At 39.9% G+C, this 72089-nt stretch overlaps 3 protein-coding genes across 4 annotated transcripts in view; 2 read left to right on the plus strand and 1 right to left on the minus strand.

Moving 5' to 3' along the window:
- LOC133779189 (uncharacterized) overlaps nt 1-1570 on the plus strand; it is a 3080-nt gene extending 1510 nt beyond the window's left edge. Inside the window, exon 2 of the mRNA XM_062219180.1 lies at nt 1055-1570. Coding sequence (XP_062075164.1) covers nt 1055-1570 — 516 coding nt within the window. The remainder of the gene's footprint in view (nt 1-1054) is intronic.
- A 2940-nt stretch (nt 1571-4510) lies between these two features.
- LOC133779190 (uncharacterized mitochondrial protein AtMg00860-like) lies at nt 4511-5215 on the plus strand. Its single transcript, XM_062219181.1, has 2 exons — nt 4511-4568; nt 4878-5215. The coding sequence occupies exons 1-2, from the start codon at nt 4511-4513 to the stop codon at nt 5213-5215; spliced, it is 396 nt and encodes a 131-aa protein (XP_062075165.1).
- Nucleotides 5216-23492: 18277 nt separating this feature from the next.
- On the minus strand, nt 23493-29793 carry LOC133777407 (uncharacterized). 2 transcript variants are annotated; one of them, XM_062216976.1, is made up of 9 exons: nt 29321-29793; nt 28546-29189; nt 27712-27788; nt 27449-27617; nt 26215-26303; nt 25805-25969; nt 25613-25690; nt 25131-25234; nt 23493-23926 (listed from the first exon to the last, which is right to left on the minus strand). In XM_062216976.1, exons 2-9 carry the CDS (start codon nt 29168-29170, stop codon nt 23821-23823), a joined length of 1413 nt encoding a protein of 470 aa, XP_062072960.1. In that variant the 5' UTR covers nt 29171-29189; nt 29321-29793; the 3' UTR covers nt 23493-23820. The 2 variants fall into 2 exon arrangements, with proteins under 2 accessions (XP_062072960.1, XP_062072959.1); XM_062216975.1 differs by having other exon boundaries at nt 29307-29792.
- Between the last annotated feature and the right edge of the window lie 42296 nt (nt 29794-72089).

The raw sequence follows: 72089 nt of genomic DNA on the forward strand, positions 1-72089 counted from the left end.
CTCCAAAACCAACTCAAAACCCCAAATAGATCATACCACAACCTATAAACATCATAATCTAACTCAATTACACAACTATTCTCAGAATTCACACTTAAGTTTCAGATTCAATCACTTAAACTAAAACTTGAGAAAAGTACACACCAGACTTCTAAATCCTTAAATCATAACAGCTACGAGATTGCAAACATGTCTAATACCCTTACCTCAATCAGAAATTCAACTTGAGCTTCCTCCAATCCAAGCTTTGAACTGAATTTCTCCTTGACAAACCAGCTGAATTTTCATGCAAAACAAGCCACTAACTTGCTTCAATTCATGCTTATCCTCCAAAAACCAGACTTGAAACTTAAACAAATCATAGATAGACCCATACCTCTGAGTAATCTTGGCCTAGGCTTAGCTTAATTGCCTTGAATCATCAAAATTCTCTTCTTAGGTCTCCCAACTTCAGCTTCCCTCTTCTTCTCCTTTCTTCTAGATTTTCCTCCCAATTTCAGCATAAATCAACTTCCTAAGTGTTATACGTGACTAACCTTTCCTCTTAGCTGAAGCTCATTTATTCACTGCCAAAAGACCACTTTATCCCTCCACTAATATCCCTTCCTAACTAAACCTCAAGGGCACACCTGTCTTTTTACTAACATTACAATTCTACCACTTTTCCAACAAAACTTGTTACTCTCTATGGTTACTAACAGTTACACAAGTTACCAAATCACCAGTTACCATTATCTAGCTTTCTAGGACCGTCTCAGCACGTGCATCACATTGATATCACCACACCCACGTGGTACAAATCACATAGTATAATTATCACATAACATAATACACATAGTCATATAACATGCTTTAAATCATAATCATGCATCTTAATCATTAAAATCACACATAATTCCCATTATACCCTCCAGGCACACTAATCAAGGCCCTTAAGCCTAATTAGTGAATTTGGGTCGTTACAGGAAGTGACCAGGAAGGAAAGTCAAGCTAGGATAAAAGGGTCAGAGATAATAAAGGAAATAATCGCACTAGGAACAACGAATGGATACAGTACCTGGAGTGCAAGAAGTGTAAGAAGTGCCACCAGGGTGAATGTCGTGAAAACGCAAGTTACAGTTATGGTAAGGAAGAACATATTAAGAGGAACTTCCTACAGAAGAGTCAGGAAGGATTCAAAGAAAAACATAGGAAGGACGATAATTTGGTTCCAGCACGTGTGTTTACTCTCACCAAACCTAAGGCAGAAGCAAGCACTACCGTGGTCTCAGGTCAGATTTTTATCTCTGGAATTGATTGTCATGTTTTAATTGATTCTGGAGCCACTCATTCATTTGCTGCTAAGAGAATGGTGGATAGATTTAATAGAACTTATGAGATGCATGCTAAGGGGTTTGGGACCATGTTACCAATCGGGGAAGTGGTGATATCTAGGAAGTGGTTTAGAGCCTTGTCTTTGAGAGTAGATTGTAGGGAGCTATTTGTAGACTTGATTAAGCTGGATGTAACTGATTTTGATGTAATCCTTGGAATGGATTGGCTGGTGAAGTACGACGCTACCGTTGATTGAAAGTACGGGTTAATAGCGGAACTTTTAAAGAATAAGATTTTTAGCGGATTGTGGGAAAATACTATTGCGATACCCAAGCCTAAGTATCGAGACCATAGGATAGCTCTCCCCGAGACTTAGGGTAGTCTCAAATTTTTTAGTACGAATTTCTTCAATGGGTTTAAAACCAAATAAGGATCTTTAATCCTTACAAATGATTTTTTAAAATGACTAAACTGCCCAAAATCATAATAATTAATTATGAAGTTCCATAATTAATCTGAGTATGATGTATGGATAATTATAGTATTGGCTAAGCATAACTGGACTTTACAGCGGAGGGTGAAATCCTGCTGAGAGCTAAGGACTCCAAGTAAGTCAACTTATATTGTGTGGCTACAACATGAAATGACTATTGTATTGTATGTTAGTATAGAGACACATGCACATATATACACTATCGTAGAAAGTTTGCATAGAGATGTTGGTCTAGTAGGTGCTGATTCAGAAAATATGAACGGTAGATATCTGTCATATCCGAGATGGTTGATCCCTGTCACACTACTTGTTTGATTTTATTATGTCTGGTTCACTATTGCGACGAGTGGCCAAGAGGTGAGGATTGCTGGTTTAAACCTAGGGGCGCCAAAATGAATGGGACCTAGGGGCCCTCATGCTTACTTAATCATTGAACGGTTAGAACCCGAGAAATTGCTCTGATAAGTTATTTGTGGATAGTAGCCATGAATATTGGCCATTCAGTGAGAGTGCCTAGAGATACTAGGGGTGCCAAGTTTGAGTGAGGCTGAACACCCTAGGGGCAACTGCTCACCAGCACCACTGATTAACATATAAGTCTCTGTAAACCTGTGTAACTTCAATTACTCTCTTGAATAGTAGCAATGCCCTAGGTGACTTGATGGTTACCCTTGTGAGGGATTTACTCTTGGATAAGCAGCGATGCCCTAGGTAACTCGATAGTTACCCTTGATGGGGATATTTATTGGCTAGATCTTAGTGTTGAGACTTGGTTCTCCCCTAGTGATTAGCAAAATTGTTGGAGGGTGTGATACGCCCGAATTGTTGGAAATTATCGAGCGTTGGTCTCGAATTATATTGTGATATATTATATCTGCTTGCTCTGGGATTTTTCTGAGTGCATGGAATTATCTGTTTATATGAAATAGTTTTCCATTGGTTATCAGGCATAACCATAAGTTTGCCAAGACGCTTTTGCGTTCTTGAAATTGATTGCGTAGGGTCCGGATGGATCCGGAACCCTAATTTTTGTGAGCTATTGTTATCTGTGGACAGTAACTTGGTCAGTGACCACCTGTCTTCTCTGCATGCTTTTGTTTTAAAGTTGAACTTACTAAGCGTTTTCCCTTACCCAGTTGCTTCCTGTTGTAGGTAAGAACAAGGGCAAAGCAGAGGAGTGAGCGCTGGAGTCTACTTTGTGGATGTACATGTGGACCGACATTTCAGGAAACCGTTTTGTTTTTGGAAATGTTGTGTTATTTTTATAAACTAGGCTCACTTTACTCTTCATAAAGTATGTTTGTACTAAATGTTAAGTATGGCCATACGACTTTTAAAAAGTTTTTTTTTATACGGGTTTTTGAGACATTTTGTTACATGAAAATGTTTATATTTCCGCTTCCGCTTCATCAAGTCTTAAAAATCTGGGACGTTACAGCTGCAGTACGAGTGTCACATTTGGATGAGTTTGCTACCTTGACCCAGGAGAATATGACGGTGACAGAGTACGCATTAGAGTTTGACCGACTTTCCAGGTTTGCAGCAAACTTAGTGCCAATCAATGCAACCAAAGTAGATCAGTTTATTCGAGGCTTAAAGCCTATGATAGCCAGAGACGTGAAGATTGTGTCAGTAGGGGGCAACAATACATATGCTCAGGTTCTGGAAAGGGCCCTCACAACTGAAATAATGGAAGACAAAATATGGAAGCAAGGTGCTGCTAAGAGAGAGGCAAGAAAGAACGCCTCCCAAGGTCATACCTCCAATGACCAGAATAGGGAGGGAAGTGACCAGGAATGGCAGTCAAGCTAGGATAAAAGGGTCAAAGATAATAAAGGAAATAATCATACTAGGAACAAGGAATGGGTATAGTACCCGGAGTGCAAGAAGTGTAAAAAGTGCCACCAAGGTGAATGTCGGACAAACACATGTTACATTTATGGTAAGGAAGGACATATTAAGAGGAACTGTCCACAGAAAATTCAGGAAGGAGTCAAAGACCAACATAGGAAGGATGATAATTTGGTTCCAGCACGTGTGTTCGCTCTCACCAAACCTCAGGCAGAAGCAAGCATTACCGTGGTCTCAAGTCAGATTTTTATCTCTGGAATTGATTGTCTTGTTTTAATTGATTCTGGTGCCACTCAATCATTTGTTTGTAAGAGAATGGTGGATAGATTTAATAGCCCTTATGAGATGCATGCTAAGGGATTTGGGACCATGTTACCAACCGGGGAGGTGGTGATATCTAGGAAGAGGTTTAGAGCCTTGTCTTTGAGAGTAGATTGTAGGGAGTTATTTGTAGACTTGATTGAGCTGGATATGACTGATTTTGATGTAATCCTTGGAATGGATTGACTGGCGAAGTACAACGTTGTCGTTTATTGTAAGAATAAAATGGTGGTGTTTAAGCCTAATGGATAGGAGCCTTTTGCATTCGTTGGGACAAAAACGGGACTACGAATTCAAATCATTCCAGCGTTAGAAGCTGGAAAGATGTTACGACATGGATGCATGGGATTCTTGGCTAGTGTGGTTAACACAGCAGAAACTGGAACGCATAAACCGGAAGAGATGAGGATACTACATGATTACTTGGATGTATTTCAGGAAGATTTACCAAGATTTCCACCACAATGAGAAATTGAGTTCATGATTGAGCTAGCACCAAAAACAACACCAATCTCGAAAGCACCGTATAGAATGGCGCTCGATGAATTGAAGGAGTTAAAGGTTCAGCTACAAGAACTACTCGACCTAGGTTTTATTAGGCCAAGTTACTCACCATGGGGAGCACCAGTGTTATTCATAAAGAAGAAGGACGAATCAAAGCGGATGTGCATTGATTATAAGGAACTTAATAAGGTCACCATCAAGAACAAATACCATTTTCCAAGGATAGACGATCTTTTTTATCAACTCTAAGGAAAGCCGGTATTCTCCAAGATAGACAGCCATTATGAATTTTTTGTGATGTCTTTTGGACTTACCAATGCCCCTGCAACATTTATGGATCTAATGAACAAAGTCTTCAAGGATTACTTTAATAAGCTTGTGATAGTATTTATAGATGATATTTTAATCTATTCGCGAACTGAAGAGGAACACGAAGAACACCTAAGGTTGACACTTCAAAGGTTGAGGGATCATCAATTGTACGTGAAATTCAAGAAGTTTGAGTTTTGGCTAACTCAAGTGGCGTTCTTAGAACACATTATCAGTAAGGATGGTATTAAGGTGGATCCAGTAAAGATTGAAGCCGTAAAAGATTGGCCACAACCAAAGAATGCTTCGGAGGTGAGAAGTTTTCTTAGGTTGGCAGGGTATTACCAAAAATTTGTAGAAGGTTTTTCGAAGATTGCTACGCCATTGACAGAACTCACCAGAAAGGGTATCAAGTTTGTATAGACTAAGGATTGTGAACGGAGTTTTTAAGAGTTGAAAAATAGGCTTATCACGACACCTGTACTCAGTCTACCTACAAATAACGAGAAAATTATGGTATATTGTGTGCGGCAAAGCAGGGTCTAGGGTGTGTATTGATGCAAGCGGAGAAGGTGATATCATATGCATCTAGGCAGCTGAAAGAATATGAACAACGCTACCTGACGCATGACTTGGAATTGGCAGCATTAGTGTTTGCACTAAATATATGGCGACACTATCTTTATGGGGAGAAATGTGAAATTTATACGGATCATATGAGCCTGAAATACTTCTTTACTCGAAAGGAGTTAAATATGAGGCAACAACGATGGTTAGAATTAGTAAAGGACTACGACTGTGAAATATTGTATCATCCGGGGAAGACGAATGTGGTAGTCGACGCCCTAAGTTGTAGAAGTCAAGGGCAAGTAGGGGCCATAAAAATATATCTTCCATGTTGATGGAAGAATTAGAATGAGCAGGTATAGAGTTGATTGTAGGGGGATTAGAAAACCTTACTCTGCATTCAAATTTGTTAGACAGAATAAAAGAAGGACATTATAAGGATCTGCAAATACAAAAGTATAATCAAGGAATCCAAGACGAGAATAACAGAGATTTTACTCTCAGTAATTGTGGAACGGTGAGGTATAGGGAACAAATATGTGTGTCAATTAATTTAGAGATTAAGAAGGAGATTCTTGATGAAGCGCATACTACTCCATATTCTTTACAACTAGGGACTATGAAAATGTATCAAGACTTGAAAATTTTATATTGGTGGCCTGGAATGAAGAAGGACGTAGCGGAGTATGTCACAAGGTGCCTCATGTGCCAGCAAGTCAAAGCGGAGCACCAAAGACCGTCTAGTTTGTTACAACCGTTAAACATTCTAGAATGGAAGTGGGAAGAGATTGTTATGGACTTTGTGGTGGGGTTACATAAGACCACAAAGAAACATGATTTAGTCTTGGTGATCATTGATTGATTCAAGAAATTGTCACACTTTATACCTGTCAAAACAGTGCTCACAATAGAGTAGTATGCAGAACTTTATGTACAGGAAATTGTGATACTTCATGGAGTTTTGATGTAAATCATTTCGGATAGAGACCCAAAATTTTCTTGTAAGTTCTGGGAAGGATTACAGATAGCGATGGGTACCAAGTTGAAATTCAGTACAGCATTCCACCCCCAGACAGATGGGCAAACAGAAAGAACACTGCAGATTCTGGAAGACATGCTTAGAGCATGCGTGTTGGATTTCGGCGGATCAAGGAGCAAATTCCTTCCATTGATAGAGTTCACGTATAATAATAGTTATCAGCCAACTATTGGAGTAGCACCATGCGAGATGCTATACGGAAGAAAATGTAGGTCGCAGATTCATTGGGTGAGACGGACGAAAGTAAGTATTTAGGCCCAGAGGCAGTACGAGAAACGAATGAAGCTATTGCCAAGAAAAGAGCGTGCATGATCGCCTCACAGGATCAGAAAAAGAGCTATGTTGATCCTAAGTGTAGGCACATTGAGTTCCAAGTGGGAAATCATGTATTCCTATGTGTTTCGCCTATGAAGGAATTAAGAAATTTTGCACAAAAGGAAAGTTAAGTCCTCGATTTGTTGCACCATTCGAGATTTTAGAGAGAATTGGGGAAGTGGCTTATAGCTTAGCCATGCCTCCAGCTTTGTCAGGAGTGCACAACGTTTTTTATGTATCCATGTTACGCAAGTATTGAGACCCATCTCGCATTCTTAGTTATGAGACGTTGGATATGCAACCAGACATATCATATGAAGAAAAGCCAATAAAGATTCTTGATAAGATGGAAAATGTAGGAAATACTTATTGCATGATCTTTATTTATTTTCATGAAATTGATACAAATACAGAGTAAAGTAAAACTTACAATTCGCAGCGGAACTGGAACAACTCCTTCCTTCAATCTCTCTAACCCTTGATTCCTTTCTGTAGCAGAGTATTATCAAGAGATTGAACTAGATCAGCAACACAGTCTTCCTCACCAAGCCTTTGATCAACCTAGAACTAGTGCGGGCTGGTTCTCAACACATGAGATAGAGATCTAGAAGAGAAGAAGAGATAGTGGCTAAGAAAGGATTAGAGTGTCTAGGTTTTCACTTACCCAATGAATCAACTGAGAGTGACTGACTTATTTATGAACCCAGATATCATATTCCTTATATTGGAAACTTAATGGGCTTTATTTAAATTTAAATTAATTAAAATAATAAACAAAAAGATAAAAGCTTTGGGCTCCCACAAATGAACTTGGGTCCAATCTCTTTGTTTTGAATTTAAATCCCAATCGGGCCTAAATCCAAAACCTTTTACTTATTTTTTTAATTAATTAATTAAATCCTTATTCAAATTAACTAATTATAATTTGAAACTTGATTTAATATTATTTATTTATATTGATACCAATTTATCAATATTAATAAATTTACCCAAATATTCTCTTTTATTCTCTAAATCTCATATCTCTGTAAATTTTCCAAAATTGACCTAGTCAACTTTAAAAATCCTAATTGATAATTAAATCAATTAATTGAGAAATTCTAGATGATTTACTCAAAGGTGATGCGAGGACCATGGATCCATGAAATCAAGCTCCAATAAGTTACCATGAACTTATTTACAAATTTTTCACTACCTTATTAATTCCTCGTGACTCCACTATAGACTAAGAATTGAACTCTTGAATTCATAGAACGTATTTTACAACCCATAAATATGTTATCCATTGTTATAACCATTACAGTCAGTCAATCCTCTATCGATGACTTACTAACGAGCTGGGTGCAAATTACTGTTTTACCCCTCATCAGTATTTTATCCTTAACTCCCACTAAGTTCATTATAAATGATATTTTCGTGAACTTAATCACATAAATGAGATCTCAATCATTTAACCTTTTGAACAAAGAAATTAAGGAAATCATCTTTTCATTTCTCATACAGAAGTTATAGATTTCATATCTATGAATAATACTCCCACTCAATTACATTACTAAATTTCCAAGATGTAAGTATGGACTAGACTGTACGGTAAGCTGGTAACGAACAAGTCAAAAGATTTAAATAATATAATTAGGAGAATATTATCACTCAAAATTTAGATCGACTTAACCTATGGTCAATGTTGTGACATTGATTAGATTCGATAACAACGATACTTATTTATCAATCAATAATCAATATCAGTCCTAGTCCGATGTACCCAAATACATCCGATCTTATCTACATGGTCAATGCCTTAGACAAGACATCACACCTCGAATGTGTAAGTAGATCATATCGTAGATTGCCTAATCAATGAAAATCAAATGCACTGATCTAATATTAGGACTCGTTCTTTTGAACATATAATTACAATTATAATCCACTATGACCTGGTCACTATAATTGTAACTACCCAATGTTCAGGATTTTATAAATGTTTGTATTATTTCAATAATAATGTAATAAAACAAGCAAGCAAAACGGTTGTCAAACTAAATGATTTCTACTACTTTTATTGATAATATGAAATCGTGTTACATGTCCGACATGGTTTTATAAGGGCATAAAACCCAAAAAACTCCCACTTTTCCTTTTAAAACAAATGGGACATGTTTATCAAAACCATGCATTCTACATGCTTCATAATTATGCTCTCTACTTATATCTTTGTTAAGGGATATGAAAGATTGCTTTCCAATGCTATTTTCATCGCCTTCACATCACGCCTTCGCCACACATCCTCGATAATGTGGTGTTTTCTCTCTATATGCTTTGCTCTTTTGTAACTTCGAGGTTCTTTCGAATTTGTTATTGCCTCATTACTGTCACTAGAAAAAATGAGTGGTTTATCCATTTGTGGAATAACACCGAGATTCGTATAGAACTTCCTTAGCTAGACTATTTCCTTAGCAGCCATAGACGCAGCTATGTACTCAGCCTCCAAAGTGGATTCTAAAATGGCAGATAGCCTAGCACTTCTCCAAATCACAGCTACTGAGATGGCAAACAACCTATCACTTCTCCAAATCGTAGCTCCTCCCCCAAGAGTAAACACCTTTTTCAAAAGTAGATTTCTTGTCATCAACATCAGCTAAAATCTGAATCTGTGTAGCCTAATAGGTTCAAAGATCCACCTGAAAAGTCTAACATATAGTCTCTAGTCCATCAAAGATACCGACCCCCTCTATTGTTCATTTCCAAGGTTTTACTGACACTTGCTCACCACTCCCACTGCATAGCAGATCTCCAGTCACAACACACAATATAGTATGCATTAGACTTCTAATTGGAATGCATAAGGAATTTGTTACATCTTTTCTTTCTCTTGAGGAGTCTGTGGAGACTGCTGCTTAGAAAAATAAATTGCATGTCAAGATGCTAAACATCTTTCTCATAATTTGTTACAGAGTAACGACCAAGCACCTCACCAAAGTAGGTCGCTTGAGTTAGAACCAAAATTTAGTTATTTCTATCCCTAATGTTCTAGATACCAAGAACACGACTTGCTACAATGAAATCTGGAATTTCGTTTCTAGCCAGTTCTTTATGTTTGATAATTTCTTGACATTGTTTCCAATGAATAAGATATCATTTACATAAAGGATTAAGAACACCACAATGTCTTTTTTCTTAAGTTGTCAAACACAAGGGTCAACTACATTTTGTTCAAAACCTTAGGTCTTAATGTTGCCATTTAACCTTAAGTTCCAGGAGCACGAAGCTTGTTTAAGTCCATAGATTGACCTACTCAGCTTGCCGACTTTCTTGTCCAACTACTTTAAATCTTTCTGATTGATCCATGTTAATGGTTTCATCAAGATAGCCATTAAAAATGCTTCTTTGATGTCCATTTGTCTTATCTCTTAATCAAGAGTTGTGGCTATGGATAAGAGTATACTAAATGAAAATTTAACATGGCTACCGGAGAAAAAGTTTTCTCTACGTCAACTTTCTCTCTGCCACGAGTCGAGCCTTAAATGTCTCGACCTTTCCATCAGTTCCTCTCTTCTTCTTATAGATCCACTTGCACCCTATGGGCCTAAAGTCCAATGGCACATCTATAAGATCTCAGACAAATTAAGAGTACTTAAACTCTATTTCCTGGTACTTGGCTTCAAGTCAAAGATCCCTTTCAGACATACCCATTATCTGTTTAAAGGCCAGCGGATCATTGTTACTTGTGTCCCCAACCAACTTGTGGATTTCACTATCCATATCATAGGTACCGAGTTCCGACAAACCTTCCCACTATGACGAGGCATCGTAACTTTCTAACTTGAATTAGTGGATTCTAAATCTACCATGTTTTCATCGACTTACGTCAGTGAGGATGGAGCAATAGTTTATCATTTTTCCATCTAATACTATTCTTCTATGAGACTTGAAATTCATTATACAGTCGTTATCTAGAAATGTAGCATTTGTAGAGCCAAACACTTTCTTGTCTACTAGACTATAAAACAGACCACCCTGAGTACCTTTAGAATAACAAACAAACAAGCAAACCTTAGTTTTTTGTTCTAGCTTTCCTATATTTTTCCTCAGGACATAAACAAGACATGCTCAAATTCCATAATGATGTAAACTAGATTTACGACCATTCCATAATTCTAGTGGTGTCTTGGAGACAACATTGAGATGGCACACCATTTAAAAAATGTCACATGCGGTCTAGGTAGTATGTCTCCAGAAAGGATCTGGGTAAGAAGTTGGTAGAGTTGAATAGCTTATCATAGACCTCACATTTTCATAAACGCGTGATTCACACCGCTCAACAACACTGTTTTGTTGCGAAGTCCTTGGGGCAGTTGTTTTAGATAATTCTTCAAGTTCAATTAAATGATCTTGGTTTTGATTATCCAAATATTCTCCACCCTTATCAGATCGCAAGATCTTTAACGTTTTACCTAATTTGGTTTTAAATCCATAGCAATTAATTCTTTGAACTTCTTAACAAATTCTCAAAATTCCTATGATTTAAGTACTTACATGAGTCTCTAGAGCAATCGTCGATAAAGGTGATGAAATACTCATAACCACCCCTCGCTTGAATATTCATATGTCCCCAGACATTTGAACATACTAGCACTAGTTGTTCTTCATAGAGAATGGACGCTTTGTCATTCTACCCTCGAGACTAGATTTACAAACAGGTAGGTCACTCTAGGTGAGTTCCCTCAAAGGCCCAGCATTTGTTAGTATTTGAATCCTATCATAGCAAATATGACCAAAGCGAAAATGCCAAAGGTACGTCATTTCTAACGTTATTGACCTTTTTTCGTTTAACGGTCCTAGAATTAGCTATCTTAAATAACTCATTATTTAGAACATAGGGTTCGTTTAGTGGCAATAGGTATAGCCCATTTTTCATACATCCACCCCACAATTCACATCCATTTAAAGAAATAAGACTTTATTACTTGTGAAAGTAACTACAAATTGTTGTTGATGTAATAAGAAAAATTGAAAGTAAAAATGTCCATTTGAAAATCAGAATAAAATAAAAATTGTCTTAAAACAATATATTTATTTCCAAAATTCATTCAAGCTTATCATTTTTCCTTGTTCGATACGAAAAACCCTTGATGGATTCTAAGTTGTGGCTTTTTATCCTTCATGGCTTTCCTAGTGCTAAAAAATTGTAAAAAGGTACATGCATGTTTAGTAGATTTTGATTCAGCGATCCAAAACCGAAGTATCATCCTCTAAAATCACATGCATCAAAGACAAATTTAATTATCTTGGGTTCCATATACATTGAGTGCTGGGAAATCTTGTTCCAATTCCCAGTCTCCTTACAGTTTGAAACACTCCCCTTTTTTGTACTTATAATGTAATGACCCAACTATTTCAAATACCTTGGACCATTAAAAACTACTAGACTTAGCTACTACTTTTGGAGAAAACATACATAAGAAATAATCATAACTTTATTAAAACTCTAAAATAATTATTGTATCAATAACATAAAAGTGTAAAATAACATGTGATAGGGTATGGGATCCCATTGTTTACAAAACATAAAACACAATTTTAAATACTAATTGCGGAATTACATTAAGAAAACATAATTTAAAAGACTAAAAATAAATAACTTCGTCCTTGATCGACATGTAGTCCATTCATTCCATTCATCCTCAACACACAAGCCAAGCTACCAAGAATCCTTCTACCTACATAATCATTTTCCTGCATCACACTAAAAAAAATAGAGTGAACCTAATGCCCAACAAGGAAAATCTACTAACAATCATATAACATAAGACTATATCATAAGCATATACTATAAAACATATATCACATAGGACTACAATGGCCATCATACTTCTTGGGGCTTGTTAACTAAGCAAGTCATATGCCCATAAATTTGTGGGGCTTGCTATCTAAGCAAGTCATATGCCCATAAATTATTAGGGCTTTCCAGCTAAACAAGTCATATGCCCAAGGACTATAAAACATATTCTCGGGGCTTGTTATCTAAACAAGTCATATGCCCAATGACTATAAAGCATATAACATAACATATATCATATCATAGCATAAAACATATCATAACATAAACATATAAACAAATATATCTACCTATTTTCCTTACCAAAAGTCGGGATATTTGGGAACAAGAACGAGATTTAGGAACTCCTATAAACCAACAGTAGAAAAGGGTGAGAATCTTTAAGAATAAAGATGAATATGGGAACTAAACCATCAAGAAGAATCTTACCAAGAAAGACCTTAAGTTTCAAGAACTTAAATACCTAATCAAGAATCAATAACAAGAGTTAGGATCTGAATACAAGAAACTAAAGAATTATAAAGAATAGGAATACCTTGAATGACCTTATGAATTAGTCTAAACCTCAATACCGAAAACACTCTATTTCTCACTTCCCGAGTGTTTATAAAAGCTTAGAATGAAAAAGCTTTAACCCAAAACCCAAGTGTAGCTCTCTATAGTAACACTAGCACCTTGGAGGCTCTGATCAAATGCTTGAAGAATGAAGAAAATGGCTGAGTACTAGGTCCTATTTATAGAGTTCAAGGAGTGAAACTAACCCCTTTTAATTTGAATAAATAAATTATTATAAAATGAAAAGGATTTGAATTTTTGTTCAACAGACTCCCAGAACTCGGTCAAAATCGTTCAAAGGCAAGTCTAAGTGGTTAAGGGTATTTTTAAAATTCAAAAAGTCAAACTTTCAAAGCAATACTCATGGAGCCGATATATCGCCCACCATAGGCGATATATCACCTCCCCCTGTATTCCCGAGGTTTTTCCGATCGTTCGTGCAAATTCGATGTGTTTTCCGTATCTTCCGTAGGCGATATATCGGCCCCTATGCTACGATATATCGGCATACAGAGATGTATCAAACACGTATTTGCACTTTTTCAGCATAATTTAAATTGGATAAACAGCTTTGACTGAGTCATAATACGATCCTAACAGCTGCTGGAAGGTTCTAGAGCTTCTAGATCTTTCTTTTATTGAAACTATTCATCAAAAATACTTAATTCCTTAATAATCACGATTATGACAAGTGTCATGCTCTTATTGGCTTTATCTAAACCTTAGGTTATAATAAATAATATATCTAGGACCAGCAATATTAATCAAACCTTATGTTAAAATTAATATTCTTAAACTATAGGTTAAACTTATAAAATCCATAACTTTTGCTATGAGTTTCCAACTAAGTCCCGACTTGAACCAAAATCCACGGTAACTAACATACTACTAACTAATACTAACTACTACTACTACTACTACTACTACTACTACTACTACTACTACTACTACTACTACTACTATCTAGCTAGGCTAAGTAAACATTCTGGGACTCTACAATTCTCCTCTGCTACAAAGAATTTCATCCCTGAAATTTACTTACCAAACAATTCTGGATACCGGGCTAACATGTCCTCCTCCAACTCCCACATTGCCTCCTGTTCGGAACTATTACTCCATAAGACCTTGACTATCGGAATACTCTTAGACCATAATTCCTTCATCCCTCTATCTAGTATGCTAACCGGTCATTCCTCGTAACTCAAGTCTTTATGGAGTGCCATCGTATCATACTTGAGGATGTGAGATGGGTCTGACACATATCGACGCAGCATCGAGATGTGAAACACATTATGGCCATCTGGTAGAGCTGGCGGTAGGGCTAATCTATATGCAACTGCTCCCACTTTGTCCAATATCTCAAAAGGACCTATAAATTACGAACTAAGCTTGCCTTTCTTCCCAAACTGCTTCACACCTTTCATAGGAGATATCTTTAAGAAGACTTGATCTCCAACTTTGAATTCCACATCACGCCGCTTGGCATCCGTATAATTTTTCTGACGGCTCTGAGCAGCGAGCATATGCTATCTAATCAGTGCTACCGCATCCTGAGCTTCTCTAACAACTTCGGGTCCAAGAAGTTGCGTTTCTCCTACCTCGTCCCAATGTAACGAAGATCGACACCTCCTTCCATAAAGCAACTCATGGGGTGCCATCCCGATCGTTGACTGGTAGCTATTGTTGTAGGACAATTCTATCAGTGGCAAATACTTACTCCATGATCCTCCAAAATCAAGTACACAAGCGCGCAACATATCCTCTAAAATCTATATGGTACACTCGGACTGTCCATCGGTCTGAGGATGAAATTCTGTACTAAGACTTAACTTAGTACCCATGGCTTGCTGCAAACTTCCCCAAAATCTTGATGTAAACACCGATCCTCTATCGGATACTATTGTCTTAGGAATTCCATGCAGTCTTACTATTTCTTGAACATAAATGTCTGCATACTGATCTGCTATAAACGTAGTCTTGACAGGCAGGAAATGAGCTGACTTGGTTAGTCTATCTATTACTACCCAAGCTGAGTCATGCTGCTTATTTGTTTGTGGCAATCCCGTCACGAAATCCATGGCTATGTCGTCCCATTTCCATTCTGGAATACTAAGTGGTTGCAAGAAGCCTGCAGGCCGCTGATGTTCTGCTTTCACTTGCTGGCATACTAAGCATTTAGACACATACTCTGCTACATATTTCTTCATTCCTAGCCACCAATACATTGCCCTAAGATCGTGAGTCATCTTAGTCGACCCTGGATGAATTGAGTATGGGGTATTGTGCGCTTCTTCTAAAATCTTAAACTTTATCCCTTGATCATTCGGCATGCATACTCGATCCTTATATCTTAAGAACCCCTGTCCTGACATAGAGAAATCTGTGGCCTTACCTTCTTTAACTGCATCCATATGTGCTACTAATGTGTCATCATGCCCTTGCCCAATCCGTATATCTTCTAATAGACTTGACTGGATGGACAAGTTAGCCATTTTACCAATGACTACTTCTATTCCGGCATTGATCGCTCCTGCTGTAGCGGCTTTTTTATTCTAGCTAACGTTGCTAGAATTCCATAGCTCTTTCTACTTAGCGCATCAGCAACTACGTTTTCCTTTCCCAGGTGGTATAGGATTTCGCAGTCATAATCCTTTACTAATTCTAACCACCTATTCTGTCTCATGTGAGCTTCTTTTGAGTGAAGAAATACTTTAAGCTTTTGTGATATGTATAAATGTCACATCGTTCTCCATAAAGATAATGGCGCCAGATTTCAACGCAAAGACCACCGCTGCCAACTCCATATCGTGCGTTGGATAGCGTTGCTCATATTCCTTCAGCTGCCTTGAGGCGTAGGCTATTACCTTGTCGTTCTGCATCAGTACACAACCCAACCCTTGCTTCGACGCATCACAGTAGACTACAAACTTGTCATTGGGTGTCGGTACACAAAGTACTGGTGCTGAGCATAGCTTATCCTTAAGCAACTGGAAGCTTTCTTCACACTTATCAGTCCAGTTGAATCTTTGCTGCTTCCGGGTCAGGTTGGTGAGCGGAGTGGCTATCTTAGAAAAGCCCTCTACAAACCTCCAATAATAACCTGCTAGTCCCAGAAAACTTCTTACCTCTGACGCGTTCTTTGTTCTTGGCCAATCCTTCATAGCCTTTACCTTAGATGGGTCTACAACAACTTCTTCCTTGGATACAATGTGCCCGAGGAATGCTACTTGCAAAAGCCAAAATTCACACTTCTTGAACTTAGCGTAAAGTTTATTCTCTCTTAATCGCAACAAGATCAACCTTAAATGTTCCTCGTGCTTGGCTTCTTCCTTTGAATACACCAAGATATCGTCGATGAACACTACGATGAATTTGTCCAAGTAATCCTTGAAGACCCTATTCATTAAATCCATAAATGCGGCTGGAGCGTTGGTAAGACCAAAAGACATAACTAGAAAGTCGTAATGTCCATAACGTGTTCTAAAAGATGTCTTAGGAATATCCTCTTCCCATACCTTGAGCTGGTGATACCCGGACCGTAGATCAATCTTTGAAAACACGGTTGCTCCTCGAAGTTGATCAAACAAGTCATCAATTTGGGGTAGTGGGTATTTATTCTTAATTGTCACCTTATTTAGCTCGCGATAATCTATGCACATCTGCATGCTTCCATCCTTTTTCTTCACAAATAGAACCGGTGCTCCCCATGGCGAATGGCTCGGTCTAATGAAACCCAAGTCTAAGAGTTCTTGCAACTGCGTCTTTAATTCCTTGAGTTTGGTAGGTTCCATCCAGTATGGTGCCCGGTACTAGCTCGATTGTGAAGTCAATTTCCCCAGTCGGCGGCAATCCAGGTAAGTCGTCAGGAAATACTTCTGGGAATTCTTTTACAATGCGGACGTCTCCAACTTTTAGTTGTGTTTCCTTTACCACATCCATGATGCTGGCTAAGAATGCTTGACATCCTTTTTCTATCATCCTCTGAGCTTTGAGAGATGAAATAAGCGGTGTGTGTAGTCCTAAAACTTGTCCCATAAAGCATAGTCTCTGACCGTCAGGAGTCTCGAATATCACTTTCTTGCGTTTGCAGTTGATGTTTGCGCCATGCCTTGCTAGCCAATCCATGCCCAGAATAACGTCGAAGTCTTTGATCTCTAGTTCTATCAGGTCTCCTTCTAGTTCTATGTCCTCAATTTTGATCAGTACGCCTCGTACTATCCGTGATGATATGACTACTTCGCCGGAAGGCAACTCTGTTACAAACATAGTTCTAAATCTTTCACAAGGTTTGTCTAATTTCTATTTCATTCATAACGAGATATACGAGTGAGTGGCTCCTGAATCAAATAATACTGAACATACTTTATTGAGGATAAAAATCTGACCTGTGACTACTTTATTGCTAGCGTCAACTTCTCCCTGGGTTAAGGCAAAGGCTCTGGCAGGAACCATCTTATTGTCCTTTTTCTCCTCTTGCTTGAGCTGGGGACATTCTCTCTTCTGTTGACCTTCCTGACCACAATTGAAGCATCCCTTGGCATTTGCACAACACTCACCAGGATGTTTCTTTTGGCACTTAGCACATTGCGGGTATTCTACATAACCCGACCTACTACCTCCATTGTTTGTCCATGCTCTTTAATCGTTGTCGGACTGCTTGTTGTTAGGATGCCTTCTTTTCTGACCATTACTATTGTTGCTAGACTGATGGCTATTGTGGTTATTGTTCCGACCATTCTGAGGTTGACTCTGCTGCTTAGGTTCTGGCTTACTGGCCTCCTCTTTACTAATATTCTCCCAAAGCCTTTCTACTTCTATTGTCATTTCTAGAACATCAGCATAAGTAGTATTTCCTAGGTTTGCTAGCTTAACCCCTAGCTCAATCTTTGGTCTAAGTCCTATAACGAACTTGGTAACCCTCAAAAAGTCAGTTGGAACCAACTCTGGTGAAAACTTGGCTAGTCAATTGAAATGCCGAGCATACTCTACTACTGATAAGTTGCCCTGCTTCAGACTAGCGAACTCCTCGACCCTTGTAGCAATGACTGCCGAGTTGTAGTACTTTTTGTGGAACACCTCCACAAATCTGGTCCATGTCATGGTGGTGACGTCGTGAGTCTGCTGAACTAAGTCCCACCATATTCTAGCATCCTTCTTCAGTAGGGATGAAACGCAGGATATGCAGTCCTCGTTGCCGAGATTCATGTGCGCTAGGATCGGCTCCACATTTCTGAGTCATTCTTCCACCTCAAAGGGGTCGGTTGTCCCTTCAAATTTTCTAGTGTGTTACTTACGAAACTACTCGTAGATTGGCTCCATGTGCTGAGCTGGGTAGGGCGCATAATTTGCCATTGGCCATCCCCCATAAGGACCTACTTGATGGGGTGCTTGAGCCATTTGCTGAGGCTGCGGTTGCGGCTGAGGCGGAGGCTGAATTTGAGGTTGCAGCTGAGCCTGTTGTCGTTGTTGCTGCAACAATTCCTCCACTTGTTGTCGAAGTCTGACAATTTCTGCAGTGTTGTCAATTGGTGGCGGCACCCTTCGGTTAGTAGCAGCATTGGTAGCACGCGCTCCCCTTCTGCGAACTAGAGGGGCTTCATTATTTTCAAGAGCGACGCTAAAGGCATTGGCATTGGTGCGTGCAGACCTTCTGAGCGACATCTTCAGCAGAGTTCTAACAGTCGAGAAAAACATGTTAGAACTTACCCTAATAGGCTCTAAAACAAAACTTAATCTAAGCAAACATAACTCGGACCTATTAATTATGACTTCTTATGAAAAGAATTATATAAGCCTTCTTTATAATTAGGGTGTGTTTCTATACTTAGAAAAAAAAAAAAAGTCATCTTTATTATTTTCTAAGTGTGTGTCTAATCATCCTATATGACTTAATTCTCAGGCTCGAAACTCGTCGTAGTTCCAAAGTTCACCATATTGAGGGAGGGTTGGGATCAGTAAAATCGTTCCCACTACTATGGCCCCCTAACTCTCAATATAGAACCCGGTCCATTGATTTGTATCCACCCTCACCGAACTTGGTCATTATTTATTATGATTGTAAAAAAAATCTAACTCATACATGTCATTCAAAAATAACAATGATATTTATTTGGAAAAAAAAATTTCACTATATACAATCATAAATGCAAAGATAATAAATAAAATAAATAAAGAAACTAATCTAATATAAAAATCAGGATCTTCTACATCTGACCCTTCATCTAACATATCATCATCTATCTCCTCATAATCATCATTATCTTGAGCCTCAAAATTTCCTCTAGGAAGATTCGTAAAGATTCTATGTTTTTGCTCATTTGTGAATTGGAATTCCATCTTAGAGGTGAACCTAAGTATAAGAAAATAATATCCCATAGCTACCGATAATTCATCTTCATCATCTATAGTCTCCCATATTTCTTCTAAAGTTGCAATTACAATAGGATAATCTTTAAAAAGTCTAATTACTCAAACATATTGCTCTGTTGCTCTCATCATGATTTGTTTAGTTGTTTGGAGGTGACCTATCTCATTGTGGAATAAGAGTAATCTCTGAGTGATTCTTTCTAGCACTCCTACTGTATTTCTTGGCTCTCTAATTCTTTTCAAGGCCTTAATGGCTCGGATATCCTCATAGGTTAAGGCTCCATCCATTCTTAACTGAAAACATAAGGCTAAAACGTTAGCTATACACATAAACATAATAACTATAACATAATCACTTACATTGGCGATTAGATTCAGAGCTTGAGCATGTGTATCAAGGAGAACTTCATGCAAATGGACTGTTGGCTCTGATACCAACTGTAATGACTCAACTATTTCTAATACCTTGGACCATTAAAAACTACTAGTCTTAGCTACTACTTTTGGAGAAAACATACATAAGAAATAATCATAACTCTATTAAAACTCTAAAATAATTATTGTATCAATAACATAAAAGTGTAAAATAACATGTGATAGGGTATAGGATCCCATTGTTTGCAAAACATAAAACATAATTTTAAATACTAATTGCAGAATTACATTAAGAAAACATAATTTAAAAGACTAAAAATAAATAACCTCGTCCTCGATCGACATGCAGTCCATTCATTCCATTCATCCTCAACACACAAGCCAAGCTACCAAGAATCCTTCTGCCTACATAATCATTTTCCTGCATCACATTTATGCCCTTAACGGACCAAAATTACAAATATGCCCTTATAAGCTATAAAGGGACCACATGAAATATATTCATATAATCATATCAATCATGCATGTCACATAGTCACGCATTTAACCAATTAAACACACATATAAACCAATTATGCCCTATCGGCACGCTAATCAAGGCACTAAGCCCTATTAGCAATTTTGGGTCGTTACAGAGCTGGTTGGTTGTTTTGCATACTAGCTTTGAATTATATGTCAATGATTGGTACAATCTATATTCACCCATCGCGTTGAACGTGGGGCCAGTCAGCAAGCGTGTAACGCAGGCAGTTCAGCAAGGCTATTTTCCTGGGTCGTGTAAATGATTCATGTGATTGGAATGAATATACTAGTAAATTGTGAAACATGTTTACGACTTATATGACTGGAATAAATGCATTTATCGTATGTGAAGCATATTATTATTGCTTATGATTAATTGGATATTTATTATGCCTTGTGGGGGTTTTATTGCTGGATCTCGGCTCACGGGTGTGGGTAAAGGCAAAGGAAAACTGGACCAGCCTTGAGTTGGAGAGCTCTAGGGGGGCATGTACATACTCAACCTGCTCGGCCACACGGTCGAGATACTTTTGAGGAACATGGGCTACTAGCTCGATTTTACCGCTTAGGTCGACTAGTTTTTTTTTTTTTTTTTGTAATTTTGTTATACCTGTATTTTGATTTAAAATATTTGGAATCCCTTGTAGATATTCAAACCTTTTTAATGACAAGTTTGACTTCATTGACCAAAATTTGTAATACAAAAACCAATATTTAACTTGAATTACACTTTTAAGTCCAAATGACTCGTCTAACAAGTTAAGCACTATATTGACACACGATGTAACAGTTTTGTATTAATAAGACGTTACAGAAAGTGTTTTAGTTATAATAATTATTAGTATAGGTTTAATCCAATAAATGTGAATATTAAGAAATTAATATTTTGTGAAGGTTTTATTGGTTTAAGAGAATTTAAAAAGGGGTCCAATACCCAAAATTTTCCAAGACTTAAATTAAAATAAAATCAACTTTTATCCCAATTTCTTTTGTTTAATCTAAAAACTAATCAAAATTTATTAAAATTATTTATTATTTAATTAATTAAAATTATTTATTATTTAATTAATTCAAATTAATTTATCAAAGTTCTTAAATAAAGTGATTTTTTATAAGAAATATGTGACTTTTGGTAAAAATCAAAGATAAGGTAAAATCAGTTGAGCTGTCGAAACTAAGCTTTTCTCGCTAGGTTCAATAGTGAGAACGAAGTGTGAAATGTTGTAAAAAGCCAACTTTCAAATAATTAGACTTGTCAAGGGAAATTTTGCCAAAAGTTTTAAATGTCGCTATGGGTTAAAATGTAGGACAAAAATACCCTTGGTAGGTATTTTGTTATGACCTTAATGCCTAACATAGAGTGTTAATCTACTACAATGCCATAATTAATCTAAGTACATTGTATGTTAGTTACAGTGTGGGCTAACTAAAGTTGAATTCTTTAAAGGAAGATTTGCCGCACGCAGCTAAGGACGTTCGGTAAGTCAGTTTATGATTTATGTGTCTGCAACATAAGTTAACTAGTGTATTGCTTGCTAGAAGTAGGGGTTATACGCTAGTTAGAGAGAGAGAGGGTTCATTGGGAGACAGTCTCTTGGGGTACTTATGCTCCACATGAGATGTTGTATATCGATGGTCCGGGTTATGCCCGATACCTTAAGGTAAGTAGCCAAATAACCTAGGAGTCTGAATGATCATGGGGGTGCTTATGCTCTATTTTAATATAGTTCGCGACAGTGAGAATTTTCCAAGAGATAAGCAGACCAGGTAACCTAGGAGTCTGAACGATCCTTGGGGTGCTTATGCTCCATTGTATACGTTATTTTTATTAGTCTGGTTGCTACCGTGACATTTGGCTAGGAGGTAAGTAGCCAGGTAAACTTAGAGATCTCCATGAGCCAGTGTGGATCCACCAACCCTATATTCTTTTTTTGAAATAGTATAAATGCCCTGGGTAACTGATGGTTACCCTCGAGAGGGATTTCTGAACTAGACATCAGTGCAGAGACTTCAGTCTCCACTGAGTTGAGAGCTAAGATGCTAAGGGATACTTAGGCAGCTCCTGAATTGGCTTCTAGATTCAATTATAAATATTGGATATTATTATTACTATTCTGCTTTTGCTTTGGTCTAGATATTTTCTACAAGATTCTTATACTCCGCTTTGTTTGCTTAAGATATTGTTATACTGCTAGGATGCCTAGCGTTCTTGAGATTGTTTGATTAGGGTTCGAATTCATCTAGAACCCTAAGTGGTAAGCTTTGTATTGTGAGAACAATGACCACTGGGTTATCAGTTCCTACTACTTATCTCTATATGCTATTAAATTGACTTACTAAGCGTTATCCCTTACCTAGTTGCTCATATTGTAGTTAAGGGCAAGGAAAAAATGAACCAGTGAAATATCAGAGCCTACTTGTGAAAGTGTACATGTGGCTAATGTGGCCTGACCTTTGGGTATCTTCACTTTCAAAAGAGTCTTTGGCTAATGTTTTAAACTTTGTTGGGTTATCACCACACATTTAAATGCTTTTAAAGTTTAATGTAAATATTTTTAGTGTATGCACACATTATGTCTAAAGTTTTTTTTATTCAGATTAAGATTTTTGAGTTGTAACAGTAACGATACATTTGCGATGGTGACTTGAAAACACGAGTTTTAAGCCAAAACGATATCTAATAATGTGTTTGCTATGGTTGCTTGAAAACAAATTTTTAGGCCAAAAGAACAATTGTGTTGGATACATTATTAGTGTAAATATCATCCACCAATATTTTACAAAATAATTTATATAATTTTACATTTAGATTCTCAGCTCATTTTCTTTTCTATCCCTCATTATTTTTCTTTACTTCCATTTTTCTTTCTATTCAACCAATTCAATCCTTATCAGTCACAAATGTCATCACGTTGCCCGAGGCAAGCCTCATGTATCATCAACTCCAATTACTTGTGCCAAATTCTGTGTTCCTTCCAGTAAACAAAAACTAGAACATTCGATGTGTCATCCAATACTAATATCAATACTTCTAAGTTATTTAACAAAAAAGAACCTAGATACATAACGAAAGAATGACATTACTTAATAAACGGCAACCGCTTAATATTGCCCTCATATAAGAATTGTAAAAAAAAGCTATATATATAAAAAAAAAAATGGGAAACTTTCATACACGGAAAGCGACACACTTAATGCTTGAGAGGCCAATCCTCTGTTGGTTAATGGACGCATTACTTTACAATTTCCAATTTCTCAATAAAAACATTCGAACAATAAAGCATGTTAACTCTAACCAACACTTTAAATTACACTGCAAGGGCAACCCGTTAAAAAGGGAAAGCTAATACAATCAAATTTTACCTGTGCATTTGTATAAGTAGGAGAAAGCTGCTTTGAAAGAGGATTTCAAACTTCAGAGCAGAACAACTCCTCGGTTTTATGGTAAGCGTTTTAAAACAACTGAAGAAATAGACTGGTTGATCCATCACCAAATGATCTGAGATCTGCAGGTTTGACCAAAGCCCTGCATAATGGGCATGTTCGTTCTCTCTCGAACCTAGAAACACAGGTCCCAAAGTCAGCCTAAAGCTCAGGGCGAGAGACCGAAAAAAGACAAGAAATTATTTGGCAAAAGATACATTGGTCCCATTTGAGAACGCTTCTACTTTTGCTTATATCTAAAAGTACAAAACAAGTAAAAGCTTTGTTTATTTTTTCAATTTGGAATTTGTTATTAATGAAATGTTTTTTTTTTTAAAATAAGTGTGAATAATCAATAAAAATAATATATTTTATGAGTAAATTAGGAATTATAAAAATTATTCTAATTTAAAAAATAGAATCTCAAATCCATTTTTTAGGATTTCTAGCTTCTCCAAAAAGACCTTTGAAATAAAAAAATAAATTAACTTTAATGTTACCTGCACACTTCCTAGAAAAACAAAAGAAAATCTAATATCACAATATTTTTCTGAGATCCAAGCATGGTAAACATCACCTCATATGCACAGATGTTAAACAGACGAAAAACAAAGTAACCAGAAAGATGCTGAACATAAAAAAGGTGAGGTGCCCGCTTAAAACTAGTTATTTGTTTGTTAAATAAAAAATATAACACTTTTAAGGAGAATGAAAAAGAACTCGCATAACAGCTCTCTCTCTCTATGGGCTCATAAAATGAGCATGTGTTTCCTTGTGTGTGTGCGAGTATGAGAGAGAGAGAGAGATCGAGTGGTATTGACTAATCCAAGAAAAATTGAATATCAATCGAAATTCCAAAAACAGTCAGCTAAGAAATCCTATGTAATGCATTGTATATCCCTCTATAGTTCATTTAATGTGTACATGTGTGTGTGAGAGAGAAAGAGAGGCAGTGACCAATCCAAGAAAACAATTTGACATTGGGGAGGAGAGATTTGAACTTGGGATTTCTTCTTTGAGAGTAGAGGTGTAATACCATTAGATTATGCCTATGACCACAATCCAAGAATAATTCTTGATCAATCAAAATTCCAAAGATTGCTAGTTTAAGAAATCCTATGTAATGCAGTCAAAACAATTGGAAATTTTCAATAATTATATATGAGCATGACGGAGAAAACAAGAAATAAAAGCTTTGACCTATCCACCGGAAAATGCACTAGTAAAATATGCATTCGCTGTAAGAGTTGATGCAAATAAATAATATAGCAGAAACAGTATTCCAACAATAAAGTTGAAGTGAGAACAGAATAAATTTAGATAGTAAGCAATAAACTCACCACTCTGACACACAGTCCTCACAAAATATGTGTTTGCAGCGAAGTAGAATAGGAGCATGCATCTTTTCTTGACAAATAGCACACAGATCACCAGCTGCATTGACCTGTACTTGACACTGACAGGTTAGAATAACATTTACAGAAAACATTATTGTATGAAGAGTTACGAAGAAAAGGTGAGTGGAAACATCAATACACCACACATGACTCCAGAGATTTTTTTTTTAAAAAAAAAAAAGAACATATGTAATAAACAATGTGGTGGCTAGTTTATGCTTAGTTCAAAATGGTAAAGAAAATAATAGGAAAGCCAGGCATTTCTCAACGACCAATTTTAAGACTATAAATTGAATAAATTTTTATAAACTGTATGATTATAAAATATATAAATAAAAATAATCATACAAATAACATTTTTAAGAGTTAATGCTAGGTTCCTTGAAACACAGAAACACTATCCACAAACTTATCAGAGAATTTACCTGCTCAGATGTTGCATATGCTCCATAGTGTACTTCTTTCCGTGATAAAGCTTTCAATGCAGCAAAAAAGGATTGCACCTGACAATGGCCAAGTGGTAAGAAATGTGGAAAGATATAGCTTATAACGAGCAATAATATTTACATATAGTTTTAGTAAAGACAAATAAATTAATTTTAAAATAATACACTTACCTTTTCAACTACAGAAGTGAGCTTAAACGTTAAATACAATCCTGTCATTAGAGAAGAAAAGAGGCTTCCATATTCTTTGTTCAAGAAAAAACGGTACCACACTGGTGTTGGCAACAAGGCACGGTACAAGAGGAGTAGGTACTCAATCAAAGTCAGCATTTGACCCTGACAATTAGGAATTTACAAGTTTACAACAGTCAGGAATAAAACAGAAACAAGTAGAGCACAAAACAATGTGAACGGAACTCTGTTTAAGTCTATGATAAAGGCAGGGAAACATACTGATCACAAAATAATAAAAACATCGAGTCTAGATACATTACTTCCTCACTCACACCCTCCTCACACAACCTGCCATCCCCTACCACCAATTTGAATTTATATAACTGATCCTTGCATTATTACCTCACCTGCTTACGGTAATTTCGGCCTCTGCTGTTTCTGTAATATATCAATAACATGCACTTGAATGTCATCGCAACCTGCCGAACCAACGTATCTGAAGAAAACAAATTCTTAGCAACTACTGCTCGGTACTGAAAAACTATCATACATTCAAGATGGGAAGTGATAGAAATACATTAATTTAACAAAAATATCAAAAGAAATAACATCCACAGAAATGACATTATAAGTTATAACTTTTGAACAATCAAATTATATATAAATAGCATTCATTAAAAGGTACGGTAAATTTGTCAAAAAATACAAAGGTACCATAAATTATGAACTATAATGTCGTTAATTACAATGTACCAAATATAAACAAAATTACCAAAAAAAAAAAAACTTTTATTCAAATATATGCCAAACAAAGATGCTCAATATACCCTTGCACAAGTAAAAGAATGTTAGTAAGCAATAAGCTCATTCAGTATATCTTAGAATTCTTACTCTGTAATCAAACCAATTAGTACTACTAGAACTAGTTAATATCATCTTTAGAAAATGCAATAAAGTTATATCAGTGACAATATATTAAAGCAGCCACATAGCTTAATAATATAGCACGAGTCTCACAAAACTCAAGCAAATATTAGCCTCATTTAATCATTTTTTGTTCCTTAAGCTGCCCCTTTTCTGTCTAATACCTCTCATCAGCTCCCAGTCTGCAGCCTTTCTTTCCTCCCTCACCAAAAGGTTTAACCACTTCGTCAACCAGGATTCAGATACTCTCTTTTCTCTATTTCAACGCATAGCAACCCACATTACACTCTCTATCTTCTCAAAGGACCGTATAAAGGTATCTATCTCCCTCCACTATTTCTCTCTAACCAACTTATTTTCTGTCTTGAAATTATTGTAATTTGCCTCAAAAGGAACAGAGTAACTTCACGAAACAAAAATGAGGATGATTTCATTCATCATTGGGCCTGTCATGGGTTTCATCTTTTAATTTACTAAGTAGTTAGCTGTACCTGTTTCTTTAATATTATAAGTTCTACGAAATTCTTGAATTTCAATTTTTTTTGTTCAATGGTGACATCTATCTAAATTGTCTTACCTGAATTACATTGATTTTTTTTAATTATTTTGAATTTTTTAGTAATGATGACATCTTACACGGTTTTTTTTTTTCAGAAAATTACAAAGTTATTTTGCTTTAAGTAATCAGCAACAGAGGAACTTAAAATAAGAGCACACCATTCACCAAGATGATAAAAACAGCATGCCAAAATGGCGGTATGATTTTGGGAGGAAGCATCACTAATGGGTACAGCAGATCATCATTCTGATACCACCAGTACACACCAACAACATGAACTGTGAAAGCAAGACAGATGCCTATCAGAACAGAGACTTTTCTCTCTCCCTGCAATCAGAAACAATTTTATGGGTAAACAGCCGTTGTACTAAGTTAAGGAACATGGAAGATAGAAAAGAAAAATTTTAGCATGAAATGATACCTTTAAAGCTGTCTGTTTTCTTACAATATCATTTGATTTAAACATAACAGCAGCAATCCAAATTGTAACAAAAAAACCTGAAATTCAGCACATAGGAAAAAAAACACATTAATTGAAAAAAAGAAGAGAAAATTTCAAAAAATTACTAACATTTTACTGTCGACTAAAAAAAAGTAACCATGAAAAGTGTTCCTCTCCAGAAGCCATAAACATTATAAAAAAAAAGTCCAGGAAGCCTCCTTAAATTCTAAAACAGAAGCTATGAGACAATATATATACATATATATATATCAATATCTTTCCCTTCTAAAGCTTCCTAGATTTTTTTACTTTACAAGTTGACAATTTAGTGCTAACGCCTTGGTAAATGATGCAGTGCAACACAGCCAAAAATGAACTTTTCAATTAAAAAATAACAGAACACCCCACCTCCCACAAATAAAATGATGCATAATTATTTATTGAGGTATGTCAATATAAGTGAGTTCATCAGTCAAAACATAACTAACTTGCTTCAACTTTCTGGCAAAAGTAATATTCAAATGGACCTTATATTGCAGCATTCACCTAAGACTAAATTGGAAAAACTTTATTTACGAGAATTAACATATTAGTCACTTCCATAAAAACTTGTGCTCTTTCCAATAATAATCTCGAATTAAATTTACTAAATTTAAAATAATCATAGGACGGCCCACCAAGGTCAGACAAATCTTCTATTAGGTAACACCATAATCATTATGAGAATTGTTATACAAGAACTGTTTCAGATATTTTAACTTCGGCGCTAACAAAGCTTAATGCACAATTCTAGACATGCCTATAGAAGAATACCTTGCAAATGCTGTCGAATAAAGACCACCAACAGTAGCAAAGAAAAGGGCAGGACCTGCTCAATCCACCTAGCAGCCTGCTGAATGTCATATCGTTGGTAAGACGAATCCCTGCCATTAGTACCAGTTCCACCCCCTACTTCTCCGTCAGCATTTCCACTTAACGACTGGGAAATGCCTTCTCCTGACCCGCGTTCAGCCCTAGAATCCGGCGTCAATGTAGCAGAAGCCATTGTAGCCATGGATTGGGCCGAAGCCTCATTCTGAGTGGAAGTGACTTCCCCTCTCGCCTGCCCAACCACCAAACCAGTCCCTTCCCTGCCATGCTCCTGTTCCGTTGCGCCAATTATCCTAATTGAAACCTCTCCATCGTTGCTGGCAGTCGCAGGCTCATCGAGCTGACCATGAAGATGATCCCGAAATCCCGAAACGCGTCCGTTGATCAGACCCTCTGTTTCTTGATAATTAGAACGACTGCGAAGAATACCCGAATACTCCAACAAGGCGGAGAGCGGTGCCTGGATTATGTTCGAGGCAGATAACAATCCGAATCTTCTAGAACTACCACTAGAAGAAGACGACGAAGGGCTTCGGTACGCGTCGGAATTGCCCCCAGGCGCTTCCATTTGTCGGAGTGCCCGAACCCTAAAAACCATAGCGATGACCATATTCAAAAAAGCCAAGAACAAAATACATTTACACACACGCATATAAAGAATGAAATTGAAGAAAAGCTCAGGTGGTGGAATCAAGGAAAAGAACCTTCGAAAGCGAACCTCCGTTTGTGGAGAGTCAAAATCAAGGAGGAGATGTTACGTCGCAAACCCTAACCCAAATAAAGAGAGTTAAAGGAGGAAGAAATCGCATGGTAGTTTAGGCGATGACCAATCAGGCCACGGTCGAAATCGATGGAAGGGAAAGTTTCCGATCAAAATCGACGTGAAGAGATATAGATAGAGAGTTGAAGAGGTGCTCTGCTCCGCTCTGCTCCGCTCTGCTCCTTTCACTCTGACCTATCAATCAATTATTTGTTTAGAGGTTTGGTGGTGTCTTGTTGTTAATATTTTAATAAATTTCTTCCTCTCTTTTCTCGCTCAATTCAATAACAGCGCGAGAGAAGAGAAGAGAAGAGAAGAGAAGGACGAGATCGATAAAGACTTTAAGGAGAAGAATATTAGAGAATTTTGGGTCTAAAGAGGACAAACGTTTAGAACCCTTTTATTGGCTTATTGTCGTTATTTTTTTCTTAGTGACGATTGACTCATCTTTTACATACAAATGGCAGGGCTGGCGCAAAATTTGTTAACCAAAAAATGATAAGAGGCTTAGTTTTACAACTAACCACTTCTAGCAAAGTCGGAATGCCGTATCTTAATGAATTCTTTTTGCACGATGCTAAAAGCAAGAATATTTCAAGCATACAAACATCTTAGAAGTAGAGAATGTCATTACTCATTGTTGTTGGAGAATTTTGTTAACAACACAAAACACGAGAGCACTCCAATAGAGTTTCGAGCACTCAAACAAAGTATGCAAGTACTTAAGCTTAAAGTAAAAAAAAAACAAAAATTATAGTAGTTCAGCAAATACTTGAGTCTAAATTGTGACTAATCCTTTCTCAGTTTTTGAATCACCTATTTATAGAAAAATAGTGTGACTATTACAATACATGGCTATTATGTGACTATTACAAAAATAACTAAACATTAATTACATTCATTACAATAGATATGCTACATTTGAAAATGTTTGTATTGATTGTACTTCAAATCTCAAGTGTTTCTTAACCTTAGCCCTAACTTAAAAGTTGTTTGGGCTTCATATAAAAGATGTTTGAGGTCTACTTTCAGTATAAAGCAGATCACATGTTCTTTCAAGATAAAGTCTGTCATGCCCATATCTTCGAAAAATGCGAGTTTGTTCTCAAATGTAAATCATTAAAATGGTAGGGTGTCCTTACATTTCTCGCACATCACAAAAAGGATGGCAAGTTATCTTCGCATTTTCCACAAGGAGAGTTTACCCTGAGTTGTCTTGCCCATGTCTCTCGTATTTGTAAATGTTATTTGCGAACTGAATTATAGCGAAATTGCATATTGACCTAGGCTGAGGTCGTAGTTGCATGACGGCTAAAAATGTCTATAACAATTGCCCCCAAGTTTTGTGATGAGACTTGTCTCTCAACAAAGAACTTACTTTAGTGATGGTGACCAAATAACTAATCATTACCATGTTTGTGCAATCAAAGTGACGGCTCAAAAACCGCACTTTTATCTCTTTCTGGGGTGCCACGCAGGCACTCCTCCTCGCATTTCATACTTTTGATTGGATGGTAATTTGCCAATATCCTAACCATTATATGAAGAAGGTATTTACTATCCTTGTCACGTGTCCAACAAAGGGTTGTTTTTCTTCCCCTATAAGTATCCAAAACTCAAAAATGGAGAAACATTTTTCCCTCCCAAACACACTGAAACTTTGCGAAAAATTTTACCCAAATCTTTAACGAAAAACTTCACAACACCTACTTGAAATTTCTATAGTCTAAAAAACCCATATAAAAAAACTTTCAAAAACAAAGTATGCGTGTAACGCCCTACTTCCTTAGAGCCGTTACTAAGTGAGTTTTTAAGACAAAACAGTGTGCAATGAACTCGCTAACCGAGGTTTTGAAACAAAAGTGTGACTAATTAAAAGTTAAGGCTGTAATCTTTAAAAATGCGTTGTTTCAATAAAAACTTCAAGTAATAAACATTTGGGATCCCAAAATAATGTTTGAAAGCTATTTACATCTTGAAACAAGTTTACAGTTGATCAGTTCTAAAATCATAGATTATTACAGCCATTTTCAAATAAACCCCCAACCAAAGCAGTCCGGCAGGCCAAACATGTACGCGTCGCTTCACGCTCTCCGTACTCATGGTTGGTTGACTCAGTCATTGCCCTTACCTGCAACACAGAGCATCCGTGAGCCGAAGCCCAGCAAGAAAACTCATGCAGAACATAACATATGCAGTTTATACAGTTTATCATAACAGATAATCCACAGATAAACAAGTCAACCATTAGACTAAGCAAACACGACCAAGCCGCCCCAGAGCCTTACCGAAGCCTGGGGTATCGGTTCTCACCGCGAGGATAACTCATGTATCCCTTGGGTCCCACCCTGAATATAGCATAACTCATGTATCCACCGGGCCCCGCCCTGACTATAGCATCCCATGTGCTGTGTGTTACTTTCGGCACCACGGCCGCCCCGGCCTACGCCGTACTCGGCCCTTGCCGTTCATTTCATCACAATCACACATATAGTACATTCGAAATAATCATTCATACACATCATGATTCATTTAAGGTTAAACATGCACATAATACAATCTGGGGCCTTGCCCTATTCTCGGGTGTTATGGTTTTCTTACCTGCATTCCGAGCCTCCTGATGCACTAAAGCCGCGAGCACGGTCCTCTAGCACGAGCCTCACCAACAACCTAGTCACAACACACAAGAAACATCCCTCATTACTAATCAACCCAAAACCACTTCCCGAGACCAATCCTGCACTCTCGGGACCTCTAAAACCTTAAAACAACACCCCGAAGACATCCCCCGAACCCCCGGAGCAAAGGCCTAAAATCGCCTAAAAATGATGCCCTGAAATTAGCCTTGTGCCGCGGCACCACATCCTTGTGCCGCGGCACCCATCAGTCAGAGGCTCCCTTGCCGCGGCACGAAAAACTTGTGTCGCGGCACGCCTTCGCAGACCTAGACTTCTGGGTTTTCTCCTGCGTTTTCTCCGAGCTAAAACCTTCCCAAATCAACCCAAACTCACACCCAAGCCCCAAAACCAACTCAAGACTCCAAATAAACCATCCAACAACCCATAAACATCACCAAAGACATCTAAACATCCAATCAAATCCCCAAAATCCACATCCTTGATTTCAATTTCAGAAAAAAAAAAAAAAAAAAAAAAAAAAAAACTCAAACATCAAACTTAACCCATGCTCAAATTCTTAACCCATAACATAATCAAGCCTTAAATGTGTATAAAATTCCTTACCTCATATGGAGAATCCATCCCTAAGCTTCCTTCATCTCCTAGGTCTCCAACTTCTCCTTCTCTTCTTCTTCTTCTTCTTCCTCATGCCCTAGCTTTTCCCTATCTTTTCTCTTCTCTTCAAACTCTATCAAGACCAAAATGGTTAAGCCCCAAACCGTGTACCCCATAAAACCAGCTGCCATTTATCTAATTCCCAACCAAATGACCATTTTGCCCCTCCTTGCCTATCATTTCCCACCTAAACCTCAAGGGTACTTAAGTCTTTTCATTTCTATTTGATTTCTACCATTTTCTTTCTGAAACTTGTTACTCTCAGCAGTAACTAATGGTTACCCAGGTTACTAATTCTCCAATAACCATTACCCGCTAAATCTCAACTTAACCATAAAATTCCCGAGGTACCCCTAGGCTCCTCCCGAGCCGGGTATAGAAATCTCGTTGTGACTCTTAAGTTAACTAGCTCTCTAGGACCGTCTCGGCACGTGCATCACAATAATACAACCACACCCACGTGGTACAATTCACAGAATACAATTATCACATATCAATACAGTTATGCCCAACATGGCCAAAATTACAATTATGCCCTTCTAACACGATCCGGGCCTACATGCATACTAGTAAACATAGCCATGCATCTCAGTTAAACAAATAGCCAAATAACATGCTTTAAATCATAATCATGCATTTAATTCATAAAATCACACATAAATCCCAACCTGCCCTCCTGGCACACCAATCAAGGCTCTTAAGCCTTATTAGCGAATTTGGGTCGTTACAACTATCCCCTCCTCATAAAAATTTAGTCCTCGAAATTTACCCAAACACATCAGTAAGCAGCCCGCAATCTGACCATAATCTCCAAGGTCCACCGCCTTTACTTTAGTTCCCACCAATGCTCTTTCAGGAGAACAATCTTGGTTCGCAAGACCTCGTCTAATAGCCATACCATGATAGCTTCTTGCTTACACCGCAACCCTGCTGAAACCTCGGGGTCTGCCTAGAATAAAATGACCAATTCATTGTCTTATTCTTGATTCCAGAGTTACTCAAAAGTCATCACCTCCACCAGGTGGGATCAACTTGTAGGCCCCACTGGCCTAACCCTTAGTACAACTTCGGAATTTTATGTTGAATCGAGAGTCAGAACTCTCTCTTCTTTCTCTGATCACCTTACAGATCCTCGTCTGTTATTACGCAGAGATGCAACTCTTTCCTTCCGGAGCTTTATTTCCTCATAATTTAACCATTCACAAGCTCTCTACCCTTTCAAATAGGCAGACACTCTTGCCTTAAGAATCCCAACCACTTGTCTGGCTTTCACTCTGAACCAATGCCAAAACGTAGTATTCACTAACCTTCACCTCTTACCATGTCCTATGTCGTGTTTCATTAACCAGACACCAGCAACTGCTACCACGACTAGCTCATCAGGGATTACGCTTCCCTTAATACCTCAAGTATTCGCCTACTCCGCGCTTAATTCTTTAAGATATCTGATAAACTTTCAGACTGCCATTCCACTTGCAATCAGCTGAATTCCAGATTCCCACTCTGTTCTTTTTCGTCCTCTAAGTCCATTCCAAAATTTAAACTACTAAAGGGTCTCCATTCAATATCATCGACATTCCATCCCGAAACCAGTTCACTTGACCCAACTACACTAACTCGGTCAACTGAGCTAAAACTTTTCTTATGCGGATACCTCCCTTAAGGTCTACTGTGGTCTATTCCCGCGATACACTACCACATCACCTAAACTCTGTCACCTGCTCAACCCTCCCGGTACAACGTACCCTAGGAGGTGGAATGACGTCCATTCGGAATCCTCATTCGAAACCATATCCTATCTGGATCCTTCACTCGATCCTGGTATCCTACTGTACCACCATGACAGGGTCCTTCCCTGTTTCAACTCAAGTCAACACTTCGGATTCCATAGCTCAGTGACGCTCACCAGCTAACCCTTACCTATTAACATTATGCCGATCACAGTGGTTGCTTTGTCCACTCCCTTACAGCCTATAGCGTTATTCCTTGACTGATACACGCCTCCCAGCTAGGAATTCTGCCTCCAATTATATCTCCCCTCGCTCGAACGAGGAATTCAGACACCGATCACCCGTCTGTTACCTTTCCCCACATCTGGGTCTCAACGTTAACCTTCTTACTAATACCCAACACTCAAGTACCTTATGCCATACACAACAGTCGACTTAATGTTCCAAGTGTATCAACCAGGATCCATTCTGTCGCCTCCCGCAAGGTTCGATCCATCCTCGCGCCAGATGCGCCTGGGCGTGCACAACTCGTGATGCACTCCCTCATTTCCATAACCCTACCATAGATCAGGTCCTTTATGAAATCACTCTTTACTTAACCAAAACACCCGCATATTCCCGCATTACCAGATACTAAACAATCATACCTTGTCTTCTGAATTTCTTTCTGATTTGATACCACTCAGTCCGTCTAACCTCGAGTTTACTGTTCCCCTCGCCTCTGATGTAGTTGTCTCCCGGAGATGCTCGTGCAATAGATGACGCGCTTACCAGTCTTGTTATGCCTTCAATTCTTCGGACGTTCATCATTAGCTTCTTTGCGGCTTCAGATCAATTCTTCTCTTACCTGTCCTTCCTCCTTGTAGCTCTAATCTGAGTACTCCTGACGACGCTCAAACCAACAATCCGTAGAACCTTACCTGAGACTCTGCCTTCTGGGTACAAACGTCTTTTGCATAATCATTGCTCACCATTTCCGTCTGGGAGTAATCCACATGTACTGCTCGTGAGCTTGAAGGGACTTACCCATACCGTTCACGCATTCTCAGCCTAAAGAACTTACCTGTGCTGCTGTAGCTTGAACCATTCTAGAATCTTTGTTACCAACTCCTCACACCCAACCCGGTGCAGACTGGACAATCCACGAAATGTCTCTATCCTTGGTTTCCAACTGGCAATAACCGGGTCGTAGATCAACTCTTGGAGACATCGTCCCAACTTGTATCCAACATTGTACCTTTCGTTCTAACCCGACGATGCTAACCATCCTCGCAGTATCTCACACTGGCTACACCAAGCTTAGATTCCTTCGTTGCTTTAATAGACTTTCTGTCAGCCAAAACCGTCTTTTACAATATTCCTTATACCAATCCTATCTGTAGTCTGACCTTGAAGTATTCCCTAAATCTTTCTTTGCATACCCACATCACTTTCCCACTGGTCAGCTCAGTTTCCATTCCGTCTCCTTTACATACTCCAGATGATATTCTCAACAATCCATCTGCCAGAGTTTCTAATTCCTTCTCAATAAGTATTACTGTCCTCAGCCTCTCAAATGGCCCCATGAGGCAACCTCTCTATGTCCATCGCCCTCTCGGAGCATTCACAACACCGAGTCCTTCCAGTTCGCTACTTGCCCAACGCATAAGCTCGTCAGTCAGATACTCCTCCTTGAGGACTCAGCCTCGAACTTGTAATGTATCGACGCATTCCAGTTCTCTGTTTCCCTCACCATGGGAAATCCATCCTAACATCTCAAGTCATTCTACGCAGAAGTCACGCCCTCACCTGACCTCCTCTCAGGTGGCATCCTTTCCCTTATGCATACAAAATAACCTCCCTAGTTCCTGCACCAACTTGATAACTACCTCTTCCATCAGGCTTCTTTCCAATCTCAAATCAGGTGCCCAAGCACTGTCTGGGGTCCTTCTACCTCAAAATTGAGAATCCGACCTCGCTGCGTTCTATCAACACAAGTACCATCTTATCAATCCGACTTTTCCTTCTTTCTGGCAAACCAGAAGCCACAACCCTATCCGGGGTTCCTTTACCTTGATTATCACGAGTCTATCTTTACCACTTCCATCCAAGGAAGCACCGCCCTTGCGGCTCTAGCACTCATGCTCTAAACATCAACCATCAGTTCCTCGAACCACATGGCCCTCTCCGCCATCCACATGTGGACGATAATTCCTTGTATCAGGGCGGCCCAAATTCCCTAGACTATTCCAGATCTCATATCCTTAAATGGGTCGCCATCCAATTCCGGTACATCCGTCAGTGTAAATTCCCAAATGAATTATCCAATTCACCAAACCCATTGATCTACGCTGTTGTTACCCCTAACAGTCCAAACCAGACTTACACATTTGCCCGTCTCCACGGTTCTAATCATGTCTTTAAAATCTCTTCTAACCATTCATCGTCTAGGTTCTTTCCAACTCAATAAGCCAGTACCTCAGCCCGAGTATCACTTCCAAGCAACTCTCTGCCTCAACATTTAATACAACCCTCTAATCAGGATCTCTCATCCTCTTAACCAAGGGTGGAATTAACTCTGCTCACCTATTGATAAATTCCTTGTCAACTCGAACTCTCCTCAAAACCCGAGGTTAGCACCCTTTAAGCCTTTCATGTAATACCCTTATCTGTCCATACCTCACAGTAGACCAACACCGGTAACCTTACTGTTAAAACATCGAAATCAGCTATTTCCCCAGAGAAATCTGCTGTTCTTCTATCCCATCTCAACTAACAAACTCCACAGCCTACTCACACACTAGTGACTCACTGCTGCTGCTTCCAGGGATCACTGGAGATCTCAACTCCAACTTATGTCTAGAAACCCCTTCCAACACAATATCAGGTCCCCAAACCCTCCTAGGAACCAACAACTTGAGTTCATCCGTCAAAACCGACCAAACTCCTGAACTCAGAGGTTCATACCCTGAACCAACTCACAACTAAATCCAAATATCCACAAGTATAATGCACACATAAGCATATACTAGGTCAAATCCACAATGATATACATTTAGCCACCAAATTTAATCACCACTAAGTACATCCATACTTACCATGCTTCATACAAGCCAATAAACAGATATAACTAATGAATTAATCCAGAAAATTAACCACATACACTCAATATGCGAACCATTATGCCAATATTCACCCATTTGCATAATAAAGTCATTCAGCACGCATCAATCTCAACATGCAATAGTCAAGGGCCAGGCCCTATCAGTATCTCATACATAAGTTATCTCATTCCTCATGCTCCATATCAACAAGCAGGCAAACAGGGCATTTAAACACATATTCAGGCATGTTAAACAATCATACCAACCAACCCTGAGTCGAGCTTGTCACTGACAGCGAGCGTACATGTTCGGTCGATCTCCAGAACCAATAAACCTTGGCTCGCTCTGATACCAAGTTGTAACGCCCTACTTCCTTAGAGCCGTTACTAAGTGAGTTTTTAAGACAAAACAGTGCGCAATGAACTCGCTAACCGAGGTTTTGAAACAAAAGTGTGACTAATTAAAAGTTAAGGCTGTAATCTTTAAAAATGTGTTGTTTCAATAAAAACTTCAAGTAATAAACATTTGGGATCCCAAAATAATGTTTGAAAGCTATTTACATCTTGAAACAAGTTTACAGTTGATCAGTTCTAAAATCATAGATTATTACAGCCATTTTCAAATAAACCCCCAACCAAAGCAGTCCGGCAGGCCAAACATGTACGCGTCGCTTCACGCTCTCCGTACTCATGGTTGGTTGACTCAGTCATTGCCCTTACCTGCAACACAGAGCACCCGTGAGCCGAAGCCCAGCAAGAAAACTCATGCAGAACATAACATATGCAGTTTATACAGTTTATCATAACAGATAATCCACAGATAAACAAGTCAACCATTAGACTAAGCAAACACGGCCAAGCCGCCCCAGAGCCTTACCGAAGCCTGGGGTATCGGTTCTCACCGCGAGGATAACTCATGTATCCCTTGGGTCCCACCCTGAATATAGCATAACTCATGTATCCACCGGGCCCCGCCCTGACTATAGCATCCCATGTGCTGTGTGTTACTTTCGGCCCCACGGCCGCCCCGGCCTACGCCGTACTCGGCCCTTGCCGTTCATTTCATCACAATCACACATATAGTACATTCGAAATAATCATTCATACACATCATGATTCATTTAAGGTTAAAATGCACATAATACAATCTGGGGCCTTGCCCTATTCTCGGGTGTTATGGTTTTCTTACCTGCATTCCGAGCCTCCTGATGCACTAAAGCCGCGAGCACGGTCCTCTAGCACGAGCCTCACCAACAACCTAGTCACAACACACAAGAAACATCCCTCATTACTAATCAACCCAAAACCACTTCCCGAGACCAATCCTGCACTCTCGGGACCTCTAAAACCTTAAAACAACACCCCGGAGACATCCCCCGAACCCCCGGAGCAAAGGCCTAAAATCGCCTAAAAATGATGCCCTGAAATTAGCCTTGTGCCGCGGCACCACATCCTTGTGCCGCGGCACCCATCAGTCAGAGGCTCCCTTGCCGCGGCACGAAAAACTTGTGTCGCGGCACGCCTTCGCAGACCTAGACTTCTGGGTTTTCTCCTGCGTTTTCTCCGAGCTAAAACCTTCCCAAATCAACCCAAACTCACACCCAAGCCCCAAAACCAACTCAAGACTCCAAATAAACCATCCAACAACCCATAAACATCACCAAAGACATCTAAACACCCAATCAAATCCCCAAAATCCACATCCTTGATTTCAATTTCAGAAAAAAAAAAAAAAAAAAAAACTCAAACATCAAACTTAACCCATGCTCAAATTCTTAACCCATAACATAATCAAGCCTTAAATGTGTATAAAATTCCTTACCTCATATGGAGAATCCATCCCTAAGCTTCCTTCATCTCCTAGGTCTCCAACTTCTCCTTCTCTTCTTCTTCTTCTTCTTCTTCCTCATGCCCTAGCTTTTCCCTATCTTTTCTCTTCTCTTCAAACTCTATCAAGACCAAAATGGTTAAGCCCCAAACCGTGTACCCCATAAAACCAGCTGCCATTTATCTAATTCCCAACCAAATGACCATTTTGCCCCTCCTTGCCTATCCTTTCCCACCTAAACCTCAAGGGTACTTAAGTCTTTTCATTTCTATTTGATTTCTACCATTTTCTTTCTGAAACTTGTTACTCTCAGCAGTAACTAATGGTTACCCAGGTTACTAATTCTCCAATAACCATTACCCGCTAAATCTCAACTTAACCATAAAATTCCCGAGGTACCCCTAGGCTCCTCCCGAGCCGGGTATAGAAATCCCGTTGTGACTCTTAAGTTAACTAGCTCTCTAGGACCGTCTCGGCACGTGCATCACAATAATACAACCACACCCACGTGGTACAATTCACAGAATACAATTATCACATATCAATACAGTTATGCCCAACATGGCCAAAATTACAATTATGCCCTTCTAACACGATCCGGGCCTACATGCGTACTAGTAAACATAGCCATGCATCTCAGTTAAACAAATAGCCAAATAACATGCTTTAAATCATAATCATGCATTTAATTCATAAAATCACACATAAATCCCAACCTGCCCTCCTGGCACACCAATCAAGGCCCTTAAGCCTTATTAGCGAATTTGGGTCGTTACAATGCGCATACTTAAAATAATACAATAACATTGTTCCAAAATTTTAAAGTAAACCAAAAGTAATGGACGTTATACAAAACATTATTTTCAAAAGTCTGTAACCCCAAATGTTGGGTCACATGTACATCCAGCAGACAAACTACAGCTGTCACTGCTCCATTTTGCCCTTACCTTTTCCTACAACATGAAACAATTGGGTAAGTGATAATGCTTAGTAAGTAGAACTTTACAAACATGAAGGCAGACAGATCAACCAATGGCCAATGACCAAGTCATTAACCTACCATTAGACAACTTACTAGAATTAGGGTTCTGGATACAATCCAGAGCCTAAGCAAAATAATTCAAGAATGCTTAAGCATCTGAGCAGTATCAACCATAAACCTGACCAAAGATATTGGAAATAACACATCATAGATATACAACCAACTAACAGATCTGTACCACCATTCACCTTAGAAGCTAACTTGGGAGTTGCCAATGGGACCAACAGGTACCCCTAAGCATGCATACCATTTTAATGGAGAATCGATCATCAACATTATCCATTCCAATATAAAATCTTGAAAAGGGTAAGCATCGGTCCTCTTGGCATCAATATTATCACGGGTGTAAATATCATTACATCGGTTTACAAAGACTCCTGGATAATACTAGGCTACTCATCGATTGGCCAATGGTCACGAACTTGAACCAGACATAATAATAATAGGCGAATTCAAACCACGATCACAATCATACTCATTTCTTTGGTCAATCATCATAGACTCGAACCAGACCTAATAATAATAATTGTCACAGACTTAAACCAGACCTAATAACAATAATGAGCGGATTCAAATCGCATTCACAAACATACTCGCTCTTTGGTCAATTGTCACGGACTTGAACCAGACCTAATAATTGTTGTCACAGACTTGAACTGGACCTAATAATAACAGGAAGTGGAATCAAACCACTATCACAAGTGGAATCAAACCGCACCATAATGAGCACCCACTAGGTCAAATCTCTTAGTAATCTTTCTACGATAAGTGTATGCATGTGTACGTGTTCCTATACTAATATACATAATACAAGCTATTTCATGTTGTAGCCATAGGAGTCAAAAGTTGACTTACCAGTAGTCCTTAGCAATGTGCAAGATTTTCCTTTACCAAATGGCCCGTCCCCGTTTAGCCAATATTGTAGCTAATCATACAGTACACTTTGATTAATTATGGCGATCATAGTTATTAGGTTTTCTTTGGGAATTAAGGACAATATAATTTACTTAATAAGGACAAAGAGATCCTTATTGGGTTTTCAAAACTTTTCCTCTAAAATCCCTTGGAAACCTAACCCTAGGTCTCGTTATTTAGGCTCGACCCTAATAACTTTTCACGGTCCACTCAACTCTCAGCCCTAGCTGGATTATTATAATTTAGAAAAATTGTTACATTTACCTATTTAACCCATTTTAAATAAGTATTTGTAAAGAAATTTATTAATATATGAACTTAATCAAATTGTACCCTCTTCAGAAAAATAAGTTGATTTTTACTTTAAATAAGTCTTAGAAAAATTAGTTTAGTTAAATTATTTTAGAGGCCTAAGAAAATGGTCTAATTTGCAACAATGGTTATTTTCCTTACCTGCTTTGAAGGAAAAAAATTAGGTTTTGGACCTTTTTTTATATTTTTATTATATCTCTAGAGAAAATCAAAAGTTACAAAATATTCCTTTCATATATACTAATTTAACCTTATCATTTGATTAAGGTAAATTCTAAGTCCTAGACTTGTTAAGATTAAAATAAAATTAAGAACTTAGCTTTTGATAGAAAAGTCCCAAAATTTACTAAGTGTTGGAAAATGCCTTGTTTTGTGAAAACTGTCAAACTTTGGAAAGCTATAATTTTAAATCCTTTAACCCAAAAAATTTCAACTTTTACAGAGCTTTTCTTGGCTATTCCAAGAAGTCCATGCTGGGAATTTATGATTTTACACTTTCTAAATCAATAATTAATAATATGAATAGCTCAATATTACAAACCCTAGATACTAATCAAGAACCTTATTCAAAATATGAATGCAAATCTTGATAATCAAATACTCATATTTATGGTATGAATGGAAATCTTGATAATAAAGAATTAAGTAATTAACTTATTATAAGATAAACTTAGAAACATTTAATCATCAATACTAACAATATAAACACAATTTAAGAAGTAAAACACAACTACAAAGTTAGGGTTTAGAGAGATACAACATTTGATTTTGAGCAAATTGAATCTTCAAACTTGAGGAACATCTAAAGGCTTATACACAATAAGTATATTGTTGTCCAAAATCTCTATTCGAAGTCTTCCCTTAGTTACTTGAAGCTTCACCAATGTGGAATGAGAAGTGAGATTAAACAAACCTTGAAACTCATACAAGGCAAGCAATGTTTGATGAGTTTCTTGGAGAAAATGAATGTTATTTGAGAGCTAGAAAAAGGGAGAGGTTAGAGAGATAGTTGAAAAGAGTGATCAAGACTTTACAACTCTAATAACTCTTATATATAGTGTAGGCATCATCATTAAGTCTAACTAATAGGATTAGAGCTTTTAAATACATTATTTGAAGCTAAGTCACATAACTGTACGGTCTCGTACAGACCTCCCAGGTGATGTGTTGCCCTGCTGGGGGTTTTGTCTCCTAGGCACTTCTAGGCACTGTGTCGCCTCCCATAGGTGACGCAACACAGATGCCTCTGCAATTACACCCCAAGCATGACCTCAAAACGTCTCCAAATGCCTCTAAACTTTTTATGAATGCTTAGATACCTCATTGTATCACTTTAGACCCATAAAAGTCAATTATAGATGCCTACTACACAATTTCATGTTTTCACTTCAACTTAAGTGAAAACCGTTAAGTGTTTTGCACCTCATTGTGTAAACAACTTAACCATTATATTTAACCAATCCCAATCATCCCCCACTTGGTTAAATATAATCCTCTCTTTTTAACTTAACCGTTTTGGTGCATAAAATAAAGTATATTTCGATTTGAACTTTACCTTAGTGAAACCATTACAAAGCTCTATCGAAGTCATTAAATGGATCCGCTAAGTTCTCACTTGTCTCAACATATGAGATCAATATGATTCCATCTTGAATCAATTGTCTCACATACTCATGTCTTAGGCTTATATGTCTAGACTTCCCATTATATGTGTCATTATAAGCTCTAGCTAATGTGGCTTGACCATCACAATAAATCGAGATCATCGATACGTCATCCGCGGTAATTAAGATGTCCAATATTAGATCTCTAAGCCACTCGGCCTCTTTTTCGGTTGCCACTAGAGCTATAAACTCGGTCTCCATGGTTGAGTGTGAAATACATGTTTGTTTCTTGGAATCCCAAGAAATCCCTCCTACTCTGAGCATAAACACCCAACTAGTAGTGGAGAGATTGTCTCCCACACTTGATATCCAACTTGCATCAGAATATCCTTCAAATATATTCGGTGTAACGTCCCAAATTACCTAATAAGACTTAGGGCCTTGATTACGGGGGCAGGATGACAAATTATGGAAAATTATTTGAATATATGCGATTTAATTATGAAATATGTGTTTATGTGATATATATGAGTATCATTATATGATTATGTAAGTTATATTATAATACGACTAGATATGCATGTGGGCCTGTTTCTTATTAGAATGACAATTTTCGTAATTTGGCCAGTTACGGGTATATTTGGAATATATGTGCATATATGAGATATATGTGTGAGACCACATCATTATGTAGATATATTTGGGTTACTCGGCACAAGGCGATCCTAGGGAGCAAGTTAGCGGGAGAGTCACAACGGGACCAAATACCCGACTCGGGGTGAGTCAAGGGGTATTTTGGGTATTTAGTACATTACTGGGAATTATCGGGTAATGGGAAATTGTATAGTGATTATTAGAGAATATTTGAAATAATGGGAATTGTGAGACGTTAATTATGATTAGCGGGAAAATGTGACAAAAGACTGTTTTGCCCTTAGGGGCGTGTGATGAGTAAGTTAGTGGGCATGGCCATTTTAGAAATTTACTGCTTAGAGAGGGATATACCCATCAGCCTTAAAACCTAACAGAACAGAACACTTAGACTAAACACTCTCTTAGCTCTCCCTCTCTCTCCTCTGTGTTTTCCTCTCTCTCTCTCTCTCTCTCTCTCATAGTTAAGTTTGGAGTGGTTTGAAGGCTAGACTTTGGGGTTGGCTTAATAGCAGCTAGGGGGACTTAAATCATAGTTGAGGTAAGCTACAAATCGTTGTTTGATTTAATTATGTTGTGGTTTTATGGTGTTCTTGAGTTTTGAGGCTCAAGATATTGAATTGGAGATTTGTGGAACTTTTTATTGAACTTAAGGTTAGGTTTTGTTGCTCGTAATATGTTGATTGTAATGCCCCAAATTTTCTATTAAGGCTTAATGCTTTGATTAGCGTGTCAGGAGGGCAATAATTGATTTAACTGTATTATTACGTGATTAATTGCGATATATGTGCATTAGTACTTAATTACTTGAGTTATAATATAATGTGAATATATATGCATTTTTATGTGAATTAAATATGCATGTTGGCCCGCTCTTGTTAATAAGGGCATATTTGTAAATTTTGACCCGTTGATGGTAGATATATGTTTATGTGTGTGTTATGGTTGAGACCACAATATTGTGGAGATATATTTGAGATGTGTGGTCCGAGGCAGTCCTAGGGAGCGGATTAGGGGAATAGTCACAACGGGGTCAAATACCCGGCTCGGGGTGAGCCTAGGGGTATTTTGGGAACTTAATGTGTGTTCGGGATTTACCGGGTAACGGGTAGCTGTTTAGTGATTATTTGGGTATACCGGGATTAATAGGAATACTCGAGGAATTAGTGGGAATGTGGCAAATGATGGATTTACCCTTGGTGGTATTAAAGGGCTAAAATTGATCTAAGGGGTGTTTTCGTCATTTTGAGGATACTTGGTTGGACTTAATCTCATTAGAATACTTAGGAAAGAAGTAGAGCACTCTCACTCTCTCTCTCTCTACTCGGCTCACTCTCTCTCCCTTGGTGTGCTTGGAGGCTTAGGGAATTCTTGGGGAATTGGCTCAAGATTTAAGGAACTTGAAGCTTGAAGTGTTTAGGGTTTAGCTCAGGGTCAGATTCTTAGTGGGGGTAAGGGTTTTATGCTCAATTTTGTTGAGTTTTCTGCTGTAACTTAAGGGGTTTTCTTGAGGTGTAAATTTTGTGCTAACTTTGGATTTTGGTGAAGATATGGAGTAGTTTTGGGGTAATTATACTGATTAGGTTGTGTTGATATGAGTTCTAGTCGTGATTCTGGGTTTAGGTGTGGATTAGAGTGAATTTTAGTGGAATTGGCTCGAGGAAATGTAGGGAAATTTTGGGTTCTGGAGCTAGAGCCGCAACCTTGTTCTTTAGGCGTCGTGGCCCGCATGAACACAGAAGGCTTAGGGGGTCTCTGAAATTGCCCAGGCGCCATGGCGCGGGTTAGGGCGTGCCGCGGCCCGTGTCCCCTAGGAGAGAGCCTTGGGCTCTCTAACTTGTAGCGCATCATGGCCCTAGGGACTGGGCTATGACTCAAATTAAGGGAAATGGCCAAAACAAGGTTTTAAGCTCGGGAACTCAAATTTAAGGGCTCGGGAAGGATTTTACTACCCAGTTTAGTATAATTCAAGGTCTTGGAGGCTAGAATATTATGCCAAAGTTTTTAATTAGTTTGGGGTTTGATGGATATTTATTATTATTGCGTTGTGAATAGGTTTTATCGCTAAGGCTCGAGATTATGGATTGTGCTCGAGATCGCCTGATATTATCAGCTCGGGACTCAGGTAAGAAAACTGTTTGTGCCCGTAGAACAGAGCATGACCTGATTATATGTGTTTAGTGTTATGTATGAATGTTTATAATTGTTATAGCATGTTTGTGTGTTTATGACTGATCAGTGAAGGTCAAGATCGGCGAAGGTAGGGATCGGCAAAGGCCAGGAATGGCAACAAGCATGCTGAATGCAGGCTGCCACGGAATGGCCATCTAGGGTGTTGTACTCACTTGTTCAGTGAAGACCGTGAACCTGGTGCCTGGTAAAGCACCTTGGTCAGCATAGGCCGCTATGTGAATAGTCTATGGTATCTGTTTAAGTTATGCATTTACAGAAATTAATTGTTATATGCTATGTGTGTGGAGTTTTCTTGCTGGGCCTTGGCTTACGAGTGCTTTATGGTGTAGGTAAGGGCAAGGGAAAGGCTGACCAAGCATGAGTTGGAGGGTATGGAATGGCGCGTACATGTTTGGCCTACCTGGCCGCCACGGCAGGGGTAGTGTGAGGAACATTGTGCAAACGCTTCATTTTGTCGCTTAGGTCAACTATACCCTAACTTTTGATTTGTAAATATATTGTGAAACAATGTTTTGGGATCCCATTGTAACACTTTTTATAATCTTAATGAATGCCCAAACCTTTTCTATTAAAATTTCATTTAATGAGTCTTTACTTCAAATTAATCATACTTTTTGATATAAAACCTCGATTAGCGAGTAATGGCACATTTTAAAATCACATGGTAATGACTCTAGGGTAGTAGGGCGTTACAACTTGGTATCCGAGCGTGCCAAGGTTTATGGTTCCTGGAGATTGACAGGACATGTATGCTCGCTGCCAGAGACAAGCTCGACTCAGGGTTGGTCAGTATTAAGTGAAATATATGTTTAATTGCTTGTCTGAGTTGCCATGTTTGCCTGATTATTATAAATAGAGCATGATGAGTGTATATAATGTTAGGGCATGACCCCTTTGACTGATGTATGTTTATGCTATGTGTGCATTGTGTTGGTTTGATGTTTGTGGTTGATTGACTGGATTGGGAGGTGGTTTTTGGATGTTGTTATCGTGCCTGATGTGCGGCGTCATTGATTGCAGGCATATTGAAGTTATGCTCTGGCGATCAATTAGATTCCGCGACAATATGGCCAAAGATGACAACCAGGGTTAGGATCCTCCACTTGCCCCATAGAATTGGCAATGGATGTTTGCAAAAATGCAAGCTAAACTTCAGAGAACTGAAGATGAACTCCGAGAGCTGAGGCAGCAGGCTTGTAACGACCCAAAATTACTAATAAGGCTTAAGGGCCTTGATTAGTGTGCCAGGAGGGCATAATTGGTTTATGTGTGATTTAAATGATTAAATGCATGATTATGTGATAAGCATGCTTATATGATTATATGGATATATGAGATGCATGATTATGAGTATTAGTATGCAAGTAGGCCCTGTTTCGCTTATAGGGGCAGATTTGTAATTTTGGCCCATTAAGGGCATAAATGTAATTATTTGCAATAAATTGTTAAGACCACATTATTATGTGGATATATTCGTAGCTTGTGACTCAAGGCGATCCTAGAGAGCGGTTTAGCGAAATAGTCACAGCTCGGCTCGGGGGAGCCTGGGGGTATTTCTAGGAATTTGGGAAATATATTGGAGACTATTGGACATTGAGAAAAATAATTGGTGATTAGTTATGTGACGGGATTTAAGTGGTAAATATTAGGAACACTTGAGGAATTAGCGGGAATTGGAAACAAATGACCAAAATGCCCTTAAAATGTTTAAAGGCTTAGGTTGTAATGGGAGGGAAAAATGGTCATTTGATGGTTAAAAAGAGGATAAGGGTCTTTCTGCCTTTTTAGACTTAGTGTGATTTGTAGAATATGTTAGAAGCTGAAGGAAAGAAAGAAGAAAACAGAGAGACTCCTTTTTCTCTCCATATTGATCACTTCCTCTCTCACTCTCCTTGAGGATTTTTGAAGCTGTAACTCAGAGGAAGCTTAGGCTAGATCTTGGGGCTCGGGTTCTTGGTGAAGCTAGAAGATTTTAGCAGGAATTAGCTACCCAATTAAGGTAAGTTTAAAAGTTTGATGAGTTTTCTGAGTTTTGTTTGAGTTGATTTCTGAACTTGAACTTTGGATGGAAATTAAGGGATTTGAGCTTTGGGAACTGAGGAGCTAAAGGCTAGAAGGGCATAGAGGTAAACCTAGGGTCGATTTCTCCATTAAAGGTAACAATTCTGAACTTGATCATTTGAGTTTCTGGGTTGTTTCTGGTTTTTCTGATGAGTATTTTAGCTTCAAACTCAATTCTTGTTTTTCTGTGTTTAATGATGCATGTGGCCAAGTTTGATGTTATTGTGGGATGAGATGTAGTGGATGGTAGGCTTAATTTGAAGTGTGGTTGAGGTTTGTAGGGGATTTATGGAGTTTTGGCTCGGGGAAATTCGAAGGAAAAACTCAGGGGCATTCTGGTGCTGTCTGTAGCGCTGTAGCGCTAGTAGTAGAGCACTACAGCGCTATGCCTGGGTTTTTTGGAGGATTTTGTTTCTATTTGTAGCGTTGTAGCGCTACCCTGCCTCCAGAAGTGGGTTTTGGGTATTTTTCTTAGGGTGTCCGCTTGGGGGCTCGGGGGTCGATTCCACCACCCCGTTTGGTGGAATTGGGCTTCCCGAGGGCTTGGGATTGGTCCCGAGGTTGGGTTATGGTATTGAGGTTTAATGATGGTTCTATTTTGCAGTTGTGACTAGGTGTACGCTAGGGCTCGGATGGGATCATGCTTGAAAGTCATTTTCATCAATCAAAGCAATCAGAATCAAAGGTAAGAAACTGCACCCGATTATGTGGTTATCTTGGGACTAAGAGTTCCCTATATTAGTATGCAATGTCATAAGATGGTATTATGCCATGGGGACATGCGATAAACGGCCTAAGAGTGTCGTAATTAATATTTGCGCACAGGGCGCGGCTCGGCCATTGGTAGCTGAGGTTAAGTACATAATCACTGAGCTCGGCCTAAGTGAGCCAGAGTCAGTGGGATAATCAGAGGGTGCGGCCTAAGGGCGCTGACCCTGGATATTGTGTGATATGTCTATTATTGTTTAACTAATGATTGTGACAAGTTTGTTATCTGGATGACTGATTATTGGCTTGTAGTTTGATGTCTTTGATTATGTGGGCAATATGACCTGTTGTATATCTGAGTGATGATTTGTGAAATATCTGACTATGGATTTATAATTTATGCTCTGTGATATGGCTTTCTTGCTGGGCCTTGGCTCACGGGTGCTACGTGGTGCAGGTAAAGTCAAGAGCAAGGTGGACCAGTCCTGAGTTGGAGAGCTCTGGGGCTGAATGTACATAGTCAGCTGATCGGCCGCCATGGCCGAGGAATGGTGGAGAACCTAAAGTGCCTATTTTGCCATTAGAGTGGCTTTTGGTTGTACATGAACTTTGGAATTTTGTAAACTGTCCTTTAAACTCTATTTCTTTTGGAATCCCATGTACGAAATGTTTATTTAAATGAAATGTATCTTTTATGACCAAAATCTTTTAACCCTAGTTCAATTATAGTTTCAGTAACACGTTTCTAACTAAATGACTTGATTAGCAAGTCTTGCACCTTTATAAACACACAGTGTAACGGTCTCGGCTACCCAGGGCATTACAAAGCTCCTCCTTGGGATGTTGGACTACAGGTCCCATAGGTTGTGGCACCAATGCCAACCCAACTTGTGATGGAGAATAAGTGGGAGCCTTTGTATGAGAGGTTCAGAAAGAAACACCCTCCCACCTTTGAGGGCGATCCAGACCCCTTGCGGGCAGAGCGGTGGATGAAAATTACTTCTTCTATCCTGGATTTCATGAGGGTGGAAAGAAACGAGAGGGTGGCTTGTGCCAATTATATGTTGAGGGAAGATTCCCGTATCTGGTGGGAAGTTGTGTCTCAGAGGAGAGATGTGACTGTTACGACTTGGAATGAATTTCGGGATGTCTTTAATGAGAAGTATTACAGTGTTGCAGTTCGATCTGCAAATGTGGATGAATTCATCAGTCTGACTCAGAACAGAATGACCGTCATAGAGTACGCCTTGAAGTTCGACTGGTTGGCTAAGTTCACACTGGATTTGGTGCCTACTGATATGGCACGGAGGGATCGCTTTGTACGGGGGCTAAATGTAATGATAGCTCGGGATGTCAAGATAACATTGGATCCGAGGACTACCACTTATGCCCAGATAGTCGAAAAAGCTCTTACTGCTGAGGGTGCCTAAGATCAGATATGGAAGGAAGGCACCACAAGGCATGATGCTCGGAGGACGGTGCCTCCCTTCACTAGTTTTAGCCGAGGTAGTGGCCCTAGTGAGCAGAAGAGAAAGGCCTCATATTCTTTTGTTCCTCCTGGTCCAGATATGAAGGCATGGGGTCCTTATGGTGGCCGTTAGGGCGAGCGAGAGAATTGGAGAAGCTTCCCAGAGTGTCCATGGTGTAGGTGACGACATATGGGGGAGTGTGGAGTCAGAGCATGCTTCATATGTGGGAGCGTCAGTCACTTGAGGAAGGACTGCCCACAAGCCAGAAAAGAAGAACCAAAGAGAAGCGACAATCTCACTCCAGCCAGAGTGTTCACCTTGACCCAAACCGAGGCTGAGGCTAGTCCCTCAGTCATGACATGTTAGATTTCTAGTGCTGGTTCTTCGTTTACTACATTGATTGATTCAGGAATTACTGGATCTAGGATTCATTAGACCCTGCTTTTCACCGTGGGGTGCTCCAGTGTTGTTTGTCAAGAAGAAGGATGGGTCCTTAAGAATGTGCATCGATTACAGAGAGTTGAATAAGTTGACTATTGTTAACCCTGATTTTGGCCAACTGGCACGGAGTCAAATTTTCTTGATGTGGACAAACATGTTGGAAAGAATGTGATGACAAAATAATAAAGAACACAAGGGTTTATAGTGGTTCGGCCCCAGAATCTAGTAATAACCTACGTCCACTTGAATTATTATTGATATAGGATTCAAAGGAGTGATCAAAGAACTAGGGTTCAATGGGTTTCAACAACCTCTGAAGAACAATACAATGTATCAAATAGGATAACTCTAATCTCTAGTGATCCGAAATCAAGAAAGAAGAAGATCCTCCTTTTCCCTTGAGCCCTCCTTCTCTGTTTATAGGCTCAAGGAGGATTTACATTAATTTGTTACAAATATTATTTCCTAAATAATCGGATACTCAGGAAATCATGGGAGATAATTTCGGATACTATCATAACTGCATAAGATCTTTTCCGCGCATATCATTCGTACGACCAGGCTGGTCGTACGAAGAGATCGAACATCGTGACACTAGATGTCTTCCTGGTCGATAGTCGAGCATGAATTCTGCCAGATGTTAGCCACGTGTACTAAATGTTTGCCATGTCATCCATGCTTGTTTTTTGGATAACATTTGCCCCCCAAGTTTGTTTAGTGCGACCAACAATAAAGAAACTTTAAGGAAGCAACCGTTCATATCCCCACGATGCTTGTCAGAATCCCTGTGCGTTTTTGAAAATCGTGACATAATTATGTCTAATCAAGCCCTTTCAGTTTTCAAGAAAGAAATTGACAGCTTATACACTTTCCCACGTTTCGAGAATTAAAAATAATGATTGTTACTTTTTAGCCATACCTCGGTCTCCATAAATACCTCATTTTTCTTCTCAAAAAGTTTTTCTTACCGTCTTTGTCAAGAACTTCAAGAACTTTGCCTTCAGAGCTTCGAAATCAGACAGTCGCCTAGCTGAGGATCTTTCTGACTCGAACTTTTTCATTCTCCTCCGAACATCCATCTTCACCCAGGTAATCACCCTATCTTTCTAAATTTTTCATTATGCCATGCACGTCGTTTCTATGCTCTGTGATTTCTGTGTTCTCGAATAGGGTTTTATGAGGATTTTTTCTTTTGCATAAACCTTCCATTGCTAGGTAATAGGGCGTCTTTATGCTTTGTATAGGTTAGGATTTAGTTTGATAGTAAGGATCATAGGCTTAGGGCATAAGATCGACGTAAAAATTCAATCTTTAAGCTAGGTGAACAACTGGGTATTTTCCCGTCCTTTAGGAGTCGAAACAGTTCTTTTTTAGAAAGCAGTTTTTTCTCCCTTCCTGATCCATTTTTCAAACCGTTAATGCCAAACTTAGCGTAGGAGTAGGATGCTGCTGGTTATTTAGACACGAGCAACATTATCCCAATCTTCCACACTACTTCACAAACTGTGTCTTATCTCCTCCATTGTCTGTTTGCAGTTCTTATGGAAGACCCTTGGGGGGGAGAAAGACCTATTGAAGATAACCTCTTGGCCCAACTCCTTGAAGGCGAAGAGAACCCATCTACTTTGATACCAGAGATCCCCTTTTCTCGCCCTAGCTCAAACCGCCCTCCAGTCCCCAACCAAAGAATGGCCCGAACCAAAACAAAAGCTCGTAAAAGGAATAACCCTAACTCTTCAGGGCAGCCTCCTGCTGATGCCCCCTCGACCAGTGGTCGAGGCGAATTCGCTCCAGAGACCGATGTCCAAAGGTGTGCCCGCCCTCACCATGTCGACCAGCCATTCGTGGTGTGGCACGTCGTTCCTCAAAGTACGGTGACACTGCGGATGATTTCCAACTATCTAAACAGATACAATCTGACGGGTGTGACCTTAGTCAAACCATCTATCGACCAACGTGCCAACCTGCCAGGTGGAGCCTACAGCGCCTGGTCGAGGTTCCATATTAAGGCAGGTGCCACCCTGCCTTTTCACTTGTTTTTTCAGGGGGTGGCTAATTACTTCGGAGTAGCCCCCTTTCAAATCACCCTGAACGGATATAGAATGCTGGTCGCACTCTATATCCTTTATAAGCTCAAAAAATGGCCAGTACCTTCCCCCCACGAGGTCTATTTTCTTTTTGACCTTAAGTCCAACCCCAACCAAGATGGTACGTGGTTTTTTCACTTCTACCATCAGGAATCCGGACGCACTTTTATGTCTGACACCACCCATATCTCTAATGTGGGTAAGTATCACCACGAATACTTCCTCACTCCTGACCTTGCTGCGTCCAACCCCTACTCCAGGGATGGAGTCAAGGGCAACACTCTTAGCCAGCATGCCAAATGCTGATAAGAGTGTAAAAAACCTAGTCAACGAGGCCAACCTTAGACTGGTCGGCCTTTGGGGACCTCAATTTGTGACGAACGAACCCTCAATGGGCGATGTTCAAGCTGACGCGGAACCCGAATAGGAACCCGAGCATCAACCTCAGGCGCCTCCTCGGAGGCGGCCAACTGGGGTTACGATCAGGGAACCTGCCATCCCCCCCCGAGCAGAGGAACCTTCAGTCCCCAAGGGCAAGGGAAAACAAAAGGCTGTCGAGCTTACCGAACTTTCTGACGATTCGTCGGATGTAAATGGTACAAATATCTCGCTTTTAAACAATTTTCCAATTCCCTCTCATCTATTTGATGGGGACGGCAACTTTAGGAATGCTCCCTCTTTAATCTTAGATTTCTTCCAGGAATTAGGTAGTTCAGTAAATATTGCTACGACCATTAGTTGTAGCTCAGGTACTTTGCTTGTAATCCTTTTACTTTTATCTCTGTTCCCCCTATGACCACTTAATCTCACTGCTCGAGTTGTGTTCCCTTTGTGCAGGTATGGACTCTGGAGACGTCTTCTCTCATTATGAGGCCGCCGCTGCCTCTTCTGTCCCGAAGAAGGACAGCAAGAGGGCTCGAGGGGAAAGCAGCAAGACCCCCTCGAAGAAGGCTCGAATAGAAGATACTCCAACCGCCGTCCCTTCTAAGGAAAACATGACACCTCTGCCCCCCACTGAACAGTCGACGCCCATGCTTGTGAATCCACAGCCCTCCTCTAGGGCCGCTGGCAAGGAGACTTTGGACAACCTGTTCGAAGGCTCCCTGTCCAGCCTCGTGGTCGGGTCAGCCAGGGAGAGGATATACAAGCTCTCGAAGCACAGACGCAGCCAGGCCGCCATCAACGAAACTGCCTCAATGGAGGTCGACCAAATCATCAACAGAGGGTTGAATGAGATAGTCAGCGTAAGTCATCTTCTGCTACTTCATCATTTATGTCTGACTTCTTTTCCTTACTTTCTCATTTTTTGTCTTCAAGGGCTGCTGTCTTTAACTGCTAGCTGGCGCTGTGCTGGGGCATTGGTTTCCCGAGGATAGAACTTCGACTCCCGGCTTGCTCAGGCTAAGCAAGCACTTGAGGATGAGAACAACAAGCTACTCGAGGAGAACAAGGAGCTGTCCAAGCTGAATGAACAGTTGTGCGAGGACCAAGCCACTCTCACCCAGGAACTTCAGGACAGCCAAGGGGCCTTGAAGAGAGCCAACGAGGAGCGGCATAAATGGAGGGAAAGTTCTGTACTTAATACCCAAGAGTGTAAACAGCTCAAACTCGATCTGACCGCCAGCAGGGATGAGGCGAAGAAGCTTGAAGAGCGGGTGCGGGAGCTCGAGGGGGGAGTGCAGGAGGTTATGGAGGAGGGGGGTCATGAACTTGAAGAAGTATAAGGAGGCCACCCTCCTCTACTTTTATGACTTCTGGAAGCACAACCGGGAGGCCAACTTCAACTATCTTTCCGAGCGGTTGAAGAGAACTTTGATGGCGCAGTGCGCCACCCGGTTGGAGGCAGAGGAGAAGGCTAAGGCTAAGGCTCCTGCTGCAAATGCTGAAGCTGGTCCTCCTGCCGACCAGGGCACTCCCCCAAATCCTCAAGACCCTCCTTCCCAGTAAATTTTTTTCTTTTATTTTGCTTTTATGGCCCACGGGTCTGTTTGTAAAGACAATTTATTTTTATTGCTGCGAGGGCAGCTTTTTTACTTATAACTGAACAATTGCATTCGAGCAATACTGCTCGCGGTGCCAAATCTTTTTACTTTTAATTGAACAATTACATTCGAGCAATACTACTCGCGGTGTAAAAGATTGCTTTATTGATATTATAATTTCTTTCATTATAATATCTGTTCGCATGACCGAACTTAGCATAGTACTTTGGTTTGATTTAACAAAACATAAATTTTGAAAAATACTATAAGTACCGTAGCATGCTTTCACTCATCTTGTTCATGTGTTTACATATCCTTTGGTATGCTTTGCTATCGATGTACCTTATGTGCCCCCCAAGTGATCGAGGAGCTTTAGGTCCTTGGTCACTTGCCTTGACCACGACCTGTGCGAACATTACTGCTCGATAGTAAACATAACACTTATAATACAGCAAAACAACACACGTAATGAACAAATACTTGTAAAAATAAATTTACAATGGTTGGCAAGAATTACTGGCTGCGCACAGTCCCTTATGATCTCGTATTAAAAATGGACTAATCATGTCTTTACGAGTGATCTTAGAAAGATCTTACATTATAAGCGATTAGCCATACAACATGGCTAACCCTTTTTTGAAACTTGTAAAAAGTAAAAATTAATACAAGCAAGTCCTTTAGGAAGGACTGTTCACTGATAATACTTGCGCATGTGTTCTCCATTCCAATAGCGTGGAACGAGATCTCCATTTAAGCGTGCAAGTTTGTAGGTTCCCAGATGAAGGACTTCTTCAATCTGGTAAGGTCCTTCCCAGTTTGGTCCGAGTACTCCAGCAGTGGGGTCGCGGGTATTTAAGAAAACTCATCGTAGCACCAGGTCAACGACGTTGAATTTCCTTTCTTTCACTTTTGAGTTAAAATACCGGGCGACCTTTTGCTGGTACGCAGCAACTAAGAGTTGGGCTCTTTCTCATATTTCTTCAATTGAGTCTAGGGACTCCATCATCAGTTGGCTATTCTGGCTCTGGTCGTATGAAATGCGTCGATGTGAGGGGGGATCTAATTCGACAGGTAACATAGTTTCACATCCGTATGCTAAGGAAAACGAGGTATGACCTATCGCTGTTCGGTGAGAAGTTCTATACGACCAGAGGACTTCAGGCAGCGTTTCTGGCCATGCTCCTTTAGCGTCTTCAAGCCTTTTCTTCAGGGTGTCCTTAAGCATTTTATTCACTGCTTTGACCTGCCCGTTTGCTTGTGGATGCGCGATTGAAGAAAAGCTTTTGATAGTCCCATGCCTTTCGCAGAAGTCGGTGAATAAGTCACTGTCAATTTGGGTGTCGTTGTCTGAGACGATTTTTCGAGGCAAACCATATCGGCAAACAATGTTCTTGATGATAAAGTCAAGAACTTTCTTGGTTGTTATGGTAGCGAGTGGTTCAGCTTCGACCCATTTGGTGAAGTAGTCGACGGCTACAACTGCGTACTTCACTCCGCCTTTTCCCGTTGGCAGGGACCCAATCAAGTCTATTCCCCATACTGCAAAAGGCCAAGGACTCTGCATCTATTTTAATTCGTTTGGAGCTATGCGTGGGATTTTTGAAAATCTTTGACACTTATCGCACTTTCGTACAAACTCCATTGAATCTTCGTTCATAGTCGCCCAGAAATAACCCTGCCTTAGAATCTTTTTCGCCAAACTTTGCCCCCCAGCGTGATCTCCACAGAAGCCTTCATGTACTTCCTTCATTAGCTCCTTAGCTTTCTCTGGTGTAATACATCTGAGCAGTGGCATGGAATATCCCCTCCGGTATAGAACATTATCGACCAGTATATACCTAGCAGCCTGCCTTTGAAGAGTTCTGGCCTTGTTTCTATCTGCTGGTAGTACACCATTTGTCAGATACTCCAAGTAAGGCGCCATCCATGTATCTTCCATTCAGATCTCCATACTGGTCTCATTTGCTCGTATGCTTGGCTCGCTCAATCTTTCTACTGGCACAATATTCAAAGTGTCAGCATCTTTCGCGCTCGCGAGTTTGGCTAAGGCATCTGCGTTCGAATTCTGATCCCGCGGTATTTGCTGGAGGGTAAAATTCTTGAACTGGGCCAATAGATCTTTTGTTTTGTTCAAGTAGGCCATCATTTTTAGGCCTCGTGCTTGATATTCCCCTAGAACTTGATTCACTACCAGCTGTGAATCACTGTAAATATCCAGCGCCTTTATACTCATGTCTTTTGCCATCCTTAATCTAGCGAGGAGTGCTTCGTATTCGGCTTCATTATTTGACACGGTTAAGTCGAATCTAATGGCGCAGTGAAATCGATGCCCTTCTGGCGTTATCAAGATCACTCATGTTCCTGCGTGAAATTCGTTTGACGACCCATGTATGAATAACTTCCACGAAGGAGCTTCATCTTGAGGCTTAGGCGCACTAGGCTTTTCGCACTGCTCGTTGTCCAGGAGTTCGGTGAACTCTACAATAAGATCAGCCAAGACTTGTCCTTTTACTGCTGCTCGCGGTGAATATGTAATATCGAACTTCCCCAGTTCGACTGCCCATTTTAATAAACGCCCAGCCGCCTCTGGTTTTTGGAGGACTTGCCGAAGGGGCTGGTCGGTTAAGACTGTAATGGGATGGGCTTGGAAGTAAGGACATAGCTTCCTTGAGGCCAAGATTAAACAATATGCTAACCTCTCGATGGGAGGATACCTCAGTTCTACTCCGATCAGCCTCTTGCTTACATAGTAAACCGCTTTTTGTACGCCTTCTTCCTCTTGTACTAGTACGCACTAGCAGCAACTTCAGTGATCGCCAGGTAAATGAACAAAGTTTCTCCTTCGATAGGCTTTGATAAAATAAGAGGCTGTGCCATATGGGCTTTCAAGGCCTGGAAAGCTTGCCCGCAGTCTCCTGTCCATTCAAATTTCTTGTTGCCCCTAAGTAGATTGAAGAAAGGGACGCACTTATCCGTTGACTTTGAAATAAATCTACTTAGGGCTGCAATCCTCCCAGTTAAACTTTGTACATCTTTGATCTTCTCTGGCGATTTCATGTCGATCAATGCTTTTATCTTGTCGGGGTTGGCCTCGATTCCTCTTGAATTAACAATGAACCCCAAAAACTTCCCTGATCCAATTCTGAAGGAACATTTGAGAGGATTTAGTTTCATCTGGTACTTGTTCAATACATCAAAGCACTCTTGCAAATCCTTCACATGTCCTTCCGCCTTTTTCGACTTTACCAGCATGTCTTCCACGTATACCTCCATGTTTACTCCGATCAATTCTTTAAACATATGGTTAACCAACTGCTGGTAAGTCGCACCTGCGTTTTGCAGTCTGAAAGTTGGTGTGATCCTCATTAGGGGGATGCATGCTGATCTGATTTTAGCCTGAGTATGCATCCATGAAAGAGAGGATCTCGTGTCCTGCAGTAGCATCGACCAACTGGTCGATCCTTGGGAGCGGGAAGCAATCCTTCGGGCAGGCTTTATTGAGATCTGTAAAATCCACACAGGTTCGCCATTTGCCGTTAGGCTTGGGAACCAGTACTGGATTAGAGACCCACGATGGATAAAATGCCACCCTGATGAACCCATTCTCCTTTAATCTCTCAACTTCTTCTTTTAAGGCTCTCGACTGATCCTTATCGAGCAGCCTTCTTTTATGTTGCACGGGTGGAAAACTCTTGTCTATGTTCAAGACATGGCTGATAATTGCACGATCTATCCCAGCCATGTCTTTGTGCGACCAGGCAAAGACTTCCTGGTTTTTCTGCAAAAACTCCACCAGTGCATGCTTCGTGGTTGATTCTAAGTTTTTCCCAACCTTCACGACTCTGGTCGGGTCTTTCTCGTCAAGTTGGACCTCTTCCAAGTCCTCGACGGGTCCAACGTTTTCTTCAAAATCCCCAAAGCGAGGATCTAAATCTCTATCCTCACTTTGGGCAACACCCTATTTGGTGACTTCATCACTGGATTGGGCTTGTGTATCAATTGCCATCTGCAACCTATCTGGGGGAGTGCTCTTTGAGGTTTCCTTCTTCGCCTTCGTGACTGAGGCGTTGTAGCACTCCCTAGCCTCCCTTTGGTTTCCCAACATGCGTCCTACCCCTGCGTCTATCGGGAATTTCATGGCTAAGTGCCACATAGAGGTGACGGCCCGTAGATCAACCAGTATAGGCCTCCCAATGATGGCATTGTATGCCGAAGGACAATCGACTACTATGAAAGTAGCGAGTAATGTCTTGGTAGTAGGCGCTGTACTTGTTGTCATTGGTAGTCTGATTGACCCTGCGGGGGCTAGTCCCTCACCAGAGAAGCCGTATATTGTTTGGCTGCAGGCTTCCAGGTCCTTAACAGACAACTTCTTGCGTTCCAGTGAAGACTTATACAGGATGTTCACCGAACTTCCTGTATCAACCAGCACTCTCTTCACCATCATGTTGGCCATTTGGATATCCACGACCAGCGGATCGGAATGTGGGAACCGGACATGTTGGGCATCGCTATCAGAGAAGGTTATTTCGCCCTCTTCTGATTGAGCTTTTTTCGGTGCGCGGTCATCCACAGTCATCATCTCGATGTCCTGGTCGTGGCGCAGAGTCCAAGCATATCGTTCTCTGGCCTTTCCGCTGTTTCCTGCGAGGTGCAGGCCTCCACAGATGGTTAACAATGTGCCAGTCACGGGGTCAGGCTGCAAAGGTGGCGAGCGTTGGCGTGTGGGCGCTTGCTCGTTTCCACCTGGAGCTTCTCGTTGGGAATTTCCCGAGGCCTGTATATATCTTCTCAAGTGTCCTTGTCTAATAAGGAACTCGATCTCATCCTTCAGCTGGTTGCATTCGTTGGTATCATGTCCGTAGTCGTTATGATAACGACAGAACTTGGTAGTGTCTCTTCTCGAAATATCCTTTCGAATGGGGGCAGGTTTCTTATAAGGCACACTGGAACTCGTGGCCTGATAAACCTCTCCCCGAGACTCAACTAGGGCAGTGTAGTTGGTGAACCGAGGTTCATAACGGTTACCCTTGGATCGTTTATTGTCAGAGGTGGAAGGCTCATTGTGTTACCATTTCCCCCCATTCTTGCCATTGCCGTTGCCGTTGGGCTTGGACCCATTGGCGGCTTTGGCGGGCTCGACGGTCCCCTTGTCCTTGCCTGGGGGCTTTCCTTTGTTGGCGATGGCGTCTTCGAGCTTAATGTAGCGATCAGCCCGATCTAAGAATTCATGGGTAGTTCTAACCCCATGTTTTCTAAGGCTTTCCCAGAGAGGCGTGCGGCGCTTAACCCCTGCGGTTATGGCCATCATTTTTCCTTCGTCTCCCACTGTTTTTGCTCCAGCAGCTACTCGCATAAAGCGCTGGACCTAGTCCTTTAGTGGTTCTCCATCTTGTTGGCATATTTCAACCAGCTGGTTTGCCTTAGTCGGGTGCACACGACCCGCGTAGAACTGTCCATAAAATTCCTTTACAAACATTTCCCAGGAAACTATACTTGCAGAAGGGAATTTGAAAAACCACTCCTGTGCGGCATCAGAAAGTATTGCAGGGAAGATCCTGCACCGAGCGTCTTTGGACACTTTCTGAATGTCCATTTGTATCTCAAACTTGTTGACGTGAGATACCGGGTCACCATACCCATCAAAGTTCGGAAGCGTAGGCATTTTAAACTTGCTAGGAGTTTCTGCCATAGCTATCCTCTGGATGAAAGGAGTGCCTTTCCTCCTATCGTGGTCGATATAAGATGTTCTTCCCCCGACTAGCTGCTGCACTGCCTGGTTGAGGGCATCTATCTGGGCATGCACAGCACCAGGAATCTTCGTGGCCTCTGGTGCTGGGGGGACGTACTTGTCGTGCCGCTCGCGGTGATCATTAAGTACATCTCTCAAATCCTCGCCTCTCCTCCGCTGCTCGCTAGCTCTGAGCCGGTTGAAGACGTTATTTTGTCTGGGCTGCCCTCCAGCGTCCCGTCTGTCGGGTTGGTCATCCTGAGGTGGTTGGCTCCTGCCTCCACCTCTTTCTTCATTCCTCAGACCGACATTCCCTCTGCCTGAGTCGGCCTCATTATAACCATGGCCATCTCTGAATCTTGATTGGCTATGGTGGGATCGACTGTTCCCTCGATTGCCTTCCCGGGCTGGAACCTCCCGAGCATTAGAGGGTGGTCTGTGTTGGTCGTTAGGTCCCCGTGCATTATCATGCCGTGGGGGGCCTCAGACCGCAGAGCCTAACTCTGAGTTCCTCCAATTACCAGGAGGATGTTGTCCTCTGCTCGGAAGGTTTGGCTCGTCGCCCCTATGGCGTCTAGGACTGTGAGGCTGCTGCCTAGTCCTATTCTGCCTCTGCTGCGGGGGATTGCCGCGACCAGTTTGGGATGGAGGCTGTGCTTCCGGGTCCCTTAGCGGGACATCATCCTGAGGCGCCGGTGGCTGCTCGGGCCTTTGTGGGCTCGAGGGTTGGATAGGCGGGCTAGGATTGGGACCCCTCTGGGGTGGCCCATCCGTGGGCTGATCAGGCTGCGAGGCAGGTGCAGCCTGATTCCTAGCCAATTGTAAGGCTTCCTCGAGGGCTGCCATGGCCTCCCTCTGTTGACGGTCCATCTCCTCCTTCCTTTCGCTCAGCTCCAGGCGCTGCCGCTCAATTTCTTGTTGCTGCCGCGCCATGATTTCAGCAGCACTTTCCTGGCTGGCCCTCAGATTGGCCAGCTCCTCATGTAATGCCCCTAGGGTATTCTTCAGCGTCGTGTCGTCCATTTCTTCCTCATCAAATTCCAAATGTGTCTCATCCTCAGCCACGTTTGGAGGTGGAGGAGGCGGGTGAGATGATGCAGCGCCGGCCGCCTGTCCATTTTTCCTGGTAGTTTTTGCCATTGATCTTTCAATGATGATGTATCAAGCTCTCAACAAAAGCACCAGAATGTTGACCCTGATTTTGGCCAACTGACACGGAGTCAAATTTGCTTGATGTGGACAAACACGTTGGAAAGAATGTGATGACGAAATAATAAAGAACACAAGGTTTTATAGTGGTTCGGCCCAAGAATCTTGTAATAACCTACGTCCACTTGAATTATTATTGATATAGGATTCAAAAGAGTGATCAAAGAACTAGGGTTCAATGGGTTTCAACAACCTCTGAAGAACAATACAATGTATCAAATAGGATAACTCTAATCTCTAGTGATCTGAAAGCAAGAAAGAAGAAGATCCTCCTTTTCCCTTTAGCCCTCCTTCTCTATTTATAGGCTCAAGGAGGATTTACATTAATTTGTTACAGATATTATTTCCTAAATAATCGGATACTCAGGAAATCATGGGAGATAATTTCGGATACTATCATAACTACATAAGATCTTTTCCGCACATATCATTCGTACGACCAGGTTGGTCGTATGAAGAGATCGAACATCATGACACTAGATGTCTTCCTGGTCGATAGTCGAGCACGAATTCTGCTAGATGTTAGCAACGTGTACTAAATGTTTTCCATGTCATCCATGCTTGTTTTTTGGATAACAACTATTAAGAATAAGTATCCACTACCCAGAATCGATGACTTGTTTGACCAGCTACAAGGGAAAATGATATTCTCTAAGATTGACCTTCGGTCTGGTTATCATCAGTTGAGAATTAAGGAAGAGGACATACCAAAGACGGCGTTCCGTACGAGGTATGGGCACTATGAATTCTTGGTCATGTTCTTTGGATTGACCAATGCCCCAACAACCTTCATGGAATTGATGAATAGGCTCTTCATGGATTACTTGGATAGGTTTGTGATCGTATTCTTCGATGATATACTGGTGTACTCCCAATCCGAGACAGAGCACAAGCAACATCTTCGTTTGGTACTACAGCAGCTAATGGATCATAGGATATATGCTAAGTTCAGTAAATGTGAGTTTTGGTTACCCTAAGTAACATTTTTGGGCCACATTGTGAGTAAGGAGGGGATTCTAGTGGACCCAACCAAGATAAAGGTGGTGAGAGATTTGTCAAGACCGAGCAGTATATCAGAGGTTAGAAGCTTATTAGGATTTGAAGGGTACCATTGGCGTTTCGTTGAGGGATTCTCCAAAATAGCCACACCATTGACTGAGCTGACGCGTAAGAAGACCAAGTATGTTTGGATAGATCGATGTGAGAACAGTTTCAAGGAGTTGAAGCAGCGACTGATCACTGCTCCAGTACTGAGTCTTCCATCAGACAAGGAAAGGTTTGTAGTCTACTGCAATGCTTTGAGGCAGGGTTTGGGTTGTGTATTGATGCAAGCTGGGAAGGTGATAGCTGAAGGAGTGTGAACAAAGGTATCCCACTCATGATTTGGAACTAGCAGCGGTGGTATTCGCACTGAAGGTATGAAGGCACTACCTGTATGGAGAAAAATGTGAAATATACACTGACCACAAGAATTTGAAGTATTTCTTTAGTCAAAAGTATTTGAATATGCACCAAAGGCTTTGGTTGGAATTGGTGAAGGACTACGATTGTCAGATTTCGTACAAGCCAGGAAAGGCCAATGTTGTGGTCGATGCATTGAGTCAGAGGGGTCCAGGGCAGTTATTCAGTTCGAGATAGATATCAGAAAAGCTAGCTGAAGAAAGCACAAGAGCAAGAATTGAACTGGTAGTTGGTCAACGAGCCAACATTACTCTTCAGTCCACGCTCCTTGAGAGAATCAGAGAAGCACAGAAGAGGGATCCACAGTTGAGGAAACACAGGGAGGATGTCTTAGCTGGACTGGCGAAAGACTTTTCTATTTAAAAGGTAGATTTGTTGAGGTATAAAAATTAGATTTGTGTTCTGATGGTTTCTGGTATCAGGCGAGAGATTCTGGATGAGTCTCATACCACTCCTTATTCTCTACATCCGGGTATGATGAAGATGTACCAAGAACTAAAGACTCTATATTGGTGGCCAGGGATGAAGAAGGATGTGGTGGATTATGTGGCCAAGTGTTTAACTTTTCAGCAGGTGAAGGCTGAACATCAAAGGCTAGCAGGGTTGCTTCAGCCTTTAGGGACTCTAGAGTGGAAGTGGGAGGATATCACCATGGACTTCGTGGTTGGATTTTCGAGGATAGTGGGGCAACAAGATTCTGTGTAGGTGATTGTGGATAGGTACACCAAATCAACCCACTTTTTGCCTGTTACAAAAACATATACGGTGGAGCATTATGCTGAGTTGTATGTAAAGGAGATTGTGTGACTCCATGGGGCTCCGAGCTCAATAGAATACGACAGGGACCCCACCTTCTCCTCTAAGTTTTGGGAGAGCCTGCAGAAGGCTATGGGCACACGTTGAGATTTAGTACAGCTTATCATCCTCAAATGGATGGATAGTCTGAGAGGACGATTCAAATACTGAAGGATATGTTGCCGGCCTGTGTGCTGGAATTTGGGGGATCTTGTTGTAAGTATCTCCCTTTAATTGAGTTTTCTTATAATAACAACTATCAGGTGACTATCAGAGTGGCTCCGTATGAAATGTTGTATGGGAGGCAATGCAGATCACCCATTCATTGGGATGAGATGGGAGAGAGGAAATACTCAGGTCCTGAGGCCGTTCAGAGGAATAACGAGGAAATTGAGAAGATTAGAGCTCGGATGCTCACCTCCTAGAATAGATAGAAGAGTTACTCGGACTTGAAATGTATAAGTGTAGAGTTTGAAGTCGGTGATCATGTGTTTCTCAGAGTTTTTCCTTTAAGAGTAGTGAAACGATTTGGAGTGAAAGGCAAGTTAAGTCCTAGGTTTGTTGGCCCCTTTGAGATCCTAGAATGAGTTGGGGAGGTGGCATATAGATTAGCCATGCCTCCAGCCTTATCAGGGGTCCACAATGTATTTCATGTGTCTATGCTCCAGAAGTACGCATTAGATTCTATACATGTGTTGAGTTATGAAAATCTGGAGTAGGATCAAGATGTCCTATGAGGAGAAACCGGTTCAGATCCTAGACCGAAAGGATAAAGTCTTGCGGAACAAGACCATCGCCTTAGTGAAAGTGCAAGGTAGAAGAGGCAACTTGGAAGCTTGAGTCGGATGTGCGGGATAGATACCCCGAACTATTCAGGTGAATTTCAAGGATGAAATTTCTGTAAGGAGGGGATAGTTGTAACGCCCCAAATTTGTTAATAAGGCTTAATGCCTTGATTAGCGTGTCGGGAGGGCAATAATTGATTTAACTATATTATTACATGACTAATTGCGATATATGTGCATTAGTACTTAATTACTTGAGTTATAATATAATGTGAATATATATATGCATGTTTAGGTGAATTAAATATGCATGTTGGCCCGTTCTTGTTAATAAGAGCATATTTGTAAATTTTGACCTGTTGATGGTATATATATATATGTTTATGTGTGTGTTATGGTTGAGACCACAATATTGTGGAGATATATTTGAGATGTGTGGTCCAAGGTGGTCCTAGGGAGCGGATTACGGGAATAGCCACAACGGGGTCAAATACCCGGCTCGGGGTGAGCCTAGGGGTATTTTGGGAACTTAGCGTGTGTTTGGGATATACCGGGTAATGGGTAGCTATTTAACGATTATTTGGGTATGCCAGGATTAATATGAACACTCGAGGAATTAGTAGGAATGTAGCAAATGACAGATTTACCCTTGGTGGTATTATAGGGCTAGAATTGATCTAAGGGGCATTTTCATCATTTTGAGGCTAATGATAGACTTGGTTGGACTTAATCTCATTAGAATACTTAGGAAAGAAGCAGAACACTCTCACTCTCTCTCCCTTGGTGTGCTTGGAGGCTTAGGGAATTCTTGGGGAATTGGCTCAAGACTTAAGGAACTTGAAGCTTGAAGTGTTTGGGGTTTAGCTCAAGGTCGGATTCTCAGTGGAGGTAAGGGTTTTATGCTGAATTTTGTTGAGTTTTCTTCTGTAACTTAGAGGGTTTTCTTGAGGTTTAAATTTTGGGCTAACTTTGGATTTTGGTGAGGATATGGAGTAGTTTTGGGGTAATTATACTGATTCGGTTGTGTTGATATGAGTTCTAGCCGTGATTGTGGGTTTAGGTATGGATTAGAGTGAATTTCAGTGGAATTGGCTCGAGAAAACACAGGGAAATTATGGGTTTTTGAGCTCAAGCCGCGGCCCTGTTCTTCAGGCACCACGACCCACATGAACCCAGAAGACTTAGGGGGTCTCTAAAATCGCCCAGGCGTCGTGGCCTGTGTCCCCCAGAAGAGAGCCTTAGGCTCTCTGACTTGTAGCGCGCCATGGCCCTAGGGGTTGGGCCGCGACTCAAATTAAGGGAAATGGCCAAAATAGAGTTTTAAGCTCGGGAACTCAAATTTAAGAGCTCGGGAAGGATTCTACTACCCAGTTTAGTAAAATTTGAGGTCCCGATGGCTAGAATATTATTCTAAAGATTTATAATTGGTTTAGGGTTTGATTGATATTTATTATTATTGCGTTGTGGCTAGGTTTTACCGCTAAGGCTTAGGATTACGGATTGTGCTCGGGATCGCCTGGTATTGTTAGCTCGGGACTCAGGTAAGAAAATTGTTTGTGCCCGTAGAGCAGGGCATGGCCCGATTATCTGTGTTTAGTGTTATGTATGATTGTTTATAATTATTATGCCATGTTTGTGTGTTTATGACTGATCGGCGAAGGCCGGGAACGACAACAAGTATGTTGAATGCAAGCCGAATGGCAACAGGCATGCTGAATGAAGGCCGCCATGGCATGGCCATCTAGGGTGTTGTACTCACCCGTTCGGTGAAGACCATGAACCTGGTGCCTGGTATAGCACCTTGGTCAGCATAGGTCGCTATGTGAATATTATGTGGTATCTGTTTAAAGTTATGCATTTACTGGAATGAATTGTTATATGTTATGTGTGTGGAGTTTCTTGTTGGGCCTTGGCTCACAGGTGCTCTATGGTGCAGGTAAGGGCAAGGGAAAGGCTGACCAAGCATGATTTGAAGGGCATGGAGCGGCGCATACATGTTTGGCCTACCTGACCACCATGACTAAGGTAGTTTGAGGAACACTTTAGAAACATTTGATTTTGCCGCTTCGGTCGACTGTACCCTAACTTTTGAGTTGTAAATATATTGTGAAACAATGTTTTGGGATCCCAATGTAACACTTTTATAATCTTAATGAATGTCCAACCGTTTTCTATTAAAGTTTCATTAAATGAGTCTTTACTTCAAATTAATCACACCTTTTGATCTAAAACCTCAATTTGGGAGCTAATGGCACATTTTAAAATCACATGGTAATGAATCTAGGGTAGTTAGGCGTTACATTGATACTGTTTTGGGACTGAATTGTGGTTTTTGGGATTGTTTAGGAAGATTTATGGGTAAGAATTGGCTTGCAGAAAAAGATGGAAATTTGGGTTCGTAGGGTCGCGCTGCAACCCTGTTCTCGGGGTGCCGCGACCCGCGTGAACCCAGGGCCTGGGGTTTTCTGTTTCGCAGAGGCGCGCCGCGACCCTTAGGGCTAAGTCGTGGAACGTGTCTCTGGGAAGGTAGGGGTTGGGAGCCTCTGACTTGAGGCACGTCGCGACCCATTAGGGGGCGCCACGGCGCGCATAAGCAGAAATGGCCAGAATAGGTTTTGAGTGACAGGAACTCAAACCTAAGGGTTCGGGATAGATTTTACTACCCGGATTAGTAGAATTCGAGGTCCCAAAGGCTAGGACTCAGTCTGGAAGCCGTTATTCCCTCATTATTGACAGGATTCTATATTATGGTTGTGACTAGGTTATCACTAGGGGGATCAGAACCGGGATCCACTACAAGAAAAACTACTTTCAATAAGTCCAAAAAAAATTTATTGAATACATATCATAACACTTTTCGATGTGTTAAGGAAAGTGGTGTTATCGTAGATCAGGGTACTATGCATAACACTTTTCTATAGTTAAAGAGTTGTATTATTGTATATTCTATCATAACACTTTTGTTGTGTTATTTTAATAAGGGATAAGTATTTCCTGTTGGGGTTTTATGCCCTAATTAAAACCCAATTTTTTTCTAATCTCATCTATTATTAATGAAAGAATAGAAATCATTTTTTGACTTGGTCAATCACTTTGCTCACATGTTTTATTTTTATGATTATTTGTTTAATATAAACTTCTATTAAATCTCGAGCAAGCTAATCATATTTATAGTGACGTAATCACAGTGGAATATAAATATGATTATATGTTCAAAATAAGTTACTTCTAAGAATAGTCAGTGCATAGGATTTACACTGACTTGCCAATCTACGATATGATCTACTTACACATTGTAGTGTTATGTTCTTTCCAGAACATTAGCAAAGTAGATAAGATCGGATGTCTTTGTTACATCGGCTTGGACCGATATTGACAGTAGATAGGATAAGTAAACATACTGTTATTATCTATTCTAGTCATATCATATAGTTGACCATAGGTCAATTCAATCTCAATTCTGAGTGGTTAGTATTCTAATTGATTGTATTATTTGAGTTCTTTGACTTGTTCGTTACCAGCTTACCCTACGGACTAGCCCATACTTACATCTTGGGAACTCGGTAGTATAATTGAGGGGGAGTGTTAATCATAGATATAAACATCTATAGCTTCTGATGAAGAAGTGAAACGATGGTTTCCTTTTAGTTTGGTTCAATGTGCTAAATGATAGAGATCTCATCTCAGTAATTAATATTAGTTTACTGAAATATCATTTACAAGGAACTAAGTGTTTTAAGGATAAAATACAATGAGGGGTAAAACAATATTTTAGTCCCATCTCATTGTAGACCGTCTATAGAGGATTGAGTGACAATTATGGTTGTAAAAATGGATAATTAATAACGTATCTATATTGCTTATAGAGCGTTTTATGAATTCAAGAGTGCAATTTTGAGTCTTTGGTGGAGTCACGAGGAATTAATAAGTTAGTAAATTTATTTGTTAAATTTATGATAACTTATTGGAGCTTGATTTCACAGGCCCATGGTCCCCACTGTACCTTGGATAAAATCATCTTGATAGTCACAATTAATTGATTTAATTATCAATTAGAATTATCAAAGTTGACCATGTCAATTTTTGATAGTTTCAGAGAGTTATGTAATTTAGAGAAGAAAAAAGAAATTATGGCAGATTTATTAATTAAGATAAATTATTATCTAAATTAATAAATAAGTTTAAATTAAGGTTCAAATTATAAATAATTAATTTGATAAAAGATTTAAAATAATTAATTAATTAATTAATCAATAGAAAACAATACGGGCCTTGATTTTAAGTCCAATGGACTTATAATTAAATGGGAAATTTCACGGGCCTAAAGCCCATGATAATTTCGACCTAGGGATGATAATTGGCTATTATTTTATTGATTTTTTTAATTAAATAAGTGACCTAATTGAGTCTATAAAAAGAATTCTAAGTGAGAGTTTGAAACACATTACAGAAAGACTATCTGATAGAAAATCAGAAGATCTATTTTTGATGCTCTAGGTTTTAGATTCTCTCTACAGCATAAATCCTTTTCTAAGCCTCAATATTTTTTTTTTCTTCTTCTCTCTGTATCTGTCTCATGTGTTGAGAATTTCCGACTCTAGTCTAGGTGAAACTAAGGATACTTTGGAAGGCTGTGAAGAAAATTGAAGAACAGTTTAGTTTCTTGGTGATACCCTACGACAGAAAGGAGACAAGGGTTAGAGAAATTGAAGGAAGGACTCAATCATTTGACTGCACAATAATGTAAGTGTTCTTATCATTATCTCTGTATGAATTTAATTTTAGAAACATGTTCTAGGTTTTCTTATATTAATTTATTTAATATAAGATCTACATGAAAATTGAAATTCCATTTTTAGTAATTACCAAATTAATTAAACCATGAATTAATTAAAATACGGAATGGTAATTAATTGTTTACACAGATAACAGATCTGTCGGAACAGAATCCGAACTTGTCATGACAGAACTGAACACAATAAATAGACAGTGCAAAAATTAAAGAACACAAAGAATTTTTACAAGGTTCAGAAACCCTTTCGGATACCTACTCCTTGGGGCCACGCTCAGAGAATAAACTAATTAGTAAAGAAACAAAGTGTACAAAAGCATTGACTTAAACAATGTAAGACTCCCTCTTAAACTATTGCCGCAATCTTGTTGTACTCTTCTCTACGAATCTGATTTGATGAAACGCTGATTCTCTTGAACTCCCTTCAAGGAATAGCGAGTGCACACTTCCTCCCGAAGTGAGACTTAGATAGAATCCTCTCCCGAAGATCCTTATGAACACGTTCAAAATAGACACTATCTGATTACAATGGACTAGATAGATATCCACAAGTACACTCAACACTACTTTCAGAGTCCTGGTCACTCCAAGTGACTGCCATGACCTTCTTATTTTCTTTAAGGTATTGGCACATTCAGCTTGAATATGTCCAAAACCTTCACACTCCCTGCATTGAATACCTTTTTTATTAGTAGATTCAAAAGGTTTTGAAAAATTATTACCTTTAGAGGATTTAGACATGTTTTTCTTGTTACCAATCTTTTTCATAAACTTCTTAATTTTTTTTTATAACAAGATCATTTCATCATCATCTGAGCTTTCCATTTTCTCTTTGGAAGATTTCAAGGCAATCGATTTCTCCTTCACAGCAATTGGTTTCTCTTGGCGGATCTTTTGATTAAGTTCAAAAGTTTGAAGAGATCCCATCAATTCCTAAACTTTCAAGGTGTCAAGGTTCTTTACCTCCTCAATGGCTGTGATCTTGGATTGAAACCTGTCAGGAAGAGATCTAACAATTTTCCTAACCAAAACAGAGTCAGACAACTTTTCTCCTAAAGCAAAATATTCATTAGCAATGTCAGACAATTCTTCATAAAACTCAGTGAGGGTTTCTTTTTCAGACATGCGAAGGTTTTCAAATCTTGTGGTCAACATTACAAGCCTAGATCACTTAACATCAGTGGTTCCTTCAAATTGAGTTTGAAGGATTTCCCAAGCATCTTTGGCAGACTCACAAGATGAAATCAATTTTATATAACTCTCACCAATACTATTAAAAATTGCATGTAAAGCTTTATTATTATAAATTGACAATTTATCTTCTTCATTAGACCATTCAAGTTCAGATTTTATCTGTGTCTTACCAGATTTCAAATCTCTCTCGACAGGTGGTGTCCAACCGGTCAATATTGATCTCCAAGCCCTTTCATCAAGGGATTTGATAAAAGCTTTCATCCTTACTTTCCAGTATGGATAATTTGTATCATTCAGCAATGGAGGGCGAGTTATAGATCCACCTTCTGCAAAGATAGACATTTCACAAGGCACAAAACAAACAGAAAAATACAAGATCGCACTAAGAGTTTAGTGACCTGCTCTGATACCAATTGAAATTTCGTTTTTAGTAATTACCAAATTAATTAAACCATGAATTGATTAAAATGCGAAATGGTAATTAATTGTTTACACAGATAGCAGATCTGTCAGAACAGAATTCGAACTTGTCACGACAGAACTGAACACAATAAATAGACAGTGCAAAAATTAAAGAACACAAAGAATTTTTACAAGGTTCAGAAACCCTTTCGGATAACCTACTCCTTGGGGCCACGCCCGGAGAATAAACCAATTAGTAAAGAAACAAAGTGTACAAAAGCATTGACTTAAACAATGTAAGACTCCCTCTTAAACTATTGCCGCAATCTTGTTGTACTCTTCTCTACGAATCTGGTTTGATGAAACGCTGATTCTCTTGAACTCTCTTCAAGGAATAGCAAGTGCACACTTCCTCCCGAAGTGAGACTTAGATAGAATCCTCTCCTGAAGATCCTTATGAACACGTTCAAAATAGACACTATCTGATTACAATGGACTAGATAGATATCCACAAGTACACTCAGCACTCTCACAAAGATTAAGGTGAACAAACTTAATCTCTACAAATAAACACACTCTTCAAAATAACGTAATGTTTACAAATATTCAAAATGGAAGAGGTGAAAATTCCAAAGGCCTTGGAAAGATATTTATAGGCAGGGAAATCGTCCAAGGCCATCATTTTCTGGTATCTTTGAAATCAATTTGCGAATTCCTTTGATTTAGGAAATCAGCCAGCCAGATGCATTCTGTGTCGACAGAAAAGGAAACTGATGAGTCAGCAACGTAGTCAGTCTCATCTGGCAGAACGAACATGGTCATTTCTTTTGACCATGTTCATTTTCGACACCAACTTAATTCCAGAATAGACATAATCCCACATAATCCCTGAAAATAATCTCAAGAAATTTGCACAATATATTTTTACCAACAATTGATTATTTGTGATAAATAAGGCAA

Source organism: Humulus lupulus, chromosome 5, assembly GCF_963169125.1.
Source record: "Humulus lupulus chromosome 5, drHumLupu1.1, whole genome shotgun sequence".
Taxonomy (NCBI): domain Eukaryota; kingdom Viridiplantae; phylum Streptophyta; class Magnoliopsida; order Rosales; family Cannabaceae; genus Humulus; species Humulus lupulus.

Excerpts from the sequence above, each read along its gene's own strand:
- LOC133779190 (XM_062219181.1), top strand. The coding sequence starts at position 4,511 with ATGGCGCTCGATGAATTGAAGGAGTTAAAGGTTCAGCTACAAGAACTA. Across the intron at positions 4,569-4,877 it reads ACAAGAACTACTCGACCTAG|ATGATATTTTAATCTATTCG; the intron begins GTTTTATTAGGC and ends TAGTATTTATAG.
- LOC133777407 (XM_062216976.1), bottom strand. The coding sequence starts at position 29,170 with ATGGAAGCGCCTGGGGGCAATTCCGACGCGTACCGAAGCCCTTCGTCG. Across the intron at positions 26,304-27,448 it reads TTTTATCATCTTGGTGAATG|ATACGTTGGTTCGGCAGGTT; the intron begins GTGTGCTCTTAT and ends TGTTTTCTTCAG. Across the intron at positions 25,970-26,214 it reads GCCGAAATTACCGTAAGCAG|GGTCAAATGCTGACTTTGAT; the intron begins GTGAGGTAATAA and ends CCTAATTGTCAG.